General features: G+C 40.2%; 1 protein-coding gene across 1 annotated transcript; it reads right to left on the bottom strand.

The window, feature by feature from the left end:
* Positions 1-12,060: 12,060 nt before the first annotated feature.
* YWHAG (tyrosine 3-monooxygenase/tryptophan 5-monooxygenase activation protein gamma) lies at positions 12,061-32,789 on the bottom strand. The gene is made up of 2 exons (XM_039334638.1): positions 32,349-32,789; positions 12,061-12,798 (listed from the first exon to the last, which is right to left on the bottom strand). Exons 1-2 carry the CDS (start codon positions 32,433-32,435, stop codon positions 12,142-12,144), a joined length of 744 nt encoding a protein of 247 aa, XP_039190572.1. The 5' UTR covers positions 32,436-32,789; the 3' UTR covers positions 12,061-12,141.
* Positions 32,790-61,593: the final 28,804 nt, after the last annotated feature.

Raw genomic sequence — 61,593 nt, forward strand, 5'->3', positions numbered from 1 at the left:
TTATCACCTTTAAAGTCCTGCGTGGCATGGATCCAGGTTGCTTGAGGAACCATCTCACCCCTATGGGACAGGCCGATCCCACCTGTCCCAGCAGAAGAGCATGCTGCGGGTCCTGTCAGTCAAGGAATTTTGGCTGGTGGGATCCAGAAGAGCCTTTTCTGCTATGAAGCCTGCTCTTTAGAACATCTGCTTCCAGCCTTCTGAGCTTCCATAAGGGCATGAAGACCTGTCTCTGCCAGTTGGTCTGGGACCCAGAAGGGAGGTGGTTGATGGATTAAGAGAAGACCCCTGCCTCCCCTCATGCTCATCCTGCTCCCCTCTTCTCCATCTTTGTAATTGTTATGTAGGAATATTTATTTTTGCATGGTTTTATTGGCTTTTAATGTTTGTAAGCCACCTAATCACCTTGCAACAAGATGGGCAGCAAACAAATTTAATAAATAAATAAGTAAATTTTACTTGTCTGAGATGGTATAGGTTCTCCTGCTTGAGCAGGGGGATGGACTAGAAGAATTCCAAGGTTCCTTCCTGCTCTATTCTATTCTATTTAAGAATAAATGGTCTTTTTTTTTTTGCAATGGTTTTGTTTTTCAAAATCTACTTGAAACTACTAGGAGACTATTGGGAGGTTTGGAACCAGGGGCTGTCGCTATGCTGGTGACACCCAGATCTAGTTTTCTGTGACATCTTCAAGAAATAGTGGGACTCGAGGATAAAATGATTAAAAAAATATATCATTTTCTTTTAGATCAGACAATGTATGAAGAACCGGTTAAGGAGACCATGTTAATTTGGAGTAGGGATTTTGGTTTTAGTATTGACCTACATATTTGGCAAGAACTGTGGGAAAGGAATAGGAAACTCACTTTAGCTACCTCATATAAGGAAAATTTTTACAAGATGTTCTATAGATGGCATTTCCCACCCATAAGGTTAGCCAAAATGGGTTCAAACGTTTCACCCCTATGCTGGAAATGTAAAACAGCATTAGGTTCATACTACCATATGTGGTGGGAATGCCCAGAGATCCGTGAGTATTGGAACAGGACACGAAACTGGTTGAGGGATATATTAACACTGGACTTAGAGTTAAAACCTGAACTCTTCTTGTTGGGAATAACGACAGAAAAATACGATAAGGGAACAATCTACCTGCTGCTACACATCCTGACTGCAGCTAGGCTTGCTTTAGCGCAAAAATGGAAGAGCAAGGAAATTCCCACAGAGGAAGAGTTAATACATAAAATATTAGCATGTGCGGAAATGGACAGGCTCACAATGATATTAAAAGATAAATGTGGATCAGTTTATTATGAAACCTGGGATAAATTTTACCGCTGGAGGAATTTGAAGAGGACAGTAGGGATTAAAGACGAATGTTAAGATAGAAATATATGTTATTTTAGAACAAGTATTATATATAAAACTTAGATGTATATGTAGAGATGAAGTATTGATTGTAAAAAGTGGAATAATCTGATAAGAATGTATATACTGGAATGCCACGTCAAATCCAATGTTTGTTTGTTTTTAATTGTATTATAAATAAAATTTGTAAAAAAAAAAAAAAAAGAAATGGTGGGACTCTCCTGAATCTCTGCCTGCAGTCAGTAATAGCCTGGCCCTAGATGAAGAATGATAAACTGAGATTGAATGCTGACAAGGCAGTGGTGCTCACTGTGAGGGGATCTAATTCCAGACAAACAGTAGATCTACCAGTCACAATAAGATTAGAACCTCCCAGAAGAAACAGATACACAGTTTTGGGGTGCTTCTCTTCTACTATCCAGATTAAGGTAATAACCAGGAGTGCATATTATTAGCTTTGGTTGAGATGCTAACTGCAAAAAGTACATCTTTAAAACTGCAGAGCATGCATTGATAACATTGAGTGACTAGTCTAGAAATACCAATTTGTGCAAAACTCCGTACTGTACTAAGATCTTGTGGTAGAGTTTCAATCTAACTGATTTTACATAGTTTTTATGACCGAATGGTATATAGTTTTATTCCCATTGTGGTTTGTTTCCTATAGTCCGTGACTGAGGCAGCAAATACATTTATGAGAATAAAACATTACATTGTTATCAGTTCATTTCCAAGCAAAATTCAAGGTGCTGATTTTTCTCCTTAAAATCCTATCTAGCTTCTGTCCAGGCTTAGCTGAAAAAATGTCTCTTTCCATACTAACCTCAAAGCTTACTGTGATGCTCAGACAAGTTTTATCTACTAGTTCCCCTAGCAGCCATTTGGAATCCCATTTTGCTTTTAAATGTAATTCTTCAGTAGCTTTTCAAAGAGCCAGATTTTAATTGAATTATGAATTTTAACTTTGTTTTTAGTTTTACTTTTGCTATTTTAACCATTTTTGAAAATCTGTATTTTTAATGTCTTGGTTTTAAAGTGGGGGACTGGTAATTGTTGGTAGGCCAAGTTAATTGTCCCTAATGCATTCAGCTCCAATAGACATTCATCACATAAAATTCTTCTATTTTCATTGCTCATAGGTAGTCCTCAATTTATGACAATTGGGACCAGAATTTCTGTTGCTAACCAAGGCAGTCGTTACGTGAGTTGTTGCCCGATTTTATGATCTTTTTTGCCAAGGTTAAGTGGATCACAGCAGTTAAGCAAATCACATGGTCATTAAGCAAATCCTGCTTCCCACATTGGCTTTGCTTATCAGAAGCCAATTGGGAAGATCAGAAATGGTGCACATGATGCTGCAACTATCATAAATACATGCCAATCATCAAGCACCCAAATTTTGATCACTTGACAGTCATAAGTGTGAGGACCAATCGTAAGTCACTTTTTTTCAGTGCTGTTGTAATTCCGAAGGGTTGCTTAATGAACAGTAAGTTGAGGAACACCTGTATGTTGTAATCATGCCATTAAAAATAGTCCTTATATATGCTGGTTCGGGTATTTTTAAATTTCTGCTGAAGACAGAAGTGGGTTTTTCTGGATAGTTGCAAAAAATATTCAGAATAAACTCCAAAAGTCCCCACAAGCTCCACTTTCACTTCTAGGATTGTGGGAAATAATTGCAGCCCCTGTGCAAAGCGCAAGTGCTTTGTGCTTTAACAGCCAGGGATGAAATTTTCAAAGGAGGGGGAAAGATGAGAAAAGATCAAGAAGGGTGCCTTTTGGGATGCAATAGCATCAGCACTCTAAAGGGGGCACCAGTGATGAGTATATGCAGAATGTGGACTGGAAATTTCATCTACCTCATCAAAGGGGGAGGATAGTGAATGCCTACAGAACTCCAGAAGGCCTTTTGGTATTGCAGTACAGTCAGGGGGGGTGGGTTTGCAAACCAACTTAGCAAGATGGTAAGGCTTATGGTTTACAGAGCTATGATTTTCTGAATTAACACAGCTGCCTGGATTCAGTCAATGTAGTCCACTGAAGCTTAGTTGAGCTGGGCATCATATATTTTCCCCATCATAAAGTAACAGTCAGAAATACAGAATGTAATGCTGGTTGGGGAATTCCGGAAGTCCATACATCTTGAAAGTTGCAAGTTTGAAAAACACTGTGCTAAGATAAGGGCTGGGATTCTCATCTTAAGATAAACTTCTAGTTATCTTCAAACACCTGAAAGGATATCCACACAGAACAGCAAGGCCTCTTTTCTCTAGTCTGAGTGCCAGACATGGAAGAATGCATTTAAGCAATAGCAAGGGACTTTCCAGCTGGATGTCAGGGGGGAAAAAAACTCTTAACAATAAGTTCAGTAGTGGAACTAATTAATCATGTTTCCTTTTTAGGTATGTTTGAAGATACTAGACAGTCATCTGTCTGGGATGCTTTAATCTGAATTCTTCCACAGAGCAAGGAAAAACAGATTCTTCCAAATGTAGGCTACGCCTACTGTTTTAGGACAAATTTAGAATAAATGTCATTTAGAAAGAAAGATAACTTAAAACGGGTCCCCAACCCCTGGTCTGTGGACCGGCACCGGTCCGCAGCATGCCAGCAACTGGGCCACATAAACAAGCAAGGCCCCATCCATGGGATACAGGCAGTATATGAAACCACACCCCCTCCAGTCTGCAGAAAAACCTCTCCCTGGTGCCCAAAAGGCTGGGGACCTCTGACTTAGAAGAAAACACCAGAACCAGATATTTAAATTCAAATACATTGGTACCTTGGTACTCAACTGCTTTGAAACTCATCAAATTTGGTACTTAATGCATTTTGACATGAACAGTTTGTCCCGGTACTCTTCATTTGTTTGATACTCAACGCACAAGCTAGAACTTGTCAGTGTCAGTTGCCTTGTGACTCACTACATTATTCCTTATGGGAAAAAATTGTTTGGTATCTATCATTTTTAGTATTCATGGAATCAATTAACAATGAGTACCAAGGTACCACTATTGTATTTTTTTAAGAGATATCAGTTTAATGCAGACATAGGACAGAACATAAGTATCATACGTGAACATTCAGAGAAGGGCAGGAGAGATGGTTTCAGAATGAGATACTAAGTTCTACAAAGTGAGACAGAGAAAACTGGAAATGGGAGAAAAGGAAATTTCCCCTTTGCAACTGTTTGCAACTGTATTGCAAACTGAGTGACAGTTTGGTGTACAGGTAGTCCTCAATGATTGATCTCTTAGCAACTGTTTGAAGTTACAAAGGACCAACCCCCAAAAGCTTCTTATGACCTGGTTCCAGAGTTCCATTTGGGGCGTTTGGCAACCGGCTCACTTGTACAGTAGTTGCAGTGTTGTACAGTCACATGACAATAATTTGCAAGATTTTTTGCCTGTTTCTGGCCTTTTTGGCCCATTTCCGGCAACCCTTCTATAGGAATACATTGCTAGAAAACAGAAGTAAATGGCCGTATATGTGGGCCTTTTAATGTGATCACATGTCTGGGAGGACAATGCCAGAACTTTGGAACCCGTTCATAAGTCCCTTTGGGGGAGTCTGTCATAATTTCAAACAGTTGCTAAGCAATCAGTCATAAGTCAAGGATTACTTGCACAGCACAGAACTTGAAATAAATGCCCGGCTGAGATTGCCTACACATATTTTATTTATTCATTTATTAATCAAATTTACCCAGCTGCCCATCTCTCCCCAAAGGAGATTCTATAGTTCTCACTTTTGGGACTATTATATTCCTGAAAATATGACAATCAAACCTTCTAAATCACACGATGACAAGCACATAACTTCATGCTCTTATTAGCTTTTGCCCCCTCTCTCTCTTGTACACTTACAGCAAGGTTGTTGTCATGAGGCACCAGACTTGGAGAGTCCAGAGTCTGGTGGGAGTGGCATCAAACAGTTTGGCTCACTTCCTATTCAGAATGTTGAGAGTTCAATCCTAGGTAGCAGCAAATGTTTCTCTCTTAGAGCGCAAAGATAAAATATCTGCTGCAAATCCCGTGTGGTATCAGGAAGGGCCAGTAAATGTTCACTCCATCCAGTCGCCCTGGCTCTAACCTGAATTAAGGGTTTACAGGATCATAAAAAGGGTGTTTTATTTTGTTCTTCGCTCTGTTGGATTTTAACATTGGCATTTTAAGTTTTTCAGATGGTTCCAACACCCTCCACATGCTTAAAGCCTCCTTCCAAAAACCAGTCTTAAGGATTAAAATGGATACTTTAAAATCTTACCTCTTACACTTCCTTAAAACTCCCAAACTTCCTCCAAACCAAAGGCAGAAATACAAAAATATTGTGAAGTACCTTCACAAATTCTGATGACCTGCCATGCCCAGTCACACAACTTTCTTCCCAGAAGCAGGGCACATAAAATGGGTCACCTCAATTGAAAGGATACTTTTAAAAGGCACTTTATCTGCATTTAAACCATTAGGAAAGAGGAACAGTTAATAAAGTGACTTTAAACTAGAAACACATTCATCTGGATTGAGTTCCATGCCCATATCAGCCTGATTTAAGTTCTTGACTTTTTAACCTACAATAGTTAGATACAAGCCTAGTTTTGATTTAGCAATTGTTGTTTTTTTACTCCTGAAAACCAGAACCCAACCTTTGTTTGCTGGCTTTTTTTCCCTAGCAAATCCCTGGTGCAATTTAATGCAGCTGTTTCTGATAGGAACCAATTTACATGTTTGGAAACTACTTAACATTATTTAAAGTTGTAGCCTACTTTCACTCTTCCCTTCCCAATTTTCCCAAGAATTTTAATCATTTGGGTGTTATGTTCCTATGAAGTTGAAAGCGCTCACATTATTCTGCTATCCTTTAAGTTACTCCCAGATTTCCACCCCTGCTATGATCCATATTTTAGAAGAGATTAACAGAATTATAATTTTGGATAAAATAAAGGGCAAGGAGCACTCTGACACCTCCCCAGTTTTGGAATGACAGAGCTGTGTGTGTAATATCGAACAATGAGATTTTTATTCTTTGAGCATGATAGAGACAATAATGATGGTGACAAAGTGCTAGTGTGACAGCATGAACAAAACTGGATATTTAGATAATGACACTAACACTATGCTGTGGCTGATGCCTCATTAGCATTTGTAAGTCAAAGCTTTTGTGTGTAAGGTACACAGGTTTGTACCAATCTCAACAGAGGGCATACCAAAAATAGTCTTAGGAATCATCCAACACAAGCTAATCTTTGACTGAAGGAAGTTCCTTGGCTTGTCTCCTGCTGACTACATAGATGTGTCCATTGATTGCACGGCAACAAATGGTTTTTCATTATCCTCTGCAGTTTACTTCTGGGTTTACTTTTTTATCCTGTGCCTTCAAAGCAGTCTTGGATCCTGGCAACTACATAGGAAAATTCTCCATTTCTTTGGCAATGTGTTTGTCCTTGATTTCTTCCTAGGACTAAGACAGACTTGCTCAAAGTCATCAAGCTGGCTCCTCTACCAAGGCAGAAATAGAACTCACCATCTCCTAAGCTCTCGTCCCATGCCTTTAAGCACTATAAACTGCTAATTTACTCTTAATTCTGGGAATTTCCTTGTGGTCTCCCATTCAAGTGCCAACAAGAAACCTGACCTTCTTTAGCCATTTACAAATTAATTAATGTGACCTAGATGCTTCCATCTTCCATGACTCCATGGATTTTACCAGCATATCAGAAGAGTGGATGGAGACCATGACATTAAGCAAAACTTTAGCTGTGCTTATCTGGTACTTTGGTTTACTATCCATTTCCACTCAGATGGAGCTCTATACTGATGATGCAAGAAAGTATTAATTTCTTTTTCTTGATCAAATCCTAAGCCAACTTCAGAGAAAACAGTACAAGAAAAAGCATTTTTATTCTTTATCACAAACTAAGCCTCAAAAACTGTAAACTAAAGACAATGGGAAAATTTACAAGGTTACAAGGAAAACAGTTTAAGGAGATACTACTCCCCACAATTCAACTCAGAAAATACTTCAGAAAAGCATGGGATTCAGTAAATACCTTAAAATAATTTTAACCTCTTAAAACTTTATATCAAACAGGCCTAAGCTCTCAACATGTTTATGCATAATAAACAGACCATAATAGTAGGGTCTGGAAGGCATGGGGTTGCTGACCAATGAATTCAAGTGTGACTCAAGAATATGAAATCTTCAGCTAAAAAGTTAAGTATTCTATGAACTGGGCTAGTCTCCTGGTAATCACAATAGAGAAAGAATGCAAGATTCACAATGTGACGATATGTTAGGGGACTGGAGGCTAAAGCATATAAGGAAAGGCTGCTGGAATTGGATATGTCTAGTTTAATGAAAAAAAGGACGAGGGGGGACATGAGAGCAGTGTTCCAATATCACAGGGGCTGCCACAAAGAAGAGGGAGTCAAGCTGTTTTCCAAAGCACCTGAAGGCAGGACAAGAAGCAACGGATGGAAACTCATCAAGGAGCGAAGCAACCTAGAACTAAGGAGAAACTTCCTGACAGTTAGAACAATTAACCAGTGGAACAACCTGCCTCCAGAAGTGGTGAATGCTCCAATACTGGAAGTTTTTAAGAAGAGACTGGACAGCCATTTGTCCAAAATAGTGTAGGGTTTCCTGCCTGAGCAGGGGGTTGGATTAGATGACCTCCAAGGTCCCTTCCAACTTTATTATTATTATTAACTATACCAGCTTCTTCAAACTGATGCTCTCAAGATACTAGACTACAATTTCCTACTCACTGTCTTTTCTCTTGAATTGTCAGAGTTAAAGACCAATATATTTAAATAACACCAGATTAGAGCGATCAGTTAATAGATCTTCTAGGGCAGTGGTGGCGAACCTATGGCACGCGTGCCAGAGGCAGGACTCGGAGCCCTCTCTGTGGACACATGCGCCATCGCCCCAGCCCCGTCTCCCCCTGCGGCCCCCTCCTCTCCAGAAGCCCCCCTGGAGGAGAGTCGCCCCCCGGCATGGCCTGCATGGAGCACCGCAGCCAAGGACATAGCCGGGCAGCAGGGACAAGACTCCACCGTTGTGCTCCATAGCGTGTAGATGCTGCGGGGTGCGAGCAGAGGGCGTGGCTGCCATGGTACTGCAGGGCTGCCTGGGTGATCTGCTATGGCGGGCCACTGAGGCAGTGCATGGCCCTGTGGGCAGGCGGGCGGGAGGAGTGGGGGGCGGGTTTGGGGCACTCAGTCTCTAAAAGCTTCGCCATTACTGTTCTAGGGTCTGTCTTATAAATTTAAGCAGCAATTAACAGTGCATCAAAATCAGGCTCCAATTTGCCAAACTGCATTTTTCATTTAACTTTCTGACAAGAGCTGAAGTTTCACAAGGCTTCAAGAAAAGGGAGAAAGAGGCATCTGATGATGAGTATGGCATGCCTTATACATACCAAGTGTGCATCATGTGACATTTTCAATGGATGAGCAAACTATCTGCCTTCAAACATACACATATTTGAGATTCTGGAAGTGAATGTACTTTCTGGGATCCCTGATGACTCTTTCTGGAATCCTCAGATGATACATATAGCTCTCTTAAATCTGCCCAAGGTCTCTCTACAAATTAATAACTGAAACTGATTGTAATGTTTTTAAGGCTTACTAAAAACATTTTTTTGCTTTTAAGTTCCCCATCCAGTTTTCCTTGACAGAATGTCAGTCAGAAAATGCTGTACAACCCCTTGTCAAAAAACAGACTTGGGTACAAATTATCCCTAAGTAGGGTTCAATAACTAACCCCCTCCCAAACCCTTAGGGAATGGCATTAACTAAAGAACCATTAGTCACTATCTTCATATAACACTCATTCTCGCCTTTCCTGAAGTACTTCAGCCAGAACTCCAGGACTGCCAGCATTAGCAAAGCTTGCATCAGAGGACACAATGGCAGCCAGGCACATTCCCAAACCCCCTGCTCACAGCTACCAAGAATAAAGCAGAGTCCAACACAAGACCATAGTGGAGTAGCATGGACATCAGATCTGTAAGTTTATTTGCTCAATGTACGACGGCTACATAATGACTCACATTCATGATATTCCATCACTGAGGAAAACTGCTAAGAATGGTCCGTGTGTGAAATAATTCCTTACAGAAACACGGAGTTGGAAAAATAATCACTGATTAGACCTTAAAAAGAGTTCACTGCATAACATGACAGAAAAGCACAAACAAAGGCTCATTCAAAGAACATAGTCATTTTTCTCCTACACTGTAATAGTTATAATTTCACCATGACGAACACCAGACATTAAGATTAAGCTAACACTGGTGTTTTCTTTGCTTTCCTTTTTTTAAAAAAAATCATATATAATTGCATGTCACTATAGCAACATCCATAACAGATCAGTTTTGTTACGATCACTATTTGGTAGAGCAAACTTTACCCCCAAAAAAGGAAAAATAAAATAAATTAAAAAATTTTAAAAAATTGTTGAAGACTATTGTCATAGGAATACATAACACCTACAGTATAAGTTAATAAATTTCAAGCTACTTTATAGAAATACAACACCAGCATGCACAATATTGTATCAATAGAATAATGGAGCAGTTATTCATTTCACTGGAGAAACAGTTATCATAGGCAAGTGCATTTCTTTAACAAAAAATTGAAAGAAACCATTCAAGCTGCTCGCATCCCCAACCCCCTGCCCCCCACTCCATATTTAGCCCTCTTGTGCGATCTTTTTCCCCTGCATAAAGTTTTCCTAAAGCAGCCAGAGCTAGAAGCTGGAAAAAAAAAAATCAAGAAAAGTTTTGTAATTCCAGTAAATCACTTCCAAATCAAAGCCAGGGATACGTACTGCTCACACAACATGACTGCAAATTAAAGAGAAGCCTTAAAATGTCCTTCCAGTCCACAGTATTTCTTAGAGGTTTCACTCAGTCACTCAAGTTGCAAGCCTCTCCTCCTTAGTAGAGCCAGGAGGATGCACAAAGCAGACTACTGGTGTGGCACTTTACTGAAGTGGCCCTGAAGGGAATGTATATTACCACACTGCAACAAAGTACAATTTGTTTGTTAAAATGTATCCGCATTGGATACATTGATGCTGATTTGCCAGCTTTTTGCAATATCAACCCATCTTAAACTTTTACTTTCTTTGGAATTGCAGATCTTCAAGAAAGCTCACCCTACTGTCCAGGTGCATTGTAGCAAACTAAATAGAAAAAAGTCTAGGCCATCATGAGAAACAAGATATTCCTTTTCCACAGAGGGAAATAAATCTATTTGTACAATGGAAATCATTAGAGCCCTGTTTTCTTCTAAGGTGCTTTTGACTAACAAAAGCTGTATTTAAAATAAAAACCCTATAATTAACAAAGGGAAAAAAAGCAATGAATTTCCAACCACTATGATTTATTTCCATAAATGGATGACAAAAATTCCTGATCAGCTGTAGTTTTTCTCCAATTCCCAATATATTAAGTATCGCAAATGAACAGAATTTTCTGTACATGTTTGAAATAGGCCAAGATTTGTTAAATCTTGTTACTAGTTAAAAAGGATACTGGCATCAGATACTTTTCTCTGTTGGTGTTTCTATCCTGATAGATTCACTTATAATCATAGGCTTGCAATACAGAAAGGCCCTGCCTTCAATACGGGCAACAAAGGAAAGGTCAGAGGCATAGGAAAAAGAGGCAGAGGAGATCTACTGATAATCTTTTGATTATGCTAGGAGAAACCTAAGATTATGAGCAAACTGACAGCAGGATCCCTGAGGATGGACTATGACACCTTTCCTCTTCCTTTGAAAAAGAAATGGCCTTGGAAAATTCCAGACACTGAATGAGAAAAATACAGGTCTGGATTAACAATAATCAAATGGCATTATGTTTTAAGAACTTATCTTATCCAATTTAAATTCTGAATCCTTTCCTGTGAATTCCTGTACTTCATATAACTGCTTGCCAAGCATCTATTAAAATATGGCAAAGGGATCAGAAGATGAATGGTTTTCATGCAGTATTCAGACATCTGGAAAACTGATTTCCAGATGCAAGCTACAAAAGAACATTAAGTCAGAAAGAAGAAGCAAATTTAAACTCAAAAAGCTTGGTGTAAAATATGGCTGTTGTGTAGAAATACTGTAAACTGTAATTTACGGTTAATACTGCAGGCTATCTCCAGCACCTAAACTCCAATGCTTATGATTTTAGAATCTTGGAATCTTTTTAAAATTACACCATAATAAATGGGAACGCAAATCTTCCAAAATTGGAGGTGGACAGTAGAGAGACAAGACAAAAACTTCATCTTAACATAGTGTGACATTTCATTGAGAAGAGAATGACTGGGAAACCTTACTGGAACCACAGAACAGCTTCTCAAACAAACAAACAAACAAAAAGAAATCAAACCAAGGGAAAAAAAGAGAGAGGGCCATTCCATTCAAGTTAGTCGTCATTAACTTCATGTATGCCTAGCAATTAAGATAACTTAAAGACAGCTCCCCTTGAATTAATAATCAACTGAACAGTCCATATGCCATTGTGAGGCTGCTATTCTACTCCATACCACCACAGCCAGCCTGATTTTCCCCTAGTGGTGTTTTGGCAAAAGTGTCACAGAGGCAATCAAAGACAGGTTGCGGGGAGCCTCCCTGGAAGATCACACCTCCTTTTCCCCTACCCCACCCCTGACCCCCTCCCCCCCACTTTTCACTTGTGGGAAAAAAAATAAAGACTGCAGTAGTAGCATCGGCGTGCGGCTGCCAGTCCATCCAAAGGTTCTAGTTGTTGCCTTCACCACCGTCATCATCTTGCTGGTCGCTTGTCCAGAGTGTTAGGTTATCACGGAGCAGCTGCATGATGAGCGTTGAGTCCTTGTAGGAATCCTCGTTGAGGGTGTCCAGCTCAGCAATGGCATCATCAAAAGCCGTCTTGGCCAGGTGGCATGCCTGTTCAGGGGCATTCTGGATCTCATAGTAGAAAACAGAGTAGTTAAGGGCCAGGCCAAGTCGGATGGGGTGAGTTGGCTGCATGTGTTCCTTGCTAATCTCATGAGCTTCATTGTATGCCTTCTCAGAGGATTCCACCACAGTCGCTCTCTTCTCCCCTGTGGCCACCTCAGCAAGATAGCGATAATAGTCCCCTTTCATCTTCAAGTAGAAGACTTTGCTCTCATATTGGGTCTCGCTGCAGTTCTTGATCAGGTAGTTGTCTAGGAGACTGAGTACATCCTGGCACACCGCTTCCAACTCCTTCTCAATCTTCTCACGATAAGCCCGCACCATCTCAATTTTCTTCTCATTGCCATCAGCAGAAGTCTTCTGCTCAATGCTACTAATTACTCGCCAAGAGGAGCGTCGGGCCCCAACTACATTCTTGTAAGCTACGGACAAGAGGTTTCTTTCTTCATTGGACAGTGGCTCATTCAGCTCTGTCACCTGTATGAGACAGAGGATGACAAAATATACTTAATAACTTTGCTTTTTCACTCGAAACCATGCCACTTTTAAATTGAACTCAGTGAAATCTTTCTCACCAACCCACTACAGTAGAAGTCAGAGGAATCTTTTTTTAAATACATCATAACATTTTCACCCCATTACTGACTTGCTAGCTGAAATAATGTCATGCAAAAATTGGGCAATTTGAGAGTTATGAAAGTTAAAAAGTATGGCCCAGACCAAAGAAAGTTACTAGCAGTAATTAAAATTAATACAGCTTGTACCCAACTTAAAATCAGTCTGTTCAAATTCTGCCGGGGGTGGTGATGGTGGTATTTATGTCCCAAATTCAAAAGTTCCAACTTGCTCACCAACCATTTGCATCATCCTATTGTCAATTGATTATGTTTTATAAACTTTTTATCAAAAACTGACATTTACTCTCATTTTTCAGCAAAATTCTATCATAGCAAGTGGTGCCAAGGTTAAGAATGCTGTATTGCAGGCTAATTCTGCCCACTGCCAGGAGTTCAATTCTCACCGGCTCAAGGCTGACTCAGCTTTCATCCTTCCGAGGTCGTTAGAATGAGGACCCAGATTGTTGGGGGCGATATAAGTTACAACTGTGATAAGCAGGCTCCATTACAGTAGTACTCGAAGACTACCTCTACTAGGAACATTACCACTAAAGTAAATTTTGTTTTAAAAATTTTGGCTAGAAATAAATAATTCCAAAATTATATTAGGTTATAAAGATCACTGGGTGTAAAAAAGAATATATTTTGCTTCTCAAAATTTGATGAACACTATTTTAGAAGGAGGTTCTTTAGAAATGAACTAACTCAGAGAACTGTGGAACTCAAGTCTGAAAGGCAGCAATTTGAAATCAAAGTCACAGAATGATCATGGAAAAAATATACAGGAAGAAAGCCAGGCAACAAGATTGAAAAAAATATGCTAGTAAGAGACACAAATGTGCTATGCAGATAAGACAAATGGAGAAATTTGAAACTCAAAATACTACTGAGGTCCTAGTCCCCTGATTTTCATGTTATTTTTCATGGTCTATAAAACTTGGAAAGTATTCCTAAAAAAAGAATCTGATCCCAGAAGTCAAAGTCTTCTTGTATGCTCTAATGACATTTTTATGCTAAATTTAGCATGACCACTATGGTTAATTTTGGCAAGCAAGTAACCAAAGTTAGTCGTTTGCAGTCCTAAGCAATGGTGTCACAATTACCACAAAAATGCCTGTATCTTGCCAATACAGGAACTTGGCATCTACCAAAGTGGGAATATCTGTATTTGGCACACTGACAATAATAAAAAAAATAAACGTAGGCTACACCTCTTGCGGAAATACACCAAATTAAGAGTAGAAACTATCTGCACAAGTGGAGCTATTATTTTCTAATGCATTAAACAATTTTAGATTGCTCATGGTGGAAGTACTTAATCAGCAACATCAATTAACCTGGTACCAGAGTTTCAAAGTTGTATATACTTCCTCTAATCAGGGACAGACTCAGCAAAAGCAGGCATGTGGCAGCCTCCAGCAAGAGCATCAAGATGGGATCCTTGTGACAGCAAGGCAAATGGGTATCATATTTAAGAATGCCATTCTGCTACCTACGCAGCATTTTTCTATTTTAGGCCACGGAGTATTCAATTTTTTTTATTTTGCTTTATAAAATATACTAGAAAGCTTTTTAGGCTTTAATCATTCTTTAGAAGAAGACACTGTCTCTTAACAATTTTCCTGAGATTTGATATCTGCTAAGAAGTAAACCTAGCATCTAAGAAGTTTATAAACCTGGAAAAGGGTTTACACTTTAGATGGACAGCACTGTGCAGTATATCAAGTAAGCCTTCTAATTTATGACAGATCCACAGATTCCTGATATTCTGGAACAATACAAAAGACCAAAGCAGACCTGAAACGTCTCCTAGCACAGAAGCACTTCTAAGGCAGCTGCTGCAGTTAGACACCTATAATATTGTATACGATACAAGTGATAAAATTACAAATAGACGTATGTTCTTTTGTTTAAAAAAGAAACAACCAGTATCCCCAATTAGTGTTGTTTATCTGCAAAATGTTAGAAATTTAGGTAAAACAGGAATGAAGCACTATTGGTAAATTTGTGCAAAGTCCTATGATAAAAAATGTATGATTTTTATAAACTCTATATTTATAATCTTATAAATCTATATAATCTTAACTTTACTCTAGATCAGCCTTTTCCTAGAAAGCTCCAAATGTTTTGAACTGTATCAGCCTTGGCCAATATGATCAATAGGTACACAAAATACCATTTCTTTAAAGTTGTAAATCAATCATTATAGATACTAGTATTCTATTTGTAAAAACAAACTTGCAAGCAGCGCCACATTAAATTTATCCCAACTACTGCTATTAAGTGCTAAAAATTACTAAACCAATATACAATTTGCACATTTATTGGCAGGCAAAACGGATTTCCAGAATATCTGCTGTTTTAACATTTTAATGATATAGCTGAAGGTACTGGGGGTCTTTTTGCCACCAAACTATAGAGCAGTGGTTCTTAACCTGGGAGATATCGCCCCCCCCCAGGGGGCAATTTCATTTTTCAGGGGGGCGATGGAACAAAAGGAGCGATGCAGGGGCAATATGGGGGCAATGGAGCAAGAATTTTGGGGACACTTTTGAGCCTTCCCCTACAGCTCTGAGCCTCCTCCACCATTTGCAGAGAGAAACAGAGAGAGGCACTTGTGCTTCTCTCTCTCTCTCTCTCTCTCTCTCTCTCTCTCTCTCTCTCTCTCTCTCCCCCCTCTCCCTCTCTCGTGCAGATTTGCCCCCTCACAGGGCTCCTGATTGGGCCTGCGCCCGGGTGCCCCGCTCCCTGGGAGAAGCACAGCCAGGAAGTCCCTTTCCCTGACTGGCCCCAAGGTGTACGTGGCCGGGGAACCGTGTGGGGAAGCCCCGGGTTCCCGGGTTCCCCACTGGAAGCAGCCCACCAGAGCCTCAGCTGAGCAGGCCAGCCTTCCCGCAAGCCGCGGCCCTGAGGGAGCGATGCCTCCGTCGGCCCAGCCGCGGGACTGTTGGCCCAGCTGACTGGGAAGGCGCGCCGGAGTCCCAGCTGTTTTGTCAGTGAAGAATATGAGGTGAGCAGAAGATGGGGGGTGAGAGAAAGGGAGGGGGAAGGCATTTTCCAACCAGCAGCAGAAGAGCCCTAACAGGAGCTGCGGGAGCGCCTCCTCCTAGGGCCCGGTGCTGGCTTCCTTGCCCTCCTCCTCCTCCTCCCCTTCTTCTTCCTGCTGCCCCCTGGGCGGCAGTCCTGGCTGGGCCGGCGGGGGCATCGCTCCCTGGGCGATACTGGTGGGTCACAGATTGCCGGGAACGCTGTGTGGTGCGTAGCAGCCCCAGCTCCTCCAGCACACCGGACCTACTGGCAGCACAGGAGGCTCCAGTGTTGGTCCTGGCGGGAGGCGGATCGTAGCCCCGGTTCTGACCGAGGATGCCGGCGGCGCGGAAGGCGGTTTGGCGACGCAGCTAACGGGGGGGGGCGTTCCGCAGATGCCCCACGACTTAAGCCCAGGGACGCCGGCGGCGCAAGGGGAGACTTGGAGATGCAGCCGACGGGCAGGGCATTCCGCAGATGCCTCGTGGCCCCGATTTGAGCCCGGAAATGCCAGTGGCATGTGGGGCGGCCTGCCAGCATGATCGTGAGCCGGGGTGTCCCCGCAGGCCCAGCAGGCAGCAGAGCTGGGTGCCTCCAGCGGCGACAGGGGGTCTTCTGCTGCCTCCTGCCCCCCTCCCGGCCCCTTCAGCACCCTCTGCCTTTCATTCTCTCTCTCTCTCCTCACCTGGCGAAAGAAGGGGGGAGGGAGGGAGAGGAAAGAGAGAAGGAGATGGGAAAGAAGAAAAAAGAGAGAGAAGAAAGAGAGAGGAAGCACAAGTGCTTCTCTCTCCCTCTCTCTCTCACACACACACACTGAGTGGGGGAAGAGGACTGGCAGAACAAGGGCAGAAAGAGAGAGGGGGGAGGGAGGGAGGGCACCAAAATTTTTCACACAGTTGAGATATGGGAAAAAGACTGGAAATAAATTATTTGCATCATATGTCCTGATGACAATTTTAAAGAAAACAAAAAAAAGTGTTTGCATAAATTGAAGAATTATTTCCTATGTTGTGATTGAGCATTTATGTTGGGGGAGGGGCGATGATAACTTCTTCATTGGCTCAAGGGGGCGATTCGTTCAAAAAGGTTAAGAACCGCTGCTATAGAGTTTCATAATAAAACAACTCAGCTTTCGCAGTGAGGCCAAATGTTACATATCAATTTCACAAGCTGGAGTCAAGGAGTAAAATGGACTGTACAATTCTGTATTTTTCTTTTGAAAATTGTACAGGTCTAACCTAAGTCAAACTTCACCATTGGAAACAGGCTAGAACAGACACAGCTTCATTTATATACGTATATATGTCAATGAAATTAATTTGACCCAAAATTAGCTTTAATAGAAAAATATAAGAATGTTTAGATACACATTGTTTTCTGCTTTTTGTATGTTTTTACATCACCAATATTGTGTTTATAATTCATTTTGTATTATATACTCAGGAAGGGTGATACTCAAGGGTGATATATATCCTTAGTTGAAGGTAAATATTTGTGGATGGGAAGACATTCAGTACTATACTATTGTTTGTTACTGCTCTCTGCAGTGGCCAGTTTTCCTCACAATTTAGATATATTGCTAGGGTATAAAATCCTCATCGTAAGCAAAGGCTTCTCTGGGCCTACTATTCTGTTTACAGTCTTGTATAGTAATAGAGGACCAAGGATACTCATGATTTGTTTTTAAATAGCAATAAACTTTAGTTCATTAGTTATTTCAGAAATTGCTTTTCAAAACAACCATTAAATGCTACTTGATTTCAAAGAATTATCTTCAGCAAGTAAATAATTTTAATTACAGATAGTATTAAACTCTAATTTGGAAAGTCTCATTTATTAAGATTCTCTTTGATCAGAATGAACAGGTTTGCATATACATGTACTATGTATACAACTTTTAACTTTTCAACAGTAAAAGGAACAGTTGACTCGTATTTACCAAAAAAGTTTAGAGTAATTAAGAATGAACGTTTCATTTCGTTACATTCAATCCTGTCATGTATATTAGCTACTAGGTAAAATGCAGAAATTATTTATATTATTGCTTATCCTGCAATTTCACAAATAATTGGTAGACAAGGCAAACATTTCTTGTATTTTGTCTGTGCCAGGAAAAAGAGTGGGATATGAGTCCAAGGTTGATTTACATTTATATTAAAATTATTATAAAGTCAACATACAACTGCTGTGTAACGTGTGAATTGTAGCTGATACAAGAATGTATATTCAAGACACTTCCAGTGGGAAACTTTACAGAGGCTGGCTTGCTTCTTAATGCTAAGTTTTGAATCTGCAGAATTGCTGTTGCAATTAGCATGACTGGGATAGAGAACTAGTTCAAAAATAGGAAAATATTTCATTCCAAAATACAACTTGTATAAATCAGTGATATACAAATATACAAATCACTGATAAAAAAATTATTTCAATTCCATTCCCTGCCCTATTTTTTAAAAAAATATTTACTAGCAAAATGGCTTAGATTGCTAATAGATTTAAAGTTACAATTCTGGTATGGTTATTTCCTGTATCTCATAATTCCAATCTTAGCTTAATGTAAAATTTGTCTTCACAGGTTAACACATATAATCTGGGTGATGCATTTGAAGAGGTTTCCCATTTTCAGAATTAAGTTATTCTCCTAAGTGTTGTACAATTGTTCCTTACATGCCCCTCTCAATGATTCCACTTCTACATTTTTTTCATGACTCAGCAAGCTGTATTTTATAATTCTGTTGTGAACAAGCCAAAGTCAACATGTATATGGTTTTGCTTCAAAGAGGACTGCTAATGTAACTTCTCTAGTACAAGTGGTAAGTTATGACCATAATTGAGCCCTGCAAATAAAGTCCAGGTCATGATGATTGTAACACAAGTCATATGACCTGACCCAATGTTATGACCTGCTTTGTGACAGTCGTAACCCAAACACCACAGCCATGAAACAAACTCATTGTTTGCTATGGAGTGCTTTTTGCCGGAAACAGGATATAAGTGCCATTTTCTGCCAAAAATGCCATAAATTTACAGGGCACTGCAAATGGCCATAGATGCAGGCCGGATGCCAAGCGCTCAAAATGCATTTATGTTTGGGAATGTTGTAAATTCAAAAATGGAATCTGTCATAACTTCAACCAGTTGTTAAGTGACCAGTTGTAAGTCAAGGACTACTTGTAGTTCTATAAGATTCACACTGAATACAAATAAATATTATGCAAGAAAGTAATCCTGGAGCTTTGGAAGCATTTCCAGAACAAGTACAGGAGACATAAGGTATCAATTTATATTACATATTGTTTTCACAGCTGGAAATGTAACAATAAAGCCTTCTGGACTTTTCAAGTTTTCAGTATCATATAATACCTTCATAGACACAGCCTCAATTTTCTTAGTTAATGAATATCATCTAAATTTCAGAACTGTAAGCAATATCATCTAAATTTCAGAACTGTAGGCAACTGTGCACCATTCTAGTGTTAAGCTGCAATAGAATCAAAGGGAAACATTTCACAGCTAATGAGCTTTCATGAAGCAGGCAAGCATTAAAATAATCCTTGTTAACGAAATGATGCACTTGCACATATAGGGGAGGAAAGAAGAGGCAGAACTTAAATTCCACTCTTTGATCAGAACATATCTTATTCTTGCCCAAAGCACACATTTAGTGTTAGGAGCTTTACCTGATAGAAGGATTCAGTTTTCCTAGAAAAACTGTGGGTTTCTCTCTCATCATCTTTACTGATAAGAGCATATTCACTCTTGACAAAAAAAAGAGGGAAACTTTAAAGAGAAGACATCACTTTTAAGGGAACTTTTAAGGATCAGTAATTTCACTATAGATGATGTTGCTAAGCTTTCTTCCTTGAATAGCAATAGTTCGATAACTGTGACCTTATCAAACAACAATCCCCAAATAAATTATGTTCATACTATCCTATCATAGCAAAATTAGCCTTCTCTTGACTCCTGAATGTGTTGGATCAATTACACAATTCTGGCTCACAGGAACTTGTACTTCATCCCCATATTTGATGGGCATCTGTATATAATATAAATACTAATAAACAAATTACTTTGAACAAATTCTGTAACAACTGGACTGAAGATCAGCTGATTTGAGATATTTCAATGGCACTGCGGCTCCTTCGCAATAATTATCATCTTACAACTGACCACCATCCATCCATCCTTGCAGTATCTACTCTGACAATAGGAGATCCAGACTCAAATCTCTCTTCCCTCTTTCAGGTTTTAGTGAAAAAAAAAAATGCTGACCTGAAACTTCCTTCCTGCAGGAAAATATCTCCCCGAACTATAGTTTCTACCTTAATCACTATCATCACATTCACAAGATTCTAATTTCCACAGAACACAATTATTTTTTCTATCTGGGTTACTGGCCCTTGAGAGAAAATGGTTCGATTTCAATGTGTTAAATATACCGGTAGTCCTCTACTTATGACCACAACTGAACCCAACATTTCTGTTAAGTGAGACAATTGTTATTTATTTATTTATTTATTTTATGGGACTTATATACCACTTTAAGTGCAAGCACTCTCTAAGCGATGTACACCAGTAAGCAATGTATATATATATTTACATTGCCCCCAACAATCTGGGTCCTCATTTACCTACCCCGGAAGGATGGAAGGCTGAGTCAACCTTGAGCCGGTGAGATTTGAACTGCTGACCTGCTGAACACAGTCAGCTAAAGTGGCCTGCAGTACTGCACCCTAACTGCTGCACCACCTCGGCTCTCGGTTAAGTGTGTTTTGCCCCATTTTACAAGCTTTCTTGTCACAGTTGTTAAGTGAATCACTGCAGTTGATAAGTTAGTAACTTGATCGTTAAGCAAAGTCAATGGGGAAATCAGATTCACTTATCAGAAGGTTACAAAAGCTGAACACATGATCTTGGAACACAGCAACAGTTGTAAGTATGAGCCAGTTGCCAAGCATCTGAATTTTGATCACATGATCATGGGGATGCTGCCACGGTTCTAACTGTGAAAAATAGTCATAAGTCATTTTTTTCAGTGCTGTTGTAACTCTGAACGGTCACTAAATGAATTGTTGTAGGTCAAGGATTATCTGTATTACACAAAATACTGAAAGCCAACAAAAGTAATATAACAAAATAGTTAAACAATACATTGCTGAGAATAGGAACATTTTTAAAAATCTGTACCATTTATACAAAGGAGAAAGATGAGTTATGGGAGCTACCTCTCTCTCTCTCCAATGGTTTCTGCCCAACCCACTAGATCTTAGAGGAGGGCGTGTTCTAGATCAGGGGTGTCAAACTGCCAGCCCACGGGCCGGTTGCATCATACGGAGGCCATGCCCATCCCATCAAAAAACATCACGTGATGCAGCGAGTTTGACACTCATGTTCTAGATCCTTTCTATGAAACGGAGCCATCTTGCAGGAGCCAGGAAATGATATTATTTATTAAATGTATATGCTGCCCATCTCATGGTTCAAGGTAACTGAGTGGTTTATGATATGTTTTCTATCTTTACACCTGCCATATGAAAAAGCCTCCTCCTTGAGGTTTAGACGGCATCAATCATGCTAAAGTCTTCTGGAAGGCCATGAAAACCTGGCTTTTCCCTCAGGCATGGGGACCAGGCTATTAGTGGAGCCTGATATATATATTTTGGAGGCTGAGTCATTTGTGAGATGCCTTGGCTCTTATTATGTATTATGACAGTACATACCAATTCTAAAACGTTTATCAAGACCCCATCTAGCAAGACTTCATTATGAAGTCAGTTAGTTATCTAAACTTAGGTACTGTTTCACTGCCCTACAAAACCATACTTGGCATTTAATCTCACTAACAATCTCTTCAAATTGTTACATGACTTCATGGAAAGCTTTGAGTGTTCCTGTGTGGTATCATTTTCCAGAAAAATGGTAGCAACAATATTTATCAGATATATGAAAGGTTGAGTAATGTGAAAGACAAAATATTTAAACATAAAGTAAATGATAACAGCTTGGCAAGCACTTTGCTATTAGCTGAAAAATTAATTAGGCCTACTACACTCCTCCAGGCTTTCTCAATCATTAAAAAAACAGGTATCCAGTCTACCGGTATCACAATATGCTGTTTTATTCCCCGATTTCCAGTCATGAGGGCATAATGTACATGAAATTCAATTGTTTGAAGCTTGTGTAAGATACAGAAGCTCAGTGCCTTGAACACAGAAATATTTGTATATTTGAAAGCAGGGTTTTTATGTTTTGGAATACCATTTCAATATGCCACTAAATAGCAAGCTTCTCAGTATGAACTCTTCATATATCACCCCTGAACAGAATTAATAAGTGCTTTTTTTAAAAAAAATGATATATTTTCTCCATTTTTCAACAAATTTTACAATTGTTCCTCTATACTTGTTTAATCATTCTTGTTTACTATTACTATGCAGACTAACTTAATCAAGTGGTATATAATAGTGCACTTTTATTTATGTACATTAAAGAGCTATAGTCAAACATGCAGCCAATTGCCATGCAATATTTAGTTTCTAGTATTTCAAACTGTGTGTAGTTACCCTTTTCTGAATGTTATTTCCGTACACCCAACTTTTGCCAATTCTCTCTAATCTATGCTAACACTACTGTTCCTTTTTCATATCTTCACCTGCTTCTATAGCCAGCTGCCTATTCAAGGTTCTGCATATTTATTTTCATTCATTTTCTATAGCTGCCCATCTCAGTCAATGACTCTGGATGGCTTACAACATATACATGAGAGGAAAAATTATTTGATCCCCTGCTGATTTTGTACGTTTGCTCACTGACAAAGAAATGATTAGTCTATAACAGTGATGGTGCCCAAAAACTGGCCACGCCCTGCTCCATGCTCTGCCCTGCCCCCGCTCTGCCCCCCCATCCACTGCCCCGCCTGCCCACAGGGCCACTCACCACCTCCAGGGCCCACTGCAGATTGCCCAGGCAGCCCAGCAGCGCTATGGCGGTCATGCCCTCTGCCCATGCCCCGCAGCATCAACTGTGCATGATGGGGTGTGAGGGCAGAGTCTTGTCTATGCTGCCTGGCTGCACTGCTCTGGGTGGGCCACGCTCAGGGGCAACTCCCCTTCAGGGAAGATGCTGGAGAGGAGGGGGTCACAGGGGAAGGCGAGACTGGGGCAACAGCACATGTGCCCACAGAGAGGGCTCCGAGTGTCACCTCTGGCACCTATGCCATAGGTTCACCACCACTGGTCTATAATTTTAATGGTAGGTTTATTTTAACAGTGAGAGACAGAATAACAAAAAATCCAGAAAAAATGAATTTCAAAAAAGTTATAAATTGATTTGTATTTTAATGAATGAAATAAGTATTTGATCCCCTATCAATCGGCAAGATTTATGGCTCCCAGGTATCTTTTATACAGGTAACAAGCTGAAATTAGGAGCACTCTCTTAAAAGACATCTGTCCACAGAAGCAATCAATCAATCAGATTCCAAACTCTCCACCATTTTTTGAAATGCGTTTTTCTGGATTTTTTTGTTGTTGTTGTTATTCTGTCTCTCATTGTTAAAATTAACCTACCATTAAAATTATAGAGTGATCATTTCTTTGTCAGCGGGCAAATGTACAAAATCAGCAGGAGATCAAATAATTTTTTCCCTCACTATACATGGGAGCAAATACTTGGCCATATTCCTTCCCTAGGCCTAATAATGTAGAGGAGCATTTTTATTATCACTCTTTTCCTGCAGAAAGCCTTCCATTTCTTACAGTTTCATAAAAATACTAAATTAATGGATATATTTTTTAAAAAAATGTGCTAATAAAATTCAGTTTTCCAACAAGTAGTAGCTAATTTTTTTCCTAAAAGCAAAGAATTTAGAAATTTCACTTATGGTTTACTCATCAATAAGTGCTCCATCTTAAAAAAACATACTCTGAATGTGGCAAGTCAGAACCATTCATTCCACAAGCAGACAATTTTCTAATTTATGAAAAAACATTTCTTAATTTTTTTTTTCAAATATCCTCTCTTGTGCTTTTGTGGTCGTAGGAATAGAGTCTGCCATTTTTGCTTGCCTAATCCTTTCACGTTATAAGAAATTCAACAACCAATTCTAGGTGCTGCATCATTATAGTATAACATCATTGGCTTTACAATACAGGGTTTATAATTAACCTTATGATCCCAATTTTTACCTAAAAAGTGGATATAATTATTTCAAACATTTGAATTTAGTATAACATCAACTTTAATACAATTGGAAAATTTCCTAAACTTTGAAATTTGAAAAATTATTTTAAGGCATCCAATATGGAATGTCCATCCAACGCAATGGAAGCATACCATGCAAATTCCTATCAAACACTAGCAGCTAAAGGCAACTTATTGATACAAAATTTCTACTTCACTAATAGGTAGCATTGGCTATAGCTTTTAAATATTATGACTTTCTTTCCAGGATCTTTTCTTTACCAGAAAGATATAGTGTACATTGTTACTCTAGTAATGGAAGTGATGTCCCTTATTTCTCACACAGAGTGGATGGTGGGTGCAAGAAGAATATAGAAATAATAATGCACAATCCATACAATGTTCTGCATAGTTTCTCTATGGAGATAGAATTATCTTTGCAATGCCATGGGACCAAAGCAGATCCACTTTTCACCCTGCTGAAATAATTCTGCTTCATGTAACCTATTTTAACTATACTGAAATCACAGGAAGTAAACTAACTCTCCAAGAGAGAAGGATTTTGCAAAAGCTCCAAAGAATTATTATTGAAGTGGAACGCTTATTAACAAAGAATGATTTGGCATCATGTTGTACACGTTTATCCATATATTTTATTTATAAATTTTTAGCAGCTTTAGTAAAAATATAAGCAAGTAGCTATGGGTCAAAACCCCATCACTTTTCTCACTTTAATCTACCCAATAGAAAAAGTCACAATGCTTCTGGATAAAAGAAAAATTCAAAACATGTGAGTACCCAGAAAGGTGAGACAGAAATTTCTATAAGGTCAAAAAATTCTGTGGATTTTTTTTTCACCTCTAAGCAAGGTTGGTCATTTTAGAATTGTATTAACATTTGCTTTTCAGACTGTACAAAATTTATACATTAAAAGTATACCATTAAAAGTTGAATATTGTATTTCTAAACAGAAAACTCTATTTCCAGTATTCCATAAAATATACATTTCCTCATATCAAAAACAGTTTCTTTAAAAGCAACATTCAAAACTCTAAAATAGACAAACTTTTTTCATATCTTGTAATGCAGCCCAAATACTAGCATAGACTATGAACACTAAGAACATTCTAATATGAATTATTTGCATTGGAACATTTGCTGGAAAATACATGTTTCCCAAGCACTGAAGAAAAAGATGTGCTGTGATAGAAAAGAGGTAAAGACGAAATGCAGCAACATATTCTGTTCAAGCTATAACCTACGTAGTACTGTTGCTATGGAGACGAAAGGGGAATATTCCCCACCAAAGTTCTCACAATTAGTGACCTAAAATATTTGAAACTGATGAATATTTGCCTAGTAATTGACTAACTGTTAGCAAATCTGAGCCTTAATTGAAAACTAATCTGTATCTCCATAACTAGACAAATTTCAGATATCTGCACTTAATTCAATACCACTGCAGCTGCCTCAGTCAGTTGTTCAAAAAGATTGTCATTACCTAAATCGACATGGCCACATTTGAAAAATATCATTCCCAGAATACAAGCCAATTCTGAAAGCCATTTATTATTTTGATAACAGGTTCTATCATTTACATGACTATGCATCAGTAAACAATGAGTTTACAATCTAAGTTCTTATGATTTTTTTAAAAAATAAAACACATGAAACCATGTTATATAAATGTTCCATTACCAGTCATATGAGCATAGCCTTCTGTTGGATGAAGATTTGACAATATCACAAATTCACATTTGGGAACCTATTCTGCCTTGTTGCAATACATAAGAAACATGCAAAATGTCTATTGCATGTAACAGTGGGATTTGGGTGATATGCTCAAACTGAAACAGGTATGTTTTAGTTCATGTATGGAACAAAACAGAACATTTTATTCCAGATAATGTACAAAATTTAGTTTTTCCAGGTAAAAGTCAAAAATGGAAACAAGCCAAGGCTGAGGATTTCCAGATGATGGTGTGTGCAACAACAGCAGCAATAAATTAGATGAACATCTGAATGGACTAGGAAAATTAGGATGGGAAGGCCAGAGAAATGTATCACACAGAGGGACTTTGCTGGCAACTAATGGGCAGGGAAGGGAGAAGAGATAAGACAATTCACATTAGCCTTGCCTACTTACCCCATAATTCAGGGATATTATTTTGGTTGAAGCCTGAAGTAACCAAACTGTTGTTTTTCTATTTTGTTTCTGCTGATGCAACTTCTAGAAAGCAATGATTTGTTCAGGTTTTGTAACAAGATATGGTTTCCATTTTGTTCACATTAAAAACCACACTCTGACATTGCTGCAATGTCATCAGGAAAAAAGGAAAAAAAGTAAACTGAAGAAGGTCCTAGAAGTAAAGATTTTCTTCCATTAAAAAATCCCTAAACCATACAGGTTCTAGGGAGCAAGTCTAAAACCGTGACATCTCTCACTTTCTGGCAGGCATATAGCAATTATGTACGTCGGCTTATTCACCGTGAAAATCCTGAGTTAACATACTAACAGAAGACACTTGTTTCTTCCTCTTGAAATTTTTAGAGGATGGCAAAACAGCAGAACATTAAATGTTACAATATATAAATGTAGGCAAAAATTGAGTTTCCCTAGCTTCATATGTCTGAAATGTGGATGACCTATTATCTTGAAACTGGAATACCACAATATTATACATCTACAACACAGGTCCAGATACCTGAGAGGTACAAGTATGAAAAAACTGATCTTATTTATGATTGATTACCATAAACAGGATTCTCTATGCCAAGTGCCAGCAATAGATTAGATACAATTATATAGCCACAGCATCATACTGGCTGAAAATGCTCATTTCAACTGATTTTGTACAGTGTAATTTAAAGCTATTTCTCCCACCAAACGGAATACCTGTCCCTATTATAAGAAAAAAAAAACAGTATGTTATTAATCTTTACAAACAAAAAAGCAATTAGAAAATTAAGGATTTAATCCTATATACTTACCTGAAATGGGAAGTAAATGTCCTAGCTCAGTAAAGGTTAGTTCTGAGCAAAATACATAGGATTGTATTATACCTTAACAACTGTTTATATTTAAGGCAACAAACACTAATTAATGGTTTAATAGCATACAGCACACAATATAATTATTCTAAGAAAATATCCAAATGCAAAGTATCATGCCACACTAAAAAGCAGAATAACCACATTGTGTTTAATTCCTTAGATCCAAAACCTCTCAGCTATGTGCCCTTGCTTAGCTTTTAAAAAGAGAGCTCAGTAATTAATCTAATGCCCTTTTAAAAGCCATATAAAAGTCCATTTGATTTTGCAATGTGCTTTTTCATCAGAGTTTACATCTTCTAACATTATCTATTGTGCATTAACTCAGTGATAGACAATCTGGGAGTTAAATCTCAAAGTCCATCACTATTTGCTTTTTTTATATGGAAACATTATCTGGCCAAGTAGACAGCCAATGAGCCACCCACATACACACTATCTGATGGATTTGGGGTCAGGTAAAAATGATGGAAGAACATTATCTCTTGCTCCTGGTATCCACAAGTTCCTCTATATCTTTTAATTAAATTTAACTGTTTTCAATTCAGAAGCTATCTCACCATGAAAATTGTCATTATGACAATATCTAAATACTAATCAAACAGTTAAAGCTTACCATTTACTGTGTACTGGTTCCTGAGCTAACAGAAATACTGTAGTTGCAAAGGGCAGATTTCTAATCTATCTTTGTATAGTGATAGCCTTTTCAGTAAATAGTACATTAAAGGTCACCTGTAACATCACACTGTGCCCTAATGCTATTAAGCTTTGGACCCTTAGATACAGAGAAACAGTCAAAAATGGTTACAAAGCACTTCCCATTCTAAAGAAGAGAAACAGAAAATTGTTAGCAGCTTTTCCATAAATGTTCACGATAACTGTGTAATGCCTTGTTAAACACATATCAGGTGATTTAAGTTTTGTTAAGAACATTTAATGCTGATTTAAGATAATTTTCAAGTTCCAGAAAGCCCAATAATTACAGATAGATGCTAAAAATAAAATCATGCTATTTAACTTACCATGTCCTTCTACATGAAATCTGAATTAATTCAAAATAATAAAGATGAAGTAAATAAGTCAGGGGTCCTAAGGTGTTGCATAAAAATATCCAGGCACTATGCAGTTCCTATGAACTGAGAATTGGCAAGCACTTTTATCTTAAAACTGGTTGTAAGAGGGCTCCATCTTTGTTATAAATAATGGTTACTGATGTAGACATCCTACAGTAAGCTATTGGGTAACAGCTATGAAGTTGATCTATGAGAGTTTCATGTTGAAGCATTCATTTCAGAGACGCTGTCAGCACATCTTGTTGGACTTTACCTGCTGGAGTCTTCTCATTTCAACAAGTTATTTTAACAAATGGCCTTCAAATTCACCCAAGTGAAGATGCAGCATGGCTCTGTAGGACAATTTGCTCTTATGTGCATACTACATTAAGAACAATCAGCAAAGGAATACTGATGCACAACACAATGGTTTTAAAATTTTACACCACAGCTGTTATATTTTATCTCTAAAATTAGAGGCAGTATACCTCTGAATGCCACATGCTTTGAAAGAGAAGAATGCACTATTGTCTTCATATCCTGCTTAGTCTTGCTATCCATCATGAGAACCAGAACGCTAGCCATTGATCTGATGTAGCAGATCGTTTTTACACTTAATAGTTTAATGATGTTAGTATGTCTCCACTGCCAAGTTTCTCTTTAGACAGTCTTCAATGTACTCTACTACAGGTACCTAAGTTTATTAGGTTAAGAGATAAATCACAAGTGGCATTTAGGATGCAGTTTAGAACACTGTATTTAGTTGTAGATACCATTTTAATTGTAATTCTATTTCTACATTATCTGAGACAAAATGCTCTATGTGCAGTCAGTCACCACCTGGGTGCACTGCAGCCTCTATTGTTATGTGACATCATTGCCTTACAATGGGAAATCAGTGAGAGGTCATAAGTCTTGCACACAGCTGGAATGGGATAGGGTGATATGAGATATGGCTTTAGGTCTATAGTATCATTTCTGTAATAGCTTAATTTTTTGTCTTAGCCTTAATAGAGGGCAACAAGCAGGACTTTCAAAGATTTAGATGCTAACTGTTGAAGAAATTCTGTAACAGTGAGATACTGCGTGTAAGAGATTATATTTCCATTATTTTACACCAAGTAGACGTCATACAAAATTGTTCCAATACTTAAAAGAAATCATAGGAAACACAAAAGAAATTTGAAAGCTACTGGAGAAATCTGGCATCAAATCAGAAAATATAATGCATATGTTGTAAAACCCAGGATTGAAGATTTGCATTCAGCTGCTCTAAGCGAGATTAGTCTGTATGCACTGATTGGCATCAAGCCACATTGCAGAAATGGGCTGCCCAATATTAACAGAGAACCGCTATGCCACATATGGATCTCATCTCATTTATATTGCTAGCTGAATCTTCCTCTGTTCTGAGAAAAGCTCTGGCAGTTCCATTTCCTTGACAAACACAAGGTTAGGACAAAATGGTGCAATAAGATAAAAGAGCAGCATCCTAGGCAGACTGCGACAATTCCAGTCTAGATCAGTATTCGCTATTCATCAGTGAGAGGCCATGCTGGCTTCTCTTAAAGGCTCAGACCTTACTAACAAGGCAAATATAAAGAACTGTTCTCCCCTTTAAAGCAACCCCTCCCTCCCTCTCTCCACCCAGTCTAGCCTCTCTGCAATATGACAAATGCAGAATCTTCTGGAATGACTTGATACTGCCTCCCACGATTGCTTTGTTTGCAAGATCAGATCAAAAATTTCTTTTTTATTTATTAGATTGTAAAAAAATGAAATAAACTCCAGTTTATACTATTTAAGAGCTGTTCCACAATGACCCATTAACTGTACCAACATTAATCCATTTTAGCTTAATTCTGAACAAATCTTCAAATAAACAATTCTGAAAAGACAGCCTATATAAAGATGAAGATTATACCACAAAAGAAAAGAACTCTCATCAGAAGGTTAAGAAAAGGATGCACTGTAATGGATTAAAAAATATCCCAAGAAAGAAATTAAGTATTAATTAATGTACAAAGATAATTTTCAATTGGCAATTCTCCCTATATTCTCCAAATCCCCCTCCCAAAGAGTGCTGGATAGAAAACAGAGGTATTTAAAGAGATAAGAATGTAGTTTTACTGATCAAAATCATAATCTTAGCTCACTGTCTATCATGAAGCAGATTAAGGGATGAGTTGGTTGCCAATTGTGGGTGGGGCTGCTTGTGGGAGTTCGGGGGTGGGTATACTAGCTGAATTACTGGGAAAGACTACTAGGGAGTGGCACCGCCCAAGCACTAGAAGAGGGGGAGCAAAAGGGGGGGGAAAGACAGAACATCTATGCCACTAGTTATGTCCTCTCAAGAAAACATTACTCATATTTCTGCAATATAGTGATACATAGGGAGGGGCAAGCAGTATAGTTTATCCTCAAAGTACTGAAACATAAGTAGCAGAAAATTCCCTCCCCTTCTCTTTTCCTCTAAATGCAGAAAAGACACTACTTTAACTAGGCCCAATGATGAGGCAAAACAGAACAGTTTCATCAGTATACCCAGGAACAAGCAAAAATTGTAGAGGAAGGAGATTACAAGTAACATTATAATGTAACTCTGTTAAAACATGAAGGTTCACAGCAATTGCTGCCTGTAACACACCAACAACTTTATGGAACAAGGAAAAAAAAATTAACTTAAATTCAGAACAGCGTTTGAAAATGCTTGTTTAGAGGAACCAAATACTATTTAATTATTTCAAAAAAGATCACATTTCTCTAAAATGGAGTAATGAGCCTTTGAAATGCCAAAGATTGCATTGCATAATATGACTACAGTAAAGGCAGAGTACTCCATTTTTTTCTTAAAGGGAAGAGATATTTCTCAGTATGGAGGAGACAATATTTGGGAGAGGTATTCCCTCTAAAAAAGAAAAAAAATCCCTTCTTTGCATAAAAACAGAAATGGGAAATTTCAGTTCAAGGTATGTTCTCTCTCCAGCACAGAAAGGAACATGGTTCTCTCCTTCCCACTCTTAAGCAGGGTGGGGCATTCGCTCTGGAAGTTTGTAAGAAATAAGATTCCTCATTTAACCAGTACTGGTATTGGTAATGTGCTATTTCAAGTACTTTATAAAGACACACAAAACACACATTCAGGAGAAAGTAAGGTTGCATGCACCAGAAGACATTTAGATGCAATGAGGATGTTAATGAGATCTGACCCAAGGTAGAATAATTTCCTTTAGACACGTGCAGAAAGAAAGGAGCTCTTTTTCTCTAGGCGTGGCAGAGTCAGTCAGAAGAAAGCAGTCTTTGCTCTTTGAAGCCATTTCCATTATTTAAAACTGAGATAAGAAATTACAGTACCTCAGCTCCAAAGTATTTTCTGTATGGGACAAGAATGTGTGTGTATACATACACACACAAAGACTGCATAGAAAGTTGTGTAGAAAATCTTATATTGTATCCCTGTCATACATTTCTTCCAAATAACTGTCAATCCCCCTTCCGCCCTCCCAAAAAAACGATGATTCATCACGAGGACATTTTCTACAGCCACTATAGCAAGTGGGCTTCAAAGTGAAACACATTCATAAATTAGAGTGAAGGAATACTGTATATTAACACCATTCTGAAGAACTGTTTTTTCCTATTCCTTTTGGAGAGAAGACAGGTGATAAAATGCAAAGCTTTTCTCGTCAAACTTTCCTTTCGTTTGAATAGTGTATTTTCTCCCCATCCTCATTAAAAAAAACTATTTCCCGCAAAAAAACCACAAAAAAACTACCCAAGTTATTAATGGGTCCAAGGAAGAGCAAAATAACTGTCTGTTATTTGCTTTCTGCATACTGTAATTATTTCCCCTTCTTTAACATTTATTTCATCAGAGCGTCAGCCTAGTTTCCTCATACAAATGAAAGGGATAGGGAAAACCTGCTGCCAATTTTTAAAATTATTTCTCCTTATGTAAGAAAAGTGGAAATTATTTTCCCTCCTACTTCAAAGAAAAACCTCCAGACAAAAGCCCCCAAGGATAATTTTCCTTCAAAAATAAGCGATGGGAGGGCCCTTTTATTGCCACTACGGAGGGCAGAAAAGGGCGACTTACGTTCTTCATGGCAGCCGCCATGTCGTCGTATCTCTCGGCTTGCTCTGCCAGCCGGGCTTTCTGCACCAGCTGCTCGCGGTCGACCATCTTTACGGGATTTTTCAGAGGCTAGGGGGTTTAAATATTTTTGTTCTGCTCCCGACCGAGGCTAGAGAGAGAGAAACTGAAGAGGAGAGAGAGAGAGAAACACAGAAACAAAACCAAAAAAAAAAAAAAGCCAGAGGGCAGGCGATTGGTTGGTTGATTGGTCGGCCGGCCGGCCGAAGCGGGGTCGCGTGCGAGGCAGGCGGTTCAACTGCTTTGCTTCCCAGAGCGCGAGACAACTCGCCTCTTTTCCCCTTCACGCTCGCGCCGCTACTGCTCTTACGGCAGCGGCGACGGAGAAGGCGGCAGCAGTAGTAGCAGTGACGGCTGCACCCAAGAGATATACGCATGCGCCTCTTTGCCTCTCGGGGATCCTCTTGCCCCGCCAAGACCCTCCTCTTTCCTCCCGCCCCTGCCTCTTTTAAAGCCACGCCTTCTTAGCCAAGGAAAAAGAGAGGGAATTGCGCACAGGCGCCAAAACTGCACACAACGGCCGGGGCTTCTCCAGGGTGACGCAGCCATGAAAAGCACCATGGGAGTTGTAGTTTGAGGGAGGATGTGATCAGAGAGAAGGTTGCCTCAGGTGAGAAACGTGCATTTTCCAGAGAGCAATGTTTCTCACCTGAGAAAGAGATCCTTGTGTTTTGTGATCTCTTGGGTGAAGGAAAAAATTCTTGTAATGCAGCACATTAGAATTTAATTCTAATTAATTTGCTTCCAGAAATTGTGGGTGCTCCATTTTCAAGAAGATATTGGACAGCCATTTGTCTGGAATGGGATAGGGTCTCCTGTTTGAACAGGGTGTTGGACTGGAAGATCTCCAAGGTCCTTTCCAACTCAGTTAATTGATAACAAAGATGCTGAAGTGATAAATAGTATCTGCCTTTTTACAGAAGGACTAAGTCAGCAGTAGATCATCATGAAGAAAATGTACATGGTGACTAAGAATTAAGGTGACCAACTTTTTTACAATGAAAAGGAGGACACAAATAAATTGAAGAAAAAAATATCGTAAATAAAAGAAACATTTTATTCATTGCAAAAATAATACAGACAACTTGCATGTGCAAAGTTTGCCATCCGGGTGTTTTGGCGCGCTCAGCAGCAATTCCTATTGGCTTTCGAAAGCCAGTAGTGGGAGTAGCACAGCTCATGCAAAAGCTGGAAAAAAAAAACATCAAAAAAGGTGCCGGAACACCGTTCTGAGCGTTCTATGAGGGGGGAAAAAGCCCTGCAGATTAGTCTTCAAATATCGAAAAGGAGGACATGAAAGAGGACACTTTTTGAGGGAGGACAGAACTTACAAAAGGAGGACTGTCCTCCCTAAAGGAGGACGGTTGGTCACCTTATAAGAATTGACATCAACTTAAACACTTTAGAATAGTTAGATGCAGAGATGTGTCTGTACCTACAAATATCAGAATTATGCAGGCAGTGGTTTTCCTTGGGACGCTCTATGGAGATTAAAACTGACTTAATAGCATATAATTCAGTCAATACAGGAAAATATTTTACAACAATATTCTTATAATGTTTTAAGTCAGATTGACATGATTAATGTGAACTTGCAAGAATGATCTTTCGTATGATCTTTTTGCAATGTGGCAGCTACAGTAACTAGAATTTCTAACATTATTAAAGCAGGGCTTCTGTAGATGGTTGCAAACATCTACTATTCTACTTGATCATAATTTAGATGATACTAAAGAGATAAAGCAAACATCTGGATTTTTGTGTAATCTAGAGATAGTAGTCCAACCTACATTTTCCTTCTCTCTCAAAAAATAGCCCCACCAGCTATTCTGTGATCACAACAATCCTGCAAGATAGTTTGAACAAAAGCACAGCTTTTGTGCTCACAAAACATACTACAGTTAGTCCTCAACTTATGACCATAATTGAGTCCAAAATTTCTATTGCTAAGTGAGACATTTGTTAAGTATGTTTTGTCCCATTTAATGACCTTTCTTGCCAGAGTTAAGTGAATCACTGCAGTTAATAAAATGGTTGTTTATGAATTTTGCTTTCCCATTGACTTGACTTGTCAGAATGCCATATGCTAATAAATGCTTGTCAGAAGGTCACAGAAGCTGAACACATGATCCTAGGACACTGTAAGTGTCATCCAGTTGACAAGTGTCTGAATTTTGCTCACATGACCATGGGGATACTGCAATGGTTGTAAATGTGAAAAACATTTTTTCCAGTACTGTTGTAACTGAATGGCCACTAAACAAATTATTATAAATCGAGGATTACCTGTATGCTATAATAAGTCATATCATAGAGGCAGGGTCCTCTTCTGGGGAGAGACTGTGTCAAAAATCAAGACAGTTACAACTCTATGATCAAAACCCTGCCTCTATGTACATTTACGTGAATTGCATGTATGTAAAAAGGTAGCACCACTTCAGTTGTATTGTCAAAAAGCCCTCTTGACTTTTCTCACTTCCACCCTATGGATGCCTCCAGATAGGCCCCTGGACCTGAAGTTCCCAAATTTGGACATCCACTGAGTGGAAGGAAAAAAAATCAGAAAAATTTCATACTGACATCTAATATTTCTTTGGATTTTTGTGACTGAGCAATGACAGTAGTATTCATCCAAGTTATTCCCAACCCAGTTGTTCCCAGGGATGTAGGTTTAAAACGTCCTGGTATTAGAACTTTTCTCATTTTATCTTGTTACATCAAAACATGTCTTGGCAACCTCTTATTATTGTGTCCTTATGATAATTACTATTATTTGGCCCAAACCTGTAACTGAGGCAGCCCTAAGTTGCCCTTAAATATACTGAAATTAAAGTTTCTGTTTTATCCTGACATAGGCTTTGCCATGAATACAATCGCATGGACTTCACCCAAACATTCTGTCAATACGTAATCAGATGTCACTACATGGTGGAATTTACCCTGCATCCAATGGTTGCTTTAAGGCATTACAATATTTTATTTATTTATTTGTATCCTGCCTTTATTATTTTACAAATAAATCAAGATGTCAATCATATCCAACATACCTTTCTCCTATTTTTCCCACAACAACCCTATCTGGTGTGTTGGTCTGAAGGAGAATGACTGGCCTAAATTACCCAGCTGGTTTTCATGTCTAAGGTGGGACTAGAACTCATGGTCTCTCTCTTTCTAGCCTGGTACTTTAACCACTTGGCCAAACTGGCTAGTATTGTCACCTCTATTAAGTAGACCAGACTAACTCCACAGGAAGGCTAAAGCTACTTTTGTGGAGATTAGCTGTATTTCAAACCTGCATATCTTGCAAATTTGATTACGCTATACATATTCACCCATCTTGTACATCAGTAAACTAGGGAGATGTCTGCCTGAGCCACTTCTGAATGTTACCTTGTTTCTTGGGGCTTAAAAAGTATTTCAGCACCTGTTGTCTAGATTTTCATCAAGGTCATCTTCCTTGCTTTCTACAGTTGAGAGCAGATTAATTCCTGGCTTCCAGGACCATCCGGCTTTGCCCAGTAGGAGACTTTGCTTCTTATAGTCTGAGCTATCCTTGTATAACCACTAGTTCTCTAAATGGCCCCAGCTCCCAGACCTGGATCAGCTTGAATAGCAGCTAACAAGCAGTGGCAGCAGAATGAAAGCTTCATGGGGAAGCAAAAGGGAGAGAGCCATTATTGCAACTTTCCCTGTATGTATCATTTGTTTGCTTTTCAACACAGGTTTAGTGCTCTTCTGAAATAGCACTAAAACTCTATCCAAGAAGAATTCAAATTTTGAATGCAACCAAATAAAGTACTCAAGAAAGCCAGAGCCAATTTTAACAGACCAAGCTTGCTGGTTTAGCCACCAGCTAATACTCCCTCATCCCCAGCTTGAGCCCTGGCCCTGGCTCTGGCCCTAGTTTGAGTTTAAGGAGAATGATTGATGGATATTGGCAACTTATTTTTTTTGCTTGCACCCTGCACTCAGTCAATAACAACAAGAATCCTTTACCAACATTGTTCCTGTGGTACGATAAGGATTGGTAGGGCACGTAGCCCATTTTATTCCATTATATTTTTCTGCCAGCAACTGGTTGGTAGCATTTTAACTTGACTGTGAGGAAGAGCCATTAAAGTAGCACTTTCATATCCTTGTTCTCCTTCCATTTTAAGGGTGTCCCATGGTGTATAAAATGTGCTAGAATTTGACATCCGTTACGTTGGAGGGAACTCAGGTAACTGTCAGTTTCTGAAAGGAGCAGCAAAAGAGACAGAATGGGAATCAGCAATGAGGGTAGCAAAATGTCAAGTGAAATTGGTAGTTTTTTGATGATTGAAGGATGGATGGAAAACATTTCAATTCAACTCAGGCGAAAGGCCTCCTGCCCAAAACTAGCTGCTTCGGCATTAGAGCAACTAAAAGTAGATTTAGAAAAAAAAATGACAAACCAAAGAAAGAAAGAGAACTAAATTGAAACTGTGATGCTGAAAAAGAGTTCATAGTTCTGCTACTATAATGAATTTAGATATTTAATTCAGATCTCATTTGAACTGTATTAGTCCAAGTAATAGAGGAATAATAATGCTATGAGACAAGAGTGGCAGTTACTTCTGCTTCACATCATATGTGAGTTATTGTCACCACAATTTAATTATGGTGAAGTAGAATAAAATAAAGCTGTAAGGATCTGAAACCACTGGATTTTGTCTCAATCTCAGATTTCTCTTGTTTTATTTCAGCTTTTAATACTAAAGATATCTGAACATAGGGGGTAACATATCTGCTGCAAAAATCTAGCTGGCATCATAGATTATTCTTTGTCTCCTCCTAACATCTACTGGGCATCAGGATTTGTGCAGTCCAAATACGGTATGCCTACTGAATAGGACCCAGATAAAATATAGAGGGAGGGAGGGAGGAAGGAAGGAGGGAAAGATTTCTTTAAGAAAATGTGATATCAGTAGAAAATATGTTCTTCATCTGAGAGTTACATACTATAGCTACTTATTGTGATTGCAAGTCACCAAACAGTTTTACCCATAAGAGGCATCTGATCAACAAAAATCAATGCAGACCACATCTCAGCTAAATCAATCAGCAAATAGGAAAAAAACAGCATGATAATCCAGACAACAGAGCAAAATATTAATCTGCAGTCAGAAAAATTCACATATATTAAATACAACCACTGCTGTTGTTTTGCCTGCAATAGGAAGATGTTTCTTAAAACATATCTATGATATTTAATATTCAGAGTACAAATACCAAACACACATCTGTCAGAGTTGTCGTAAGTGGATATTTCACCATTGCAAAAGTGACCGAGAAGCTTAATCTTACTTTCATGTCTACTGGCCAGAAACAATCCATTTCCATGTTCATTAAAATAGTTGGCCATAATGACAGGGAATGAATAACCCCTGAATGTACTTTTTTATCCTAGCTATTTTTTTATGTGTTCAAAGCAAAAAGATTTCAAGAAGTGACAGTTATCATTTACCATATTAAAGGGATAAAGTTACTCTCAGAAGAGTGTCTGAAGATAACCTTGAAGGGAATAAACTTATACACAGAAGCCTACCTGTATGAAACAGAACTTTTTCATTTGTTTTCCTCCGATAGAAGTTCATTTGATGAAGATGCAAAATTTAGATTTCACTCCTAGGGAGAGAAGCACCCTTATTCAAGAAGGATACATGATAGCATGATAGTGCTGGGCTAAGATTTATGTGTTTTTTTCATGTATTCAAGGAGAGAAGCAACCTAGAACTAAATTCCTGACAGTTAGAACAATTAATAAATGGAACAACTTGCCTCCAGAAGTTGTGGGTGCTGCAACACTGGAGGCTTTTAAGAAGAGATTGGAGAACATCTGAAATGATATAGGATCTCCTGCAGGGGGTTGGACTTGAACCTCCAAGATCCCTTCCAACTGTGTTATTCTGTTATTCCTAGGGCCCAGTATCATGGCTTGTAGCAATGCTTGCTGTGTTAGTACTGTTTTTGTTGACTGTTATTCTTTTAATGATATATTTCTAGCTGCTTCTCATTGCTAGTTATCTTTTAAGTATTTCTATAGAAGGCAATATATAAGTAGAAAAATAAAATACCTGTAGGCAATCAGAATCCCTCAACAGGGACGCAAATCTGTCTGCCCCACTGGATGGACCAGATTAGAAAATCAGCACCACAGGAAAACTAAAATTACTTTCATTGAAATTGGCTATTGGAATTTTGCAAATCTGCTTATGCTGTATTTCCTCCACTTTCTTACAGTTCAGTGAAGTAAGGAGTTCTGAGTTGTTTCTGAATGTCAGCTGGCTGTTCTGAAAAAAAAATGCTTCAGATCTTTTTAATCAGTGGAACAACTTGCCTCCAGAAGCCGTGAATGCTCTAACACTGGAAGTTTTTAAGAAGAGACCAGACAGCCATTTATCTGAAATGGTATAGAGTTTTCCTGCCTGAGCAGAGGGTTGGGCTAGATGACCTCCAAGGTCACTTTCAACTTTGTTGTTGTTGTTAATATCTAGGCAACAGTCCCTGCATATCTCTGTCAGGGTCATTTTTCCTCACTCTACAAAATCCTACAGAAATCTTGCATGTATTAGCAATGGATGATGTGCACAATGTCCTTTGGAAATATGCTCTAGAAAATCTCTTGATGCTTTTATTATTTACAAATAACTGAATAACAAATTACTTATTTGAACTGTTCAAATAACACGAAGAGGGCTGTGGGACAACCACTGAAATATATGTCTCTAGAAAAATAGCCTACATTTTTATCACTGCTCTCACTTTATCTCAGAGTTGCCGCTCATCTGTATATAGAAATACCTCTTAAGCCATTTTAATTGACCATTTTTGTCCCGTTTTCTCCGATTTCCATATTCTGTTTTACTCTGTGATTATGGAAGCACATTTCTAAGAATTTTAGGACAATGTTAAAAGACTATAGATAAAATGTACAAATGGAAAGTAGGAAGGCCAAGATTAATTCCAAGGAAACATCAGGCAATATCTCTCCTCTGAACATACCAACAGCCCTCAGAGCTATAAGACAAGTCATAAAAAGCAAACATACAAAAAACACACTTGGTACCAGGATTAGCTTCAAGTCCGAAGTCCTACTCACTTTATAGAAGAGTAGCAGGGAGTTAGTCTACTTGTTAACCTGGGGCAATGTCTTATTTAGTACAAGTCAGAAGCTCTACTTGCGTCTCTGCTTGGTTCAGATTAAGAACTGATGTTTCTTCTGTTCCTTGGTACCCTCATAACCCTAGTGGCTTCATCTAGTCACCTGTACTTGTTAATGGCTTTCAGTAATGAAGCGGAGGAGATCCTGGATTTCATTAAAATTCCATGTTAGAATGTGTTGTTCTCCAGAATTGCAGCTAAAAGTGAGGAAGGAGCTACAACAATATTTTACTTTTCAGTTCTGGAGCATATCTAGAATTTGACAGGCCTGATAGCTCCTAGTAACAGCAAACATATGTAATCTCATAAACTCCACGGTGGTTTGGAGTTCCCTTTTAAATTTTCTATAGTACTTCAGAATAGGGGTAAACACCAGCTACTCCAGACTTAGCAAATTTACTTTTTATCCCACTTTCTCCTGACTGTAAGAAATATGAAGTGAAACAATCATCTTGGAACTCAAATGCTGGCAAAGATACATTAAAACATGCACATTCTATGAAACTTCAAACTAGGTCTATTTTTTAATTCTTTTATACAGGGGCTTTGAAGAATGCCTGCCTTGTCTGCAAGTCACTGGTTCAATCTCCAGCATCTTCAGCTAAAAGCTTCTTAGTGAAAAGGGCCAAGAAAGCATTCTTCTTAAAAGCCACTGCTTCTTAAAGGAGCACAATTAGAGAGAAAAATGATTCAGAGCCTCAGCTTTGTAGATCTCCTGCGATCAGTGATGTCCCCCATTAACCACATTGATGCCAAAATGGCAACCAGCATGCAGTGATGGAATTGCACTGCATCATTGGCCACCTTCTCTGTTCATGGACTTTTATCATCCATTTTGCACTTCCCAGATCTCTCCTGAAGTAGGAGAGGCCCATATTTTGGGGATCCTTTTTCTGTTTTTAAAAAATGTTTTAAAGAATAGGGCTTTGAGCCTTACCCAGGCTTAATTCAGGGTTATCTGAGAGGGGATTCAGAATGATCAAGATGACACTTTGATCACACAGTCATGGCTACTATCTGGGTACCCTTGCTCCCATTTTACTCCCTAAAATTCCCCCCCCCCAAATAAACCAAAATAGGACTTTTTTTTTTTTTTTTTTTGCATTTGCAGACCCAAAACAAAACCCAAGCCTAAAATATTGGTCTTGCCCATTCGGATGATATTGTGCTATAATTGACTACACCCCTGCAACTCGTGAGATCAAATTTAAATATTCCAAGAAAATTGCCTCCCTGTACTCTAAACCATGGTTTACTTGATTATGATTTCTAAAATAGGCACAACTGGCTAAGAGCACACATTGCTGTGATAAGGTTTATGGTTTGCAAGCCACAGTATCTGATTTCACACGAGCTAAGTCAAAATAAACAAGCCACAGCATAACTTAGTGTAAAATATGAACCTAGACAAGCTATTAGACCATGAACTTTGTTTTGAGGGCAAGGTCTGCTTGAATATAGAAGTTTCTTGGGAAGAAAAAGAGCTCTAATTGCAGTACAACCATGCCCTAGTAATTATTTTTATATGATATATCTTCCTGAGGTTGCTCTTGTTTATCCTCAGCCCAAAGCCGAAGAAGCACAAATTCCCAGTAGTACTGTAATGTAGCAATGTTTTCCCCTTCTTTTGACACAATTTCCACTGCAGATATAATCCCAGATACTTCATTGATAAGGTGGCTGATGACAGTCAAAGTTGGAATCTACCTAGCTCCATCCAGCTACTTTAGACTACAGTTGGCACATATTCTCCAGTCTTGTGGCTGGACACTGCCCCCCTCCCCCATAGCCATTTTGATTTGGGCTGCAAAAGCGTCTGGACATCTGCAGTGAAGTGCCCATAATGTCTGACTGGCACCTTCTGAAGCACTTATCAAGTCTTATATGGGTTTAACAATCTTAAGAGTGTGTGCAGTTAGACCTATGTTGCACAGATGGCTGATTTAAAGTGGGAAAGAGATACGGCAGGTTTTGCCAACTGTGGGTTGCGGTTCTATCATCATTGGATGCATTACATTTTCTGCTACTTACAAGGTGCTTTGTGTGGCTATACTTTTTGCTGTTTTTATCCTCCTGGGGTGGTGGCATTTTGTCTACTTCATTATGTTTCCATAGCTATCAACAGGCTACTTCTGGATGCTGCCAAGTACAAGGACAGAACTAGACTAGACATCAGCATTGCAATTCTCTAGGTTTAGGATGAAGCCCATATGTTATTGGCATTCCTCCTGCTTCACTTCACCTTCTCTGCACTTGCAACCTTTCAGACAGACAGACAGACAGATAGACAAGACTCTTCTGAAGTGTGCTAAACCAATATTCAGAAATAATCCAAATGACATGTCACAGACCTGTCTCCATATCTATGACCTGTTAGGCAATTTGACAGGTGCTGAAACATGCTGTCCAAGCATGCAATTGCTTGACTGCAGTTCACCCCATATTAAACCAAATGTTGTTTTCCCAACTGTAAAATTAATGATGGGAGGGAAAATAAAACTGAGGAAATCCGTCAATCTCTTTCTTATTCCACTTTAAAATAGAAAAAAAAAAAAACTTGTCAACCTGTTCTGTTTTAAAACAGTAACTTTAGGAAAGGTTTCTGGCTTTAATACATTGGCAGAATAATGCTTGGTAATCAGGGCAGTAAAAGTTTTGCTGGCATACTTTTCTGTATCTCAAAGCTTGGGGGATAGCACTTTAACATCACTGTCTGGCTCTGCTTAAGAAAGAACAACAATTTTGATTATGCCCATCAATGATTACCAATTATTCAGCAAACTAAGCAATGATATAAGTCACCTGGACATAAATTACCCTTTAAAATACATTTACTTTATGTATATTTCAATTGTAGCTGTTATTGCTAAATGGAGATTCTTGCATATCAGTAAACAGCTGCAAATGCCATGCATATCTGATTTTTGCCCTTTTTAAAAGAGTGATGCTTAAGTCTACCAACCTTTTTCTGATTCTGTGTTCATGGCTTGTTCTTGTTGTTGTTTGCAATATTCAGTTCCTGAACCTATGCGTACCCATTAGTCTGTTAGCCAATATAATTACATGCATGACATGTCCCTTGCATTGTTTTATACTTCTTTAATAGTTGGTTTTATTTCATACATAAAGAGATAGATCTCCACAACTGCTTATGGTACTATAGAATTTAAAACAGGAACAGGACACTTTTTTGGTGGGGTTATCAAAAATAGCAGGACCTAGCCAATCTTGGGTAATTTTGAAAAAGCTAAGGAGGATCAGATCTGCCTAACACTTGAAGGGGAGATTATCAGGAAATCCCAGCACTGAAGGGAAGTTGAAACAAGATCCATGAAGACGGCATGGGCAACCCCCTTCTGTACTGTTGCCAGAAGAATTACACGGATGAGTTCACAAAACCCAATAGCAGTTGAACTTGATGCATGAGAGGCTTTATTTTTAACCTGCTGAGGCTCAAAGAGAGGGGTGATCAAGAAGAGTGTAGGCATCTCCTCTTTCTCTATTCCCCACCCATCCCTTCTTACTGCCCAATATGGTTCTGAGAGGAACATTTTGTTCCTAGAAGTCTCAAGAGATGATTTGCAAATGGCTTTTAAAATTAAGGCAAAATCATAGGAAATTAGATTGCTCACTCAAATCTCCCCTCAAAAGCCATTTTACAAACAATTGCTAATGCTCCTTCCTTTGATATCAAACCCTCCCCTTCCAGTTGCAACATCTGTAGCCCTACAACTGGTTAGGGGAATAAGTTGCAGGTTCCAACTACGAGAAAATTTAAAGGTTCCCCCCTCCTTTTAATTATATCCAGACCATTATTAACATCATATTCATTTGTTTAAAATTTGGGCAGCTTCTTGTGTTTATTGCACCTTCATCTGTGCCAAATTTTATAAAATCAGAGTTGACAATTTTGATCTCATGATTAGAATATACAAACATTATTAACGGTAGAATGCAGTTTATACTCTTTGTCCCAGATGTATTGGCACTCTTGTTTCTTTGTAATTCAGTCCAAAAGTCCTCAAGTTTTAAGGCCAACAAAAGCAAGAGCAAAGGATCCAATGATTTGTAAAAAAAAGGTGAGAAGACAAAGCAGCAGCTTTAATTAATAGAAGCCAAAGGAAAATAATGCACCACACAAATCACACAGTTTATGTCATTTGTGGGGTGATGCGAGGATGACCATGATAGTATTTATTTAGTATTCCTTGCTTCGGCCTGTGGATTCACATGTCACATCAGTGGGCAATCAACTATTTCTTTAACTGTAACTGTATTTCTGTTTACAAAAAAAATTCCCTCTTATTTGGCAAAAACTAAATAAAATATACATATACATCAAGTTGATGTTGACTCCTGGCAAGTTCCTGCAGTTTTCTGGGTAACATTTTTCAGAAGTGGCTTGCCAGTGCCTGTTTCCTAGGACTGAGAGCGAGTGACTGGCCCAAAGTCATCCAAAAATTGCAAAATAAATTAATATAAAAAGAATATACTTTGACTTCTCACTGGTTTTACCAAATGTTTGAAACACAACAACAGACCTGACAAATACATTTGGGAGAAAATTACGCTTTCTCTATAATCCCAGAGAGAATCAAGGAAATTCATTTTTCCTCATGGTCTCCAGCAGTGTCGATGAAAATGCTATATTGGTCTAACACAGGGGTAGGCAACCTTGGCTCTTTTATGACTGGTGGACTTCAACTCCCAGAATTCCTGAGCCAGCCATGCTGAGGAGAAACAGAGAGGTTTCCAAGCTGAGCCATACTGGCTCAGGAATTCTGGGAGTTGAAGTCCATCAGTCATAAAAGAGCCAAAGTTGTCTACCCCTGGTCTAACAGAATCATAGAATTGGAAGGAATCTTAGTGCAACTCCCTGCTAAGTGCAGGATTTACTAGAGAAGAAGTCCCCAACCTTCTGGTTCCATGGACCTTGTTCCCACACATAAGCACATGGAGCTTCACGCACTCACCCGCTGCTTCTGCAGCCCAGTTCCCAACAGGCTGCAGATTGGTACCAGTCCACAGCCCAAGAGTTTGGGGACCCCTGCACTGGAGTATCTTTTACAGATGATCATCTATGCCAGTAGTTCTCAACCTATGGGTCGGGACCCCATTTGGGGTCGAACGACCATTTCACGGGGGTTGCCAAACAACGCAGTCCGCCATTTTTTTCCCCTTTTCCTTAGCTGTGCTTCTCCCTTTTATTCTATTGGCTTTTGAAAGCCAATAGAAGAGACTCTCTTGAATAGAGTCTAATTCTATTGGCTTTCAAAAGCCAATAGGAATTGTCCAGGCTGTCTCTGCCCTGCTGAGCCCGCCAAAAGTCCCATTCTGAAAATGGTGCTGCACCAGTTGAGTAATCCTCGACTTATGACCGGTTGACTAGTCCTCGACTTACGACCGGTTGGGGGGTTGCGGCATTAAAAAGATTGAGAACTACTGATCTATGCATATGGCAGCCTGTTCCATATAGTCAAAATAATGAAACATGTATCATGGAAATTATATAATTATGTAAGGACTTCTGATTTACATGCACACATTGTGATATTTGTATTGTGACATCATGACACACCTCTCATTTGCCCCTTGGATGCCCATGATAATCTCTGTTGACAATTGGATCAGGACTATCGTATCTGCATTAATGGATTGAGCTGGCAATGAATGATGTAGAGATATTGAGCAATGGTGAAAATATCAACCCAACAGTTCTTTCACACAACCTGCTTAGTCTTATTAGTAAAAAAAACCCAAATGATTATTTTTGCCTACTGTTTAAAGTTTAATGGGCATATAGGAGTTGTGCTGATGTGCTGGGTAAACCAGATTTGGTTAGTTTATGGATCAATGCATTGCATAAACCTAGTAAATGGTTAAGTGAAAAAATGATACTGGTATATAAAACCATGCATTGTATGGAAAATTGGGATAGGTTTTTTTCCCTACTCTTTTGTAATATTTTATTGATGTTCTATGTATTATTATATGCATAAATTACCTAAAATCCATCTGGACTGAGGTGGAGAATAAATGGCATAAATAAATAATGTTGGGATTTGGCTCATCCCATTAAAGTGAATGACTGGAAATCCAAGCCTAATAAAAGCAAGTACATAGCTCAGCCACTTTTGCTGAGGAGGAAAGAAATTCATGGATAATTCTACTTGGTGGTTCTGGACTACCTCCTGAATCACAAGCCACACACTGTAAGCTGAGGAGACACCATCTTTCTATTGCCCAGGTTTATGAGCTTACGATACCCTGATCCAGCCTTAAGAGTCTCTTTATCTTTTAGTGTTAGCTCAAAGTCACCTGCCAAGTTCCAGCTGGCTTAAACCTCTCAAAGCTCTTGGTTGTCCATGATTATCAACTTGCATCCTTCAAGGAAATGAGGAGAAGAAGCACCTTCTTCCTTGCCTTGGCAGGGATAGAAACAAAGGAAGAGGCAAGTGAACATTTATGAACAGTAATAGAACAGTTAGGAGTTGGATCCAACAGCATATTTTAAAAAAATCAGGAATCTGATGGCATGTTTTCCAACCAACACATTTTATTAAAAGGCATAAGCTTTCATGAGCTGCAGCTCATGTCATCATATACATCCTGATTTTTTTTTTTGTCACTATAGATTAACATACCGTAGCTCTTCTGCTATTATGTCCTCAGCAGCAAGTATCTTATATACCTTCTCCCAAATTAGCAACTGGTGTGGATTTTGCCACTCTTGGGAGTTCAAATGCTCCACCATATTATCCTTTCTTAGAAAAAGGCTTCACCTACATTTCCATCAAACAGTGCAAATATTGAGACGTTTATTTGCTTCAAATGAAATTATGCAATTTTCATTTCCCCAACCTGTACGTGAACCAGAACAGATTGAGGCACCCAGGAAAAGGAAAAGTACACACTGAAATATGCCTGTACAGAGGAATTGCTAGAGAAAATAAGTTGATAATAATTTTGCTAGAGAATTATCGATATTGATGGGAATGTTTACCAAACAAACAAAAATGAACAGAAGAGCAAACAAGGAGTGTTGAAAATATCTTCCTTAGATCATGGTTCCTTCAAATTGGTCTTATGAATTATCTCATCACTTCCACCGATGCTTAGTTACAGGTTTAAATGCACATGCATATCCCATGTTAAACTGGATGGAATTATTCTGCAGTTGACTGAACACTGATAAAGCAGGGTCCAAATGGGGAGTAGAAAATAAAGATAATTGGACTATCTGGCAGCTGCTTGAGTGGTAATATTGCAGGTGGGGAACCATACTGAGAAAGCGACAGCCACCTGTCCTCAGGACATTAACTCCAAGACACTCATCATCCTCAATAGGCTTTTAAAATACATGGCACCAATCTCCAAGGGAAAAAAGCAGATGCCCAATGAGCCATGCCAGAAGCAAAGCTGAAATAAAAAGATGGAGGGCATTTAAGAGAAGGGAGATGTCTGAACATGCACAAGACAGATTCCTGATTCATCAGCTGAAGATTCTTCCTATCTCCACTGCTTTGTGGCTCAGATCTTGCTCACCGATAATTCCAGGAAGTTGTTCATTGGGTCATAAGGGCGCAAACTATCCAACAGAGGTGTAGGGTCCAAAGCATGATATAAGGTTGTTCCAGAAAAGCTAAAGCTAGACAGAGTAATTTTGTCTGTTCCTTGCATCTCCCTAAGATAGTATTAGGAATTGTATCCATTTACCCTTGTTTAGTTTATATAGACCAGCGGTTCTCAACGTTTGTTTGACGGCGACCCCGTCACACAAACGCTATGCGCATGCGCGGCGCGGCGCCCCCCCATGCGCAGCGCGCATGCGTGGCGGCGCCCCCGGAGGGGAGAAAATGGCGGATCGCCGCCTTTAGCGACCCCTGAAAAATGGTCGATCGCCCCCAAATGGGGTCGCAACCCATAGGTTGAGAACCGCTGATATAGACCCTTCTCCCCATTATAAATAAGTGACTCTGGGCAATTAACAATATTTTTTTCAAAAACAGCAAAAAATACCCAACCAAAAATAAAAAACAACTAGACAGCAGCTGAGACTTTTTTTAAAAAAAAAAAAAATCAGTACACTGTAGGTACTATGTACTGATCAATTCAAATAATTCAACAAAACTAACATATAGGCTTCAACATATACTCTGACCCCGAAGCCCAGGAAGGCGGCCATGTCTTCAAGGCCTTGTGAAAAGCCAGCAAGGTTGGAACCAATCTGATCATGAGGGCTTGATGTTTCACAGGGCCGGGGAAGCAACAGAAAAGGCTGGATCCTGGATCCAGCCACATGCCATTTTTTAATGGACAGGACCTATAACAAGCCTTTTCTGTCAGATCTGATGGGAACTATAGATATGATTAGGGAGAGACGTCCCACAAAGAGAGTTTAATAGATAACCATTAACATCTTGAAACTGAACTGAGGAACATATTGGCAACCACTGTAGTTCATGAAGCAGAAGTGTAACATAGGTAGATTGAGAAGAACCTATAACTGCCCATGTTGCTGCATTTTGAACCAACTGGATGCTCTATTAAAGATAGGGTAGCCCTATTAGAGCACATTCTATTAGTCCATCTAGGAGATAACTAAATTGTGCATGACAATGAGCAGAGCTTCTAAGTCCTAGAAAGGGTACAATTGGCATACAACATGAAGCTGTGTAAAGGTGTTCCTGGTCATGGCTGCTACCTGTTCCTTGAGCAGGAGCTACAAGTCAAGGAGGGCCCCCAAATTGTGCACTGGTTCTCTCTTGGGTAATAACAACAACAACAACAACAACAGTAGTAGTAGTAGTACTAGTAGTAGTAGTAGTAGTAGTAGTAATAGTAAAGTTGGAAGGGACCTTGGAGGTCATCTGGTCCAACCTCCTACTCAGGCAGGTAACCCTATACCATTTCAGACAAATGGCCATCCAGTCTCTTCTTAAAAACTTCCAATGTTGGAGCATTCACCACCTCTGGAGGCAGGTTGTTCCACTGGTTAATTGTTCAAACTGTCAGGAAGTTTCTCCTTAGTTCTACGTTGCTTCTCTCCTTGATTAGTTTCCATCCGTTGCTTCTTGTCCTGCCTTCAGGCGCCTTGGAAAATAGCTTGATTCCCTCTTCTTTGTGGCAGCCCCTGAGATATTGGAATACTGCTATCATGTCCCCCCCGTCCTTCTCTTCATTAAACTAGACATATCCAATTCCAGCAGCCGTTCCTTATATGCTTTAGCCTCCAGTCCCCTAATCATCTTTGTTGCTCTTCTCTGTACTCTTTCTAGAGTCTCAACATCTTTTTTACATCATGGTAAGTGTTGAGTCCGTGGCGGGAAAACAGACACGAGAAGCAGCTGGAGTTCTCAGTTTCATTTATTCAGCGTTCAGCTTACAGGAAGATGGCTTCAGCCTCGCCCAAACGCCTCGCAGCCTCTTATATAGGCAACTCCCGGGTAAATGGGTTACTTTTCCCGCGCCAGCACCCGCGCATGCGCACGGCGCTGGCGACAGCCTGTCTGGTCCCGGGCAGCTTTGCACCTGCCCGGGACTGCCTGCAAACGCCCGAGCCGTTTGCAAGGCTCGGGACATAACACCCCTTTCCCCCGGGCTAAAACTACTACCAACATACAACATTTATTTTATATGACATTTTGCTCCCCAGTGCTCCCACTGATTACTGGCTTTTGCCTTGCCAGCAATGTTATGTAATCTTCTAGATACTTAGGAGATTTCTTTGCTCTCTGTGACCTTCTTAGCTCTGGGTTACTGGCATAAGTCCCCTGACTGGAGGGAGGCGTGAGCCTGTTCTCTCTATTGTGCCCTGGTGTCTTCCAAGGACTGTGCCCCGATGCCTGGCCTGCTTGCTTACCCACCGGGCTCGTCAGGCCAGGGCTTCTGTTACTTTGTGACCTGGTTGACCTACCTAGCTGTAGACCCTCAGGCCCCTTGAAGTGATAGCCGCTGCTGGGCGTCTCTGTAGAACCTCCTAGGTCAGTCCAAGACCTGTCAGGAGGCTGTCCATTCCCTGAACCCCATTCTGTGTTCGGGCTCGTGTGGGTTTCTGTACTTTCCCAAAACTCAGGTGTTCCCTGATTTGTGCTAGGGTTGTTGTAGTCGGGACTTGGTTCCTCGACTAGCTCTGTGTATGTTTGACCCCCTGTAGGATTTGGGGTAAGGTCAGGCCAACCTTGGGAATTGTGTGCCAGCTCTCTTGCGGGGAATGATTTGTTGGGATGCCCCCGGGTATCCTCCGTTGCTGGAGTGCTGTGTGATGTGTGTGGAAAGTGAGTATGCCCCCGGGGTGACTCCCTGGCTGGAGTAGGCGTGAGTGCCTGTTGTGTGGATAAGCTCCATGACTTTCTTTTCGGAGCAATTGCAGAACCTTGGGACGAGCCGTTTGTGGCTCCCTCAGTGGAGATGGGCAGTAGCTCTTGCCCTTCCCTTTGCTCCAAAGGGTCCCCCTCCCCCCCTGGAAAAGACCCAGGAGTCTCAGCAGAAAAGTCTCGCCTAGAGCGAAGTTGGTCGATGTGCCGACGCAGGACACGACTGTTGTCCAGGGCAACCTCGTAGGAGAGAGGACCTGTGATCCTGGACACAGAAGCGGGGACCCATGTATGACCAGGCCCGTAATTGCGAGCCCAAACCGGGGCACCCACAAGTAGTTGTCTAGGTGCCCTAGGATGTGAGGTAGATGAAGGCAGTCTGTCCGGATGCAACCGGTCAAGTCTAGTAGTAAGTTGGCGCCCCCAACGAAGTTCAGCTGGACTTCTCCCTGTAGAAGTGGACGGTGTGGTGCGATAAGAAAGGAGAAAGTCAGCCAACCTGTGATGCCAGTCCCCGTAGGTAAGTCTCTTCAAGGCGTCCTTTGCGATGCGCACCATGCATTCAGCCATACCGTTGGTGGACGGGTGAAAAGGCGCAGACGTGGCATGACGAATCAGGTTTGCCTGTAAGAAAGCTTGGAATTCGGAGGAGGTGAATTGAGGGCCGTTGTCGGACACAATGACATCTGGCAGCCCGTGTGCAGCAAAAATCCCCCTCAGTCGTTCCTCGAGGTCCTTGAACTCGCAGGGCTTGGCGGCCTTCCGTAACGCGGCGATGTATTCCTTGGCTGACTCACCGGACCGTTGATCCCTTTGTTCGAAGGTGTGGCGCCATGAGATAACGGACACCTTGGGATGGAAATGCTCCTTCAGCAGCTTCTTCAGGTCTGCGTAGCTTACAGACTCTACTGGGACAGGTGCTGCAAGGTTTTCTGCGATTTCGAAGGCGTCTTGGCCGCAAACGCAAAGCAGGGTGGCCGCCTTCAAGCTATCTTCCCTCACTTGGTTTGCCTTGAAGTAGTTCTCCATTCTGGATACGTAGGACTCCCACCGCTCTGGATGTGAGACGTCGAATTCCGAAAGCCTTCCGATTTTCGCCATCTTCGGATCTTCAGGAGACGGGTCTATCAGCCAGCCTACCCCCGAATGCGCACCGGATTGGCGGGCAGCTGCCGAGTCGACGCCGTTCCTCTTTCGCCGCTCAGGACTCCTTGGGTAAGCTTACACTTCTTCCTTTCCAGGTAGTGCAAGGCATCCCACCTTCGTCGCCAGTGTTGAGTCCGTGGCGGGAAAACAGACACGAGAAGCAGCTGGAGTTCTCAGTTTCTTTTATTCAGCGTTCAGCTTACAGGAAGATGGCTTCAGCCTCGCCCAAACGCCTCGCAGCCTCTTATATAGGCAACTCCCGGGTAAATGGGTTACTTTTCCCGCGCCAGCACCCGCGCATGCGCACGGCGCTGGCGACAGCCTGTCTGGTCCCGGGCAGCTTTGCACCTGCCCGGGACTGCCTGCAAACGCCCGAGCCGTTTGCAAGGCTCGGGACATAACAGTAACCAAAACTGGATGCAGTATTCCAAGTTTGGCCTTACCAAGGCATTGTAAAGTGGTATTAACACTTCACGTGATCTTGATTCTATCCCTCTGTTAATGCAGCCTAGCACTGTGTTAGCCTTTTTGGCGGCTGCAGCAACTGCTGGCTCATATTTAAGTGATTGTCCATTAGGACTCCAAGGTCCCTCTCATAGTTACTACTATTGAGCAAGGTACCCCCATACTATACCTGTACATTTGGTTTTTCTTGCCTAAATGTAGACCTTTACTTTTTTCACCATTGAATTTCATTTTGTTGGATAGTGCCCAGTGTTCAAGTCTGTCCAGGTCCTCCTGTATCTTAAGCCTGTCTTCTGGAGTGTTGGCTATTCCTGCCAGCTTAGTTTCATCTGCAAATTTGATGATTTCCCCATCTATCCCCTCATCCAAATTGTTGATAAAGAGGTTGAAGAGCACTGGGCCCAGAACAGAGCCCTGGGGCATCCCACTACACACTCCTACCCTATCTTGCTGGGGTTGAAAAAATCAGAACTTATCCAAAAACTGGAACTTGAGCTCATTTTTTTTCTCATCCATTCCAATAGCTGCTTCTTTAATGTTGTAGTGCCTGCTTGACTTTAAGACTGAGTTAGGAAATGTTTTTATTATTCATTCTGTAAGCTATTCATGAAGCCATTTTCCATTAGAGAGCTAGCTAAAATGCTGAGTGTATAGCTACTGCATTAGTAGCTAGCCATCAAATCTAATACAATTATATTTAAGTTCCATGCATTGAATGGTTATGACTTTTTATTAAGCATTTATACTATCACATTGTAAGAGACTGACCTACAAATCAGAAAGGTATCTTTGGAATATTTTCCCAAGTATGACCTTAAAGAAGAAATATATTTTCAAGATTCAGTGTCTCCCATCTGTAACATGAGGAGTGTATGCATGTATGTTCTGACTTACAAGATTAAATAAATTAAAATTTTATGCAGGATCAAAGAAATGCTCCAGTTTTTCCAATGATTTATCATACAGATTTTTTACAATACAATGTTTTATCATAAAGCATAGTTTATCATAACAATATTTTTCTTTCCTCTGTAGAGTCTACACCAATTCTTCAAGCTTTGAGTTGCTGGTCTCCACACCTTTTCCATATCTGTGAATATATTATACATGGAGTAACCAGATGATGGGTTCACACAGTCCCCCAGGCTAAACTACAAGTGGGTTGCTAGTTAATGGTTTGGTGTATTGTTATAATTCAGCTAATAGCATGTTATGTGCCGTCATCTTACATCATTGTCTGGTTTATTTGTTTGAACATCATAGTTTATGCATACACAGCAATTGGGAAATTGTTGTAGTTATTAGAGTTTTTTGTGTTATGTGAATCCAATCCATATATGCAATGTTTTAAATAAGGCATCACCAGCAGTTTTGTAATGGAACTCTTTATGCAAAAGCCACGCTTTGAATACTATCATTTTGTTTTGGATTTTTGCATTTGTATGAACTAGAAGGCCCTTCCAAGATGTTCTACAGGTATCCCTCAACTTACAACTAGTCATTTAACAATTGTTCAGAGTTACGATGGCCTCAGAAAAGGTACTCTATGGCCTGTAAGCCGTGATGGGATTCAGCCAGTTCGCAACAGTTCGGCAGAACCAGTAGCTAATTTTTTGTTACCCATGCCCAGAATGGACTTCCGGAAGTAACATCCACACAGAGAACCAGTGGTTCACATATTTGAATCCCACCGCTGCCTGTAAGGCACTTCCAGTCTTCATAAAATGTCATGCCCCTCCCTCTCTCCTTATGGTCACATGACACATTTTGAGTGCTTGGAAATAGTTCCCATTTAGAACAGATTGCAGTGTCTCACAGTCATATAATTACAATTTGCAATGATGTTTTGCAAGTATCTGTTTTTTTTTTTGCTGGTTTTAGTTATTTGGGGGAATTGAAAGGACTGGGACTTACGATGGCATGATTCACTTAACAACCACGTGATTTCCTTAACAATGTCATAAAAACAGTCATAAAATCAGGTCAAGCCACATGAGTGCCTCAACTTACGACCAACACAAATTACAGTTGAAATTCCCATCCCAATTGCAGTCAGCAGACTACAATTGAGCCCCAAATTTCTGTTATTGAGACCCTTAAGTGAATTTTGCCCTCTTTACGACCTTTTATGCCACAATTGTTAAATGAATCACTGCAGCTGTTAAGTTAGTAATAGGGTGGTTAAGTGAATCTGGTTTCTCTACTGACTTTGTCAGAAATTTGCAAAAAGTGATCACATGACCCCTGGATATTGCAACTGTCCTAAATATGAGTCAGTTGCCAAGTACCTGAGTTTTGATCACGTGACCATGGGGATGCTGCAACGATCATAAGTGTGAAAAATGGTCATGTTACTTTTTTCAAGGCCGTTGTAACTTTGAATGGTCACTAAATGAATTGTTGTAAGTTGAAGACTTGCAATCGCTATAGCCTGTGCTTAGTTAGCAAACATCCAGATGACCATTAGATGGGGACAAAGATATTCTTAAATGCTTGTTTTTTCAACAGTGTCTGCAAGGGGAAAGTGTGAAAAAAAAGAAAAGTTGTAATACATATAACAAGAGGTGGAACTTCTGTCACATAATTTGCAGTCATCTTGATTTTTTCAACACATACCCCTTTCCACAAACATCCCTGATTTCTTTGCTGCCATCTAAAGCAGGGGTCCTCAACCTTGGCAACTTTAAGACTTGTGGCCTTTAATTCCTAGAATTCCTCAGCCAGCAAAGCTGGCTGAGGAATTCTGGGAGTTGAAGTCCACAATCTTAAAGTTGCCAAGGTTGGAGACCCCTGATCTAATGGCACTCTGGATTTTGACAGCTGAGGAATGGACATTTCTCTTTTCAGTTGTTTTGAGAATTACAGCATGCCAGTACCCATTAAATCCCTCTATATTAATTGAAATATAAAGGAAAAATTTAGATTTATTGTCACTTATTAAAGCACAACTCTTTCTAGCCATGAACAGATGAACTATTTGCAATTAAAAAACATATTTATGCATCCATCTGCACATAATACAGACAAATACACTGTCCCAAAGTGGCAGAAGGCATGATAATGACTTGATGATGTTATTCACAAGGATGGAATACTTGACCTATTTTTTTAGATGAGATGGAGGAATTTATTTTTAATATTAATAGATGTGCTAAGTCTGCTAGAGGACTACCAAGCAATATCATGATCTTGGGGTATTCACTGAACCCCCACCAGATCTGGTTAGTATGACCCAAATTTAGATGCTAACTATGGAGGGCTATTTTTCAGCCTCTGTTGCTCTCCTAGCTAAGCATGCTTCACCTTTAAATTGGGTTTGAGATAGGACATTTCTTCAAACAGTGGGCACATGGCTCCTAGCTTCTAATAATCAACTATCTTTAGTCTTACTTTAATAATGTTCCCAGGTCATCTGTTCCACTTGTCCCGATCTTCTGGGGATGGTCTCCGTGTTCTATGTTTATTATACAGTATCCCGGTTTGGGATTTAGTCTAATGAAAACCAAGCTAAACATTGTTATAAATAAATGGAAAAATAAATATTCAGGAACTTGGCCTTGGCAAATCCTTGTCCTAGTTAGCATAGTTAAAGGGAAAACTAAATTTGAATTTGAAGGAGAGATATAAGTGTTTCTGGTTTTATCTTTCTGTATCTAATAAGTAAAAAAAAAAAAAAGGTAAAGGAGTCCCTGCGGATTTTACTCCGCTAGCCATTGCTGACCATGGGGGGGGGGTGTTCATTTCCATTTCAAGACCATTGAGCCAAAGCTGTCTGAAGATATTTCCACAATTTTGTGCCCAGCATGTTATCTTCCCACGGAAATGGTATCTACTCACATTTGCATGCTTTCGAACCGCTAGCTTGGCAGAAGCTTGGGCAAGGACAGGAGCTCACTCCATCGCATGACACTCGGGTCTCGAACCTGGGCAGCGTCTTAGCCACTGAGCCATCATGCCACCCCTACCTAATAAGTACCTAACTGCAATTCTGACTTCAAAGAAAAATAGTTAACTTGGAAAGAAGGTGGGCCGCCTTTAATCATGGAGCTCAATTCCATTCTAAATACCAGAGCTCATGAGATCACAACAGTGTTTCTCAGCCTTGGCAACCTGAAGATGTGTGGACTTTAATATGCTGGCTGGAGAATTCTGGGAATTAAAGTCCGCACATCTTCAAGTTGCCAAGATTGAGAAACACTGTCCTAAAGATTTGAATCAGACTAAAGATCTATCCAGTCCAGTTTCCTGGTCAAGTAGTTGCTTTCAAGATGCTCACAAACATGTAGGTAGGAACTCTTGTTTGTTGCTTTTTACCCTCAATTGTTTTGGATAGGAAATGGTATGCAAGAAACCATCCATAAATGTGTGGAACCCTTTTTACTCATCATATATTCTTTCATCTTGGAAGGTCATTGAGGATTGTTTTATTTGAGGGGATTTTTTTTCTGGTTGGGGGAGCAGGAGAGAACCAGGAGTCCTAAGGCCACATGCAGCCCATAGCCTAATTCCAAGCAACCCATACCTTTTTAAAATCATTCATCTGCTTCCTACAATTAGCAGGGGAGATGGAGAAAGAATATGTGTCTATGTGTGAGAGAGACATGGGTCAGCATGTTTATGGGCATTCATGAAGGTTTGGTTTGGGGACTGAAAGTGGGGGAGATATAATTTAGTTATCTGCAAATACTTGAGGGCCACCTTTTCATGAGACCTGGTATCTTGACTTTAGTGTGCAATCCTGTAAATGTATATGAATGGGTGCTACTGTGTATTTTTTTTTATTCATACAAAAAAATGGTGGAATCCATTTCAGAGACTTTAGGCAATTTATGGTAAAGGTAACATTGGTGCTCAATCTTCAAACATAGGTAAATTGAAAAATCCCAATAAATATAGTAAAAACCTAATACAGTAAGTAAAACATAATAAAAAATAAACCATATACTATAGAAAGACAGTCAATACTGTAAGCACTAGCAACAAAAAGTAAGCAGAAAAACAATGGTCCTAGAAGATGAAAGGCAAGAAGGAGAGGGTGTCCATGAACTTATGGGGAAAGCTGTTTCATGATGTGGGAACTGCTCTTGAGAAGGACCATATTTATCATTCATCCCTTTGAGAAGCCTCACCATCCCTGGTGAATGCATACGATGGGTAGAATCTGGTTAGAAGACATGGTTCTGAAGGTACATAGGAATCAAGCCAGAGATCTGAATAATTTACACCAACATATGTTAAATTAGAAACTATTGGTAGGTGAGGTAATAGCTAAAGCATCAGTGTTATGCTGGGAAGCCTATCCATCTGTGCCAGCAGCTGGTCTCTTGGACCAACTGCTGGTTCCAAGCCATCTTATAAGGCAGACTGATGAGCATGCATTGCAGCAGTCTTAAATATGGAAATGAAGGCATGAGTCATTTTTACATGGGACACCAAATCTGGAAAGACCCACAACTGATACATAAAAGTTGAACAAAGATTTTCTTGATCACAGCTGGCTATTCAGGGGAATATAATCTTCAGTTTTCCATCTTGCAGAGATTCATTTAAACTGTAAGAAGTAAGATTCTCCCATCTCTTCAATCTGGACTAGGGTAACAATGTATATTTAATGTACATACACAAACCACCAGATGATTTCCTCTAGTGGTTTTATGTAATTGTTGGTTAAGCTGTCAATATAAGATGGAAGCAGTGGTGGGATTCAGCCAGTTCACACCAGTTTGGCAGAACCGGTAGCTAATTTTTTGTTGCCCAGGCCCAAAATGGACTTCCAGAAGCAGCATCCACATAGAGAACCGGTTGTTCACATATTTGAATCCCACCACTGGATTAATAGCTATATAAAAGTTTTCATTGTCGAGAGAAAAATCATCAGATCCAGTCCAAGCCGGGAATAAACAAAATGGAGACTGTTTAGAAAAGAAGGTTCTGTTTATTGAAGAACAGAACTAACAGCATGTGGTTCTGGGAAAGCTGACAAAATGGAGTTGGGATAGGTGGGCTTTTATATCTTCTTTGGGCTTTGTATTTGAGGTTCTTCCTGGTCCTGTGGCATGTATTTGACCTGAGCTTGAGTGTGCCCTTTTGGTATTCTAATGATGGTGGGTTAATCCTATTATGTCCTAAAGGTTATGTCCTGCTTCTCTGAGGCTGTGGCTGAAGGCATTTTGCTTATGACTAGGTGGCCCCAAATCTGCATTTCTAAAAGCTGGCCTGCTTAGGGCAGTGGTTCTCAACCTGTGGGTCGGGACCCCATTTGGGGTCGAACGACCATTTCATGGGAGTCGCCAAACAACGCAGTCCTCCATTTTTTCCCCCTTTTCCTTAGCTGTGCTACTCCCTTTTATTCTATTGGCTTTTGAAAGCCAATAGAATAGACTCTCTTGAATAGAGTCTAATTCGATTGGCTTTCAAAAGCCAATAGGAATTGTCCAGGCTGTCTCTGCCCTGCTGAGCCCGCCAAAAGTCCCATTCTGCAAACAGTGCTGCACCAGTTGAGTAGTCCTCGACTTACGACCGGTTGAGTATCCTCGACTTATGACCGGTTGGGGGTCGCGGCATTAAAAAGGTTGAGAACCACTGGCTTAGGGGAAGGAGACTGAGGGCTGGTTTCTGCCTAAGATTTTTCTCCATTATTCTTTTGGGGAAATATAATATTCTGCCTTTTTTTAATATTCCGCAAAATATTTCCTTCTCCAGGAGGCTGAGTGGGTGCTGATTTCTAAAAACATATTTAAAAAAACATGGGAGAAAGAGCCTGTAATACCCCACACGAGAGGAACCACTGATCTATTTTTCCCCAACTGGAATCTCCTTCTTAGCAGAGAGGAGAACCATTGTAATAAAGCCATGCTTCCTTTCTATATGCTACACACACACCTGCAACTGCTGAGCCGCATATACCATCTCTACCAAATAGCAAAGAAAAGCTTTCAGACCATAACTGTGTTGGCCTGGCTTGTTTATCCATGGTTAAGTTAATCTTGGTTTACTCCATTAATCCACTTTTCTGGCTTTGCACAACCTCGTCACTAGACAAATTAGTCACTCGGATGGAGTTCATATAACACATTACTACGACAGCAAAAGCTTAATCAGGGTTAAAACTAACCAGGCTTAGGGTGATTTGCAAATGCAGCCAATATGAAATGGGAGAAGATCAGGGGCTGAAGCTAAGGGTAGAATATTTCCAGCTGTAAAAGGTCAGAAGCTATACGAAACCACAAAGTCCTTTGGTGATGTAATCTTTAATGCATAGCTATCCACAAGTATGCCTCAAAGTATTCAGTGGGGTTTATTTCAGGAGCTCCATGGAGGATTGCTGTCTCATTCTTATGTTCAAACCATCCTTTCCCAGCACGGCACCAAGCTCACTGCAGCCTGGGGGCTGAGAGATCCCTGTTTTTATGTCTCTGTTGCAACCCCTGAAACTGCAGTGGACTTGCTGGGTGCCTTTGCAAGTCATAATAATCCCAGGACTGCAATGAAGACTGCCAGCAGCAAGTACTGTAACCCTCTAGTCACTGCAGCGTGAGAGCATAAAACAATGGTTCTGGAACAGCTCGTACCAGGTGTGTGTGTATTTTTTTTAAAAGATGCACTCACCCAGGGAAAGGGAGAGAGGAAAGGCTGCTGCATGGGTTACATGCAAATCAAAGAGAAACAGCAGAGGGAGGAGTTTTGGCTGAGCCCAACATATGCAGAAGGTTTACAGAGGGGATCTCTGGTTCTTGCGAAAACCTTCAGAGGGGCTGGGCTCAAGCTACATAATACAGTCACTAAAACGGGGTGGGGCCTTTGAGGTTGTGCATTACAATATTGCACAAACCAGTCCATCACATTAAGCTACAGTGTGATGGATTTTTCTGGGCATGGCATGATGTTACATTAGGTTTAGGGTTTAGCTTACCTGAACTTAAAAGTGCCAAACAAATCTGCCAGCCTTTTACAGCCTGAGAAGCTGAGTTCCTTCTGCAGTGGGAGTAGATAGGAGCAAACAAGAAAGAATCCTTCCTCTTTTTCTGCCCAGCATGTTTTCTCTCTTCCAAATTTTTGCTTTCCTGAAGATAAACTCTTAAGTGTTACTGCTATTAAAAGGTAACGTCTCAAAGTTGAGTTCTGTTGCTAGTAACTACGTGGCCATACCCATTTGTTTCCTTGGCAGCAATGCAGAATTAGTTGGCTCTTGCATCAAGGGCTACTGCTTGGGGACGACAGTATTCCCACTGGCAGGAATGAGGCAGCTGTTATTCTCCCCTGGCCTTCTGCCCATTGCAGTGGTGAGATTCGTAACTTCAAGGGGCTCTTTCGGACGGCTTGGTGTGCCTATTCTGATAGATCCCAAGCCAGGCTATGGGAAAAGGCTCTGATCAAGGTAGCAGGCAGGGAGAAGTGGGTGTCCTGGGTATGCATGCACTGTTTTGGCAGAAGCACTACATGCTGGCACCATCACAGCTGCATTGCAGCATTTCTTGAATAGGCAAAAGCTAAGTGGAGGCCAAGTGTTGAAGGTAGAGCTGTGGATGACTTGTGACTTGCCCTCTGCTCCTGAGCGGGCTTTGCTTATTCCCATCACCAGTTGCAGAAGAGGCTCAGGATTAGGCCTGAGGGGGGGCAGGGGAGGGCAGGGATGGGTTGAGGGATTACCTGGCTCTTAGCCTCAGCTTTAAAATATCTTGAAAAAGCTGCACATCTATCTGCTTTTTCAAATGAAATGCTCTTTCCTTGCAATGGAATCCAAACACCTCCACCGATTTCAAATCCCACAAAGTAAAAATCTCTCATTTTTTTAAAATCTAAATGTACATCCAAATGCAGACTGCCTTTGCTTGCAATGGGAGACAGGGCTAGTTCGTTAAGAAAGGGGTCCTCAATCTGTGGCCACCGGGCTGCATGAAAAGTTGGCCAGTGCATGCACGTGTGCATGTGCACTCACCCCACCACTCGCTCTAGTACCACTGTGAGCATCCCTAGCACCGTCCCATTTGTGGCATTCGCATGGCCCCATTTCCACATGCGCTCGCACATGGCCCATTTGCGTGTACGCATGCACTTGCATGCGGCTCATTGGTGTGCACGCATGCACGTGTAACAGTGCCTGTTTTTTCCAGGCTGCTAAACCAAAAAGATTGGGGACCTCTGCACTAACCTACACAGCTGGGTGTGTGCCTTTGGCGTGGGTATTCAGTGGGAGGGAAGCAACTGAACCATCTGTACACAGATACAGATGGGGTTTAGGTCCACAGTGTTCCTGATTCAGCAAAGGAAGGTTGCATGTTCACTCAGGAGTAAAATACACGTCAATATCTGCCAAACTGGGACTCATTCATGGGGGGGGGGTAAACAATCTCAGAACTTTGAACCCCAATATATCCACCCAGAGACCAACCTGTGTGCTGCAGTGATGTTTCAGCAGCTGGTTCAAAATTGTAATTTTTCTGTTCCATAATCATCTGTTTGCAGGAGTGACTGCTTGAGGTCCCAGTGCGCCAGATCTTTCCATAAGACTTCTTTTGCTCTGAGCACAAAAGGGCTGGTGTGTGTGTGTGTGTGTGTGTGTGAGGGAGGGAGGGAGGGAGGGAGAGAGAGAGAGAGAGAGAGAGAGAGAGAGAGAGAGAGAGAGAGAGAGAGAGAAATTCATTCCTGTGTAAGCTTAAGAGGGTTAAATAAGGTAGTCCTTGACTTATGACTACAATTGAGTCCAAAATTTCTGCTGTTAAGTGAGACAGTTGTTCAGTGAGTTTTGCCCCATTTTACGATCTTTCTTGCCGCAGTTGTTAAATGAACCACTGCAGTTGTTAAGTCAATAGCTATTGAGCTGTTAAGTCAGTCGTTCTCAACCTTTCTAATGCCGTGACCCCATAATACAGTTCCCCATGTTGTGGTGACCCCCAAGTGGGTGTGGCCACCAATAAGAGGGAGTAGGACAGCTAGGGAAAAGGGAAAAAAATGGCGGACAGCGTGGTTTGGCGACCCCCGTGAAATGGTCGTTCGACCCCAAATGGGGTCCCGACCCACAGGTTGAGAACCACTGTGTTAAGTGAATCTGGCTTCCACAGATTCACTTGGCTTGTCAG

This window comes from Crotalus tigris, unplaced genomic scaffold (assembly GCF_016545835.1).
Source record: "Crotalus tigris isolate CLP2741 ecotype Arizona unplaced genomic scaffold, ASM1654583v1 scf7180000017632.1879674, whole genome shotgun sequence".
Lineage (NCBI taxonomy): Eukaryota > Metazoa > Chordata > Lepidosauria > Squamata > Viperidae > Crotalus > Crotalus tigris.

What these genes read in the sequence shown, in the direction of transcription:
- YWHAG (XM_039334638.1), bottom strand. Translation starts at nt 32,435, where the DNA reads ATGGTCGACCGCGAGCAGCTGGTGCAGAAAGCCCGGCTGGCAGAGCAA. An exon ending in TGGCGGCTGCCATGAAGAAC is followed by an intron (nt 12,799 to 32,348) that starts GTAAGTCGCCCT and finishes TGTCTCATACAG; the next exon opens with GTGACAGAGCTGAATGAGCC.